The following is a 72,089-nucleotide window of genomic DNA, read 5'->3' as shown; positions in this document are numbered from 1 at the left end:
GCTCAGGGGTTACTCCTGGCTGTCTGCTCAGAAATAGCTCCTGGCAGGCACAGGGGACCATATGGGACACCGGGATTTGAACCAACCACCTTTGGTCCTGGATAGGCTGCTTGCAAGGCAAATGCTGCTGTGCTATCTCTCCAGGCCCTCGTATGAATTATTAATGAGAGAAAAATCAATATTCAGATGTACAGACACAGCGGCTTTACCAAAGGAAATCTTAAAAATAATTAAAGACATTGCATTATCTTCATGGGAAAGACTTGATACTAATAGTACTGGTGAGGGAACCTTTTTAAGAATCATCCAAGGTCGGGCCCGGAGAGATAGCACAGCGGCGTTTGCCTTGCAAGCAGCCGATCCAGGACCAAAGGTGGTTTGTTTGAATCCCGGTGTCCCAGATGGTCCCCTGTGCCTGCCAGAAGCTATTTCTGAGCAGACAGCCAGGAGTAACCCCTGAGCAACGCCGGGTGTGCCCCCCCCCCAAAAAAAAACAAAAACCAAAACAAAACAAAAGAATCATCCAAGGTCCCCAGGAGCCTTATGTAGAATTTGTGGCTAAGCTCAAAGATGCTTTGAAAATACAAATTAAAAATGATGAGGTGAGGAAATTTCTAGAAAAATGTTTGGCTTATCATAATGCTATTCGGCTTGCAAATTGATATTGGCCCCATTGCAGGAAAAAGCTGATTTAAATGAATTTCTATATGCATGTAGGAATGTTTATGATATGCCCCAGTTATTAGCAAATATAGATCAGGTGCAAACCTTTGCAATTACTAGAGGAAACATACCTCTTTACCTACGGGGACAAAAAGTTGCCCGAAAGCCAGGTCTCTGCCCAATATGTAGAAAGGGTCACCACTGGATGTAAGACTGTAGATCTAGAAATCCCCCTAATAATAACATAGAAAGAGGTTTTGACACAAACCCTAGGAGACAATTTGCCTGCTACCATTGTGGAAAACAGGGGCATATTAAAAGGAATTGTCGTCTTTTGTTAAATTCAGCTCCTCCGGGATCTACAATTACAAAACAGGAAAAAGCCTTCAGGGTCAATCCCTAGGCCCTTACAAATCAGGGGCAAAGTCATCAAACCATAATTCTTCCCGGCCCAGCCCAAGAAGATTAATCTCAATTAATGATTTAACACATGTCACAGCGGGCAGTGCTGGGCTTGATATAACTTGCCCAGAGGACATTACAATTTATCCAGAAAAATGCCCTTATATGTTACACATAGGCATAGTGGGACCACCACCCCTAGATACTATGGGTTTGATTTTGGGCAGAAGTTCTCTTAACGTAAAAGGCATATCAGTAACCACAGGTGTCATTAATTCAGATTGAAAGGGAGAAATTATTGTAGTTATTAATGTGCCGGCTACTTGTACTTTCGAAAAGGGGGAGACGATTGCCCAGATAGCAATAATACCTTATGTTAAATTTGAGACATTAGATAAGACAAGAATTGGAGGTTTTGGAAGTACAGATCTGGGAGCTGCCAAAAACCCAATAGTGGCTCTGATTACTAAATTTAAAGATGAAAATCCAATGATTAAGCTTAGTTTAGAAGGGCAATCCTTCAATGGCATGATAGACACAGGTGCTCAGGTTACTGTAATTTCTGCTAAAGAATGGCCAGAAAATTGGCCTCTTCAAGAAATTCCATATTCTCTAAAAGGAGTGGGAGGCCTGAGTTCTTGTTTGTTAAGCACAAGAACCATGGTATTTTATAACCCAGAAATCCAAAAAGCTATAATCAGATCTCATGTGGGCCCATTCTCACCATCCCTGTAGAGCTGTGATCTGCATAAACAATGGAAGGCAGAATTCTATATACCACTAGCTCAAGATGAGCCTGAACCTTCTCCTGAATTAAAAACCCAAATTTTTTGATAGGGGCCACTGCCAGAAAAAACCCAGCACCAATAAAAATAAAATGGAAATTTGATGAACCAATTTGGATAGACCAGTGGCCCCTTAAAACTGATAAATTAAAGGTGCTGACAGAATTAGTGGAAGAACAGCTAAAATTAGGACATATTGAGCCTTCATTTTCTCAATGGAATTCGCCTATATTTACTATAAAAAAGAAATCTGGTAAATGGAGATTGTTAATGGATCTGAGAGCTGTGAATTTATCTATGGTACCTATGGGAAAATTACAGACAGGTTTACCATCACCTGTAGTAATCCCTAAGGAATAGCCACTAATTATAATTGATTTGAAAGACTGCTTCTACCATATTTCTATTCACCCAGATGTTAGACACCGTTTTGCATTCTCAGTTCCTTCTATTAATAATAACTGTTGTATTAAATAATTAACAATGGTGCTGGATAGAGGTGGATGGAGGGATTTTTCTCTGCCATCCCAGCCCATGTGGCTCCGCAATCCCCATTCAGCTGGTGGGTCCCAGGTTTAGGTGAATGGCGGAATCAAACTCATCCAGAAACAGGCATCAGGAAGCATCAGCTTTATTCATGCCCTATCCACCACATATGTGGCCTATATTATAACCTTTTAAGCATTCAGCCATTCTTAGCTAGCCCTGCATCTTATTTCCTGTTAGCCATTTTCCCTTTGGGCTCCATGCTGGTCAAAGACCAGAACACAGAAACCCAAAAGCCAGAGCGCACAGCAGCGCAGAAAGGGCAAAGAGCCAAAAGGGCAAAAAGCCAAAAAGGGCCGAATTCCCTTGGTTCAAGCCTTATCTACCTTTTCCCAGACCCCTCCCAGGAATGGGAGGGGCTCGCAGGTAAAGTTACAGAACCGTCTATGGGGCCTGAAACTATGAAAGGAAGCCACGTGGTGAGATCAGCGTGGAACAAACCAACATCTGAACTTTAAAAGTTTACAGAAGCCACGTGGTGAGATCAGCGTGGAACAAACCAGCATCTAAACTCTAAAAATTTACAAAAGCCACATGGTAAAATCAACGTGGTGAGATCAGCGTAAAACAAATTAATCATTTAAACTATGATTTTAGGTGTAGGTACTTAGCAGGTAATTTTATAGTTTACTCATAGTTGGTGATGAAATAAGTTTTAGTTAGTTAGTGGTTAAAAAATAAAAATAAAAGGGAGGTAATACAGTTTAACATCTGATTTCTAACCACCTGCATCTTTGTCTTAGTCATTTTCTTTATAATTTAAATGTGTTTTGTTGTCTTTCAAAGTTAATATTTTCAATTGCAAAATGTTTTACTGTGTATTTTAATGTACTTAGCCTGTTTTTAAAATGGATGTTATGCATGTATGCTGCAGTACTTGTGTATAGAAAAGGTATAGGAACAATAAAGTTCCCCCAATATAGTTTAAAAGTATAGGAACATGAAAGTTCCGTAATAGTGCTTGGTAAAAAAGCATTAATAGAGTTTTAGGTTACAGGTGTAAAGTATATTTTGCAAAAATATGTTTTTAAATAGGGCTGGTATATTAATTTTCACTCTATTACGTTGGTGCATAAAAATATTAAGAAAAGGAGGAAATGTGGGTGTACCTATTTAAGACCCTAGACCCACCCATTTCTGGGAGGGGTCTTGGGAACCGAATAGTAGGTGTAACTTTACCTGCGAGCCCCTCCCATTCCTGGGAGGGGTCTGGAAAATGTTAAATAAGGCTTGGACCAAGGGAATTGGGCCTTTTGGCCATTCCTCTCTTTGCCCGGCTCGGCTCCCTGGCTTTTGGATCTTGGGGCCGCATGGAGCCCAAAGAAAAGATGGCTAACAGGAGATAAGATGCAGGGCAAGCCTAGAATGGCTGTATGCTTGAAAGGTTATGAGATAGGCCACACACCTGTGGTGGTCAGGGCATGAATAAAGATGATGCTTCCTAATGCCTGCATGTGAGTGAGTCTTGATTACGCCGATTACCTGGGCCTGGAATCCGCCAGCTGGATGGGGATGAAGCCACGTGGCTGGGGCCTAAGCACAAAGGCCTCCATCCATCGCCATCCAGCCCCATCGTTATTTATTTAATACAACAATAACCACCCTTGCAGGTGTTTTCAATGGACTGTTCTCCCTCAGGGCATGCTAAATTCACCAACTATGTGTCAATTTTTTGTGGACAAAATTTCGCCCTGTTGCGAAAGATTTTCCAAGCCATTATTTATCATTACACTGATGATATTTTAATTACAATGAATAATGAAACAGATTTACAGAAATTATACACTTATGTGATTAATTGTTTGCAAATGGCAGGACTGAAAATAGCTTTAGAAAAAATACAGACCATGCCACCGTATCAATACTTGGATTTTATTTTGGACAGAATATCAATTCATCCACAAAAATTTCCATCAAAAAAGAGAACCTTAAAACAATGACTTTCAGAAACTTTTAGATGACGTAAATTGGCTCCACCCAGCACTAGGAATCTCGAATGCAGAGTTGTTTAATCTGTTTAAAACTTTGGAGGCTGGGCCGGAGAGATAGCATGGAGGTAAGGTGTTTGACTTTCATGCAGGAGGTCATTGGTTCAAATCCCGGCGTCCCATATGGTCCCCCGTGCCTGCCAGGAGCAATTTCTGAGCATGGAGCCAGGAGTAACCCCTGAGCACTGCCGGGTGTGACCCAAAAACCACAAAAAAAAAATAACTTTGGAGGCTAATCCTGTGTTAGACAGTCCCAGAAATTTAACACAAGCTGCAAAACATGAATTGGACATTTTCTTGAACAGATTGCAAAAATCATTTCTCTTAAGATTCAACCCTGGGAAATAAGGTATTTTTTTTAATTAATTTTCCCTACAAAAGAAACACCTACAGTGGCTTTAATGCAACAGGCTGGTCCTTTGGAATGGGTGTATTTACATAACAAATAGCCTCAGTCTGTGATATCTTACCTGCAACTAAACTCAGAATTGATTATCAAAGCAAGACTCAGATTAATATCTTTATTAGGTTTTGATCCAGATATAATAGTATTGCCAATACCAAAAAAGGAAATTGAGTTAATATTGTCTCTTAATGAATCTCTACAAAGGGCCCTCTCAGATTTTACAGGAGAGATTTCTTCTCATTATCCAAAAGGAAAGACCTGGGACTTTTTGAAAAAGACTCAATTTGTTATTTTTTCAATTGTATGGGATTCTCCTATTCCCAAATGCAAAAGTTTTTTATGTTGATGGATCAAGCAGAGGAAGGAGAGGAATAATCGGAGAAAATATGAATATAATGATAGAAACCAAATATAAGTCTGCACAGAAAGTTGAATTAGCAACGTTAATTTATCTATTAGAAAATGTATCTGAAGCCAGGAATGTCGTTTCTGATTCTTTATATGTTGTAAATTTATGCCCAGTGATAGCCACTGCCTCCCTCAATTCTCATAGTCCTATTATACAGAACTTACTAAAAAGTTACAACAAATTATTCAAAAAAGAACTGAACCCATCTTCATCACACATATTAGATCCTATTCAGGTCTTCCAGGGCCAATGGCTCAAGGAAATAAAACTGCTGACTTGTTGGCAATGCCTATATTTAAATCACCTGTAGAGGAACATTCAGCCTTACACACAAATGCTTGCCGTTTACATGTAAATTACCAAATTCCATGGAGGCAAGCTAGAGAAATTATAGAAAGATCTAACATATGTGCTCCGTTAGCATAGAAGACTCATATAGCAGGAGCAAACCCAAGAGGCTTATAGTCTAACAAATTGTGGCAAATGGATGTAACTCAAACAGACTTATTTCCAAAAAAATCCATACCTTCATGTAGCAGTGGCAGTGGTGGGCCCCCACCCAGCCACAGTAGCAGCTCCTCCACAGGTACCTCAGTGATCACAACCTCTCTACCTCAGCTCAAGGACCTGATGACACTGGGAAGCTTCTTCGTCATCAACAGCAATGTCATCATTGAGAATTTTCAGAGCACCAAGGTGGCGGTGACCCAGTTCTCCCAGGAAGCGAGGTGCAGTGGGGCCTCAGGGGGCAAGCTGGCCGTCCCAGCTCTCATGGAGTAGCTCTTAGCCCTGCAGCAGCAACAAATCCGCCACAAATAATTCACTTCACACAAAGAAGTTAGGGGACCAAAGAGAGTTTCTTGACAGTCTGACGACAGCTCAATCAGCCATCTGACCCAGCCGTCAACTCTGGCAAAAAAGCCTCAATAGCCTCCCCCACAAGCTCTTTTATTTCTCACTCAATCGCCCCTGCCTGGAAGATCCAGGTGGGATGACAAGCACAGAACTAATAACATAGAATAATTCTAAGAATACTCTACAATTCACTCTAGAATTCACTGTAATAACTGCAACACTAAAAGGGATTTTTCAAAGAAAACATATTTATAGAAAATAACTCCTGTATTGATAATTCATTTGAAACGTTTTGCTTTTGATGGAAAACAGATAAAAAAAACTATACACTTATGTGGATTTTCCCCTTAGAAGACCTCAATTTAGCAGAATTCACTCAGGAAGATAACAAGACTGAAAAATACAATTTATCATCAGTATCAAATCATTTTGGTCAAATTTACTATGGACATTGTACTTCATATTGTAAAATTGCCACAGAACAGTATTGGATCAATTTTGATGACAAGAAGATCAAGAAAATTTGTATTGCATCAGTAAAATCTACAGCAGCATATATCCTGTTTTATACTTCTCAGAGATCTACTATGAATACTTAATAATCATTTCCTTTATTTGTCAATTGTTATTAATGTTTTATTGGTCATTTTTAGGTATGATTGCTTAATAGGAGTGAATATGATGAATCCCCATGTGGTTGCTTGTATGATGTATTTATGCCTTAATTTCAGTATTGTTTTAGGTTATTATTATTATTTTTTTTTTTTTTGGTTTTTGGGCCACACCCGGCGGTGCTCAGGGGTTACTCCTGGCTGTCTGCTCAGAAATAGCTCCTGGCAGGCACGGGGGACCATATGGGACACCGGGATTCGAACCAACCACCTTTGGTCCTGGATCGGCTGCTTGCAAGGCAAACACCGCTGTGCTATCTCTCCGGGCCCGTTTTAGGTTATTATTAATTAGAAAATTTTGCGGAACTCTGCTGGAACTCAAATGCCAGCACACCTATCTGCCTGTCTCCTCTGTGCTGTGTTGCATTTTTGGCCTGATTTCAGCCTGTGTGTGTCCCATCTGCGGATGGCTAGCCTTCTCTGGAGGTGAGTTTACATGCCCAGAAAGGGGAAGCCGCTGAACTCTGCTGGAACTCAGATGCCAGCAGCCCTATCTTCCTGTCCTTTGTGATGTGCTGCATTTTCGGCCTGATTTCACGCTGTGTGTGGCTCATCTGCAGACAGCTAGCCTTCCCTGGAGGTGAGTTTACTACCCCAGAAAGGGAGGAGCCAGAGGAGCGCAGCTGCTCTGCTTCTCGGCCTCGCACATCATTTAGCCAATGAATACAACCACAACACGTAGAAAAACCCACAATACAAGTGTGACAATGGGGAAACAACACAGGCCAGCACCAGACATAGAGAATAAAAATGGCAACTCAGATGACCAGAACATGGCCAACCGACTAGTCAGTCTCTCAGATAAGGAGTTTAGAGTCGAAATATGGAAAATGTTCAAAGAACTCAAAGAAAGTATAGAAGAGAACACTAATAAGAACCAAGAGAATATGAAGATAGAAATGAGAAAACTCCAAACTGAAATTTCAGGTCAAATAACAGGTCTGAAAAACTTAGTAGATGAATGGAAGAAAAACATGGATGAGCTTTCCCACAGGTTAACAGCAGCTGAGGATAGAATTAGTACACTGGAAGATGAGATGAATAACAACTCCATACAGCATAAGAGACTGGAAAAAAGCCTTAAAGCAAATGATCAAACAATAAAAAAATTACTCAAAGAATGGAACAGATGAAAATAGGAGTCTATGATAAGCTCAACAGAAACAACTTAAGAATCATTGGAATTCCAGAGACCCAGGAAGAAAATCTTCAGGAAGAATCAACAGTCAAGAACATAATTAAAGAGAAACTACCAGAGCTAAAGAATACATGCGATCAAATCCTGCATGCCCGAAGAGTACCAACTAAAAGAGACCCCAGAAAAAACATCCCAAGACACATCCTAGTCACAATGACAAACCCTATAGATAGAGACAGAATCCTGAACACAGCAAGATAAAAAAATTACATTCAAGGGAACATCCTTGATATTTACCGCAGACCTGTCACAAGAAACACTCAAGGCCAGAAGGCAGTGGTGGGACATAGTGACAAAACTCAATGAAATAAATGCTTCGCCTAGAATACTGCACCAAGCAAAACTCACTTTCAGGTTTGAAGGAAGAACACATGGTTTCACAGACAAACAGCAGTTCAGAAACTTTACAAACTCAAAACCAGTCTTAAAAGAAAAACTGAAAGACCTACTTTTAGACAAGACTGACCAACAGAGACACCAAACTTCGATAGAAAAATGGCACTAAATCCCAGGACAATTCTTTCTCTCAATATCAATGGACTAAATGCACCAGTTAAGAGACACTGAGTGGCTAAATGGATAAAAAAAAAAACTCAACCCAACCTTCTGCTGCCTACAAGAAATGCACCTGAATAGTCAGAACAAGCATAGACTCAAAATAAAAGGCTGGAGGAAAATCATCCAAGCAAACAACATCCATAAAAAAGCTGGAGTGGCCATACTAATATCAGATAATGCAAACTTTATACTCAGGAAAGTTATAAGGGACAAAGATGGACACTTTGTATTAATCAAGGGATTAAGAAATCACTATCCTAAACATATAGGCACCAAATGGTGGCCCAGCAAAGTATTTAATATAATTGTTGACAAATTTGAAAAATAGTATCAATAACAGCACAATAATTGTGGGAGACCTCAACACGGAATTGTCAACATTTGATAGGTCAACCAGACTGAAACCCAACAAGAATGTACTAGACCTGAAAAGAGAAATGGAAGAAAGAGGCCTAGTATATATATATAGGACACGCCACCCCCAGAAGCCCGGATACACATTCTTCTCTAATGTACATGGGACATTCTCCAGGATAGACTACATGCTAGCACATAAAACATACCTCCATAATATCAAGAGGATAGAAATTTTGCAGACTACCTTTGCTGACCACATGGCCCTGAAATTATATGTGAACTACAAAGGGACGCAGAAGAAAAACTTTAATACCTGGAAGTTAAACAGCCTAATACTGAATAACCAGTGGGTCTGAGATGAAATCAAAGAGGAAATCAAAACCTTCCTGGAAACAAATGACAATAGAGACACAAACTATCAGAACTTATAGGACACAGCAAAAGCGGTACTGAGAGGAAAATTTATAGCTTTGCAAGCACACATCAAGAAAGAAGAAGGGGCATACCTAAATAGCTTAATAAAGCAACTCATAGAATTAGAAAGTGCTCAACAAAAGGAACCAAAAATAGGGAGACAGAAGGAAATAACAAAGCTGAGAGCGGAAATCAATGAAGTGGATGTTGCAAGTCAGCCCCTGAAGAGGTTGACTGATGGAGGGATGGAGGATGAGGCCTTTCTCTTCCAGCTCAGAGCACACATCTGCCACCCTGTCTAGCTGACGGTTCTGAGGTGAAACGGCGGGTAAACAGCTCCCAGACAGTCAGGCTTGTGGAAATATTAGCTTTATTCGGTGGACAAAACTGAAGTCCCAAGACTCAGCCTCAGTTCCAGCAAAAAAGCCCTGAGCCTTCCACAGACCCTTGTTTTTATCCCCCAGAATCATGTACCACCCAATGGTGGGATCAGATACCAACCAATGGTGGAAGCAGAATCAGGTACTACCCTAAGATGGGGACAGAATGCCAGGTCACACCCTAGGGTAGGGCACAATCACCCAGGTTTAGGGTCAGCAACATACTAATCCCCTAAAATATTTACATACACAACAATTCCCCCATTTGTTTTTAGTAAACAATCAATATTGTCTACAACTATTAAAGGCAAAATTAGTCAATAATAAAAGAGTGGCTGTTTGCATAAGTGCATCACAGGAAAATGTAAAGAAAAACTTCTAACCTAAACACAGGGTGTCTAAAACCAGAAACATGTATCAAGGAATCAACTATAAGCTCCTGAGAAGATAAATCTAAGACGGACATAGATCCTTCGAAGAGACACCAGAAAGGTTGTGTAGCAGGCAAGAAGAAGCACCTTTTCTTTATTTGTTGTTGTTGTTGTTGTTGTTGGTTTTTGGGTCACACCTGGCAGTGCTCAGGAGTTACTCCTGGCTCCATGCTCAGAAATCGCTCCTGGCAGATACTGGCATTCGAACCAATGACCTTCTGCATGAAAGGCAAACGCTTTACCTCCATGCTATCTCTCCGGCACCATTTTCATTCAAGTTCAGGTAGACCAGAAAGCCCATCTTTGAGGGCATTGAACTAGGCCTTTATTTCGGAGGAAGAGGCACATACATCCCCTGCACAGTGGGGAGCCACTGCAATGATGATCAATAGATATCTGAACTTAATCCAAGTTCTTAATCCAGTTTGAAGTCCATATGATGTCTGAAATTGATGTCGATTATTTATAGATGCGAGCTTAAGTCACAAACCAAAACAAAATGTTTAAGGCAGAGACCCTCCCTGTGTAAATAAACAACTTGAGGGCCCATCCAAAATGGATGGAACCTCCTATAAACCTAGCATTTTTCCTATGATGCGCCCACGCAAAAAACTCTGAGAACAGACAAAAATATCATTTAGAAAATTAAAGACAACAAAAAAACTCACAAACCTAAAGTCAAGAAAGCAAAACCCTAATGTAATACAACATCAATTCCTAAGATTAAAAACTAAAATAGAAAAACATTAATTACAGTAGTCTAAAGAAGTGTAGTACCGGGCCTGGAGAGATAGCACAGCGGCGTTTGCCTTGCAAGCAGCTGATCCAGGACCAAAGGTGGTTGGTTCGAATCCCGGTGTCCCATATGGTCCCCCGTGCCTGCCAGGAGCTATTTCTGAGCAGACAGCCAGGAGTAATCCCTGAGCACCGCTGGGTGTGACCCAAAAACCAAAAAAAAAAAAAAAAAAAAAAAAAAAAAAAAGAAGTGTAGTACCAAATGTAACTTCAAAGGATTACAATTATAGGAAAAATACAAAAGGTAAAATTTCTACAGAGTCCAATACCAATCTGTAAATATGAGGGGTCTGGAACTCCAAAAAGACCGGCAAAAGACACTTGATGGGTCTGGAAAAGCGCGTTGAAGCCTTGTACAGGAGATAACATCAAGCTGAATGAAGAAGGAAGGCCAGTACAGTCATCCATGTGTTGGGGTATCCCCAAGTGTTACATCATTACATCATGATTTGGTTGGGCTTCTGCATTTCCTTTGGGATCAGTGCAATCTTGGGGTAGCCATTGTAGAAACGGTCAACAATAGCACTGTGTATGTGGATGGAAAACCAGAAATTCAGATAGCACAGTTTAACTGGGATCCAGAGACTGTGGGTCTTATCCATGGATCTTTTTTCTGGGGTTACATTGTGACACAAATTCCAGGTGGCTTCATTTCCAACAAGTTTGCAGCATATATGGTGTAAAACACCAACAGTCACGAATTTCTTCTTCCGGCTGAGATCAGGAGGCTTGTAGTTGTGGGTGAAGGAGATGAGTTGCACATGTGAAGGGAATCCTGAAAATTAAATGTTAAGGACTAGGAAGAGAGAAGGAAGGATAAGGAAGACTAAATTGGGGAAGATAAAGTTAGGAAAAAGAGAACTATATACAAAATATGCAGAACAGACAGACACTAAACAAGACATACACATACAGACTTCACAAAAATATGGCCATAACACTCACTCATACTAAAAAATATTTGTTGGAAAGGATCCAAAATGGAGCAAAAGAAAAGAGAATTCAGCTGAATCAACTAAAAGCGCCTTAAAATGTAATAGCCGGCAACTGTTTAGATAAATCATTTCAAATTCAAAAATATATTTTTATGGCAGAGCAGAGCAGATCTGAAAGAGAATTTCATGCGTAATACAAACATGGAAAACTCTACTATAAGTGTATAACAGTATATATACAAAGTTATTGTATAACAGTAACTTTATGATAATCAATCATAGGCAAGAAGCACTGTGAAGAAAGTCCACCTAAAATTATCATTATGTCAGCGTCTTAAAACCTAAATTGAGGGAAATAAAGCAATGATGTTAAAATAAAAAGAGTGAAAGTCGTTAAGTGAGTATACCTAGAAAGAAAAACAACAATAATATAATGAGAAATTTCTCTTTCAGGTGAACCTTGACTAAATTAATTTGTAAAATTTCATGATTAACTGAGACCTAGAGCAATAATGAAATTAAGACATAAATCCATCATACAAGGAAACACATTGGGGATTCATGATTTTCAATCCATAGTCATTGATCATGCCTGTGGAAAGAATCCTAGAGCATTAATAGCAACCGATAGGAAGTGAAATTATTATCTGGTGTTCATTGTAGATCTTTAAGAAGTATAAAACAGGATGTATGCTGCTGTGGATTTCACCAATGTATTAGGGACTTTTTTGATCTTCTTGTCATCAAAATTGATCAGTGCTGTTTTGCAGCAATTTTACAGTATGACATACAGTGTCCATAGTGAACTTTACCATAATGGTTTGACTCCGATGATAAGTTGTATTTCTTAATCTTGCTTTTATTCTCTGAAGTGAATTCCACTAAATTGAGGTCTTCTAAAGGAAAATCTACATAAGTATGCAATTTTTTTATTTATTTGCCATCAAAAGCAAAACGTTTCAAGTGTATTATAAGTACTGGTGGCAGTTTCCATAAGTACGTTTTCTTTGAAAAATCCCTTCTAGTTTTACAACTGTTGCACAGAATTTTGTTGTCATTTCTTAATTCTTCTTCTTTAAAAAATTCAGAGAGGCATTCCTGTAATGTACATTTATCTGTAGATGTAACAGCCAGAGACAAATGAACAAATGTCTCATAAACCTCAGACTTTTGGTGGCAAGTGAGACACTGTAGTATAGATTTGAATTGTCCTTGAAAGAGATCATAAATAATAGATTTGTGAGCCTTTTGGTGTTCTGGACTAAATTGTTCATAATTTTCATTTTCCATAAGATGTGTAGTTTTGTCTGTCATTAGATTTATGGAAAGCAAGTCCTGATGTAGTCCCTCTATTAGGAACATCAGTAGTTCGTGAGGATCCTGCTGATTGTGTCCAGCAAACTGGTCATTAAGTAAACCAATTGTTACTTTGAAGCTTTCAGGGTTAATATGTCTATGAAATCCATTTCCCATGGTTTTGATGAGCCGACCAAATTCTTCGGGTAATTTACTTTCATGCCCCATTGGATTTTTCTTGTTAATATCCTTTTTATAATGATCTTTATGAAAATACTGAGTCAAGTCTAAAATATTATACAAGCATTGCAATATTGAGTTCATGTAGCAAGAGTTTCCTATATTTTGGAGCCCAGTTAAGACAGGTTCCTGTCTTTCCTTTTGCATCTCGGAGTGTAAGGGTTTATCACTACCATCAGTCTCACTCATTGTATGGTGTGTGACAGCTAAATCGTTGTTCCCTGCCCCAGAGACCTCAGCAATATTACTGCTGTTAGTGTCTGAAGTATTCTGTTTTTGCTCTGAAGGGGAGTTTGTAGTCTGAACCTGATCATTTGTGCTAGCCCGATTTCTAACAAGGCGTAATGAAACCCAAAATTTCTTGGGAGGGTTGTCATTTATAGAAACATAGGCATAACCTCTTCCTCTTAGGAGAAGATATCCAGCTATCCATTTTTCATCCTCCTTGATCCAAATATCTTCTTTAAAATGTCTTTCCGCTGCAGTGTAACTTTCCCCGTGGGGTAAGTTTAAGTAATTTAGTGTGATAAGAGTCAAAGATAGCAAATCCGTTGGTGGTAAACCTCTGTTTCTATTTTTTTGCAATTGAGTTTTTTTTTTTTTTTTTTTTTTTTTTTTTTTTTTTTTTTTTGGTTTTTGGGCCACACCCAGCGGTGCTCAGGGGTTACTCCTGGCTGTCTGCTCAGAAATAGCTCCTGGCAGGCACGGGGGACCATATGGGACACCGGGATTCGAACCAACCACCTTTGGTCCTGGATCGGCTGCTTGCAAGGCAAACGCCGCTGTGCTATCTCTCCGGGCCCGCAATTGAGTTTTTAAGGTTCTGTGAGTCCTTTCTACAATGGCCTGTCCCCTACAATTGTAAGGAATTCCTCTGAGATGTCTTATCTGCCATTCCTTACAAAAAATTCAAAAGTTTTGCTAATATAGGCTGGCCCATTATCAGTTTTTATAGAATATGGAATACCCATCACAGAAAAACATTGTAAAAGAAAACTACAAGCAGCTTAGATTTTTGAGAAGACATGGAAATTGCCCACATAAACCGAGAATAAGTGTCCACCACAACATGAAGATAAGGTTTCCTTGGAAATAAATCTGTTTGAGTTATATCCATTTGCCAAAGTTCGTTAGACTGTAAGCCTCTTGGGTTTGCTCCTGCTATGTGAGTCTTTTTTGTTAACGGTGCACATATGTTGCAGTTTTCTACAATTTCTTTTTTTTTTTTTTTTTTTTTGGTTTTTGGGCCACACCCGGTGACGCTCAGGGGTTACTCCTGGCTATGCGCTCAGAAGTCGCTCCTGGCTTGGGGGACCATATGGGACGCCGGGGGATCGAACCGCGGTCCGTCTCCTAGGCTAGCGCAGGTAAGGCAGGCACCTTACCTCCAGCGCCACCGCCCGGCCCAGTTTTCTACAATTTCTCTAGCTTGCCTCCATGGAATTTGGTAATTCACATGTAAACGGCGAGCATTTGTGTGTAGGGCTGAATGTTACTGTACAGGTGATTTAAATATAGGCATTGCTAGCAAGTCAGCAGTTTTATTTCCTTGAGCCATCGGTCCTGGAAGACCTGAGTGGGCTCTAATATGCGTGATGAAGATGGGCTCAGTTCGTTTTTGAAGAAGCTGCTGTAATTGTTTAAGTAAGTTCTGTATGATCGGGTTATTAGCATTAAGGGAAGCAGTGGCTATCACATGACATAAATTTACCACATACAAAGAATCAGAAACTATATTCATGGCTTCAGATACATTTTCTAATAGGTAAATTAACATTGCTAATTCAACTTTCTGTGCAGATTTATATTTGGTATCTATGGTCATATTAATGTTGTCTCCGGTTATTCCTCCTTTTCCATTTTGGGATCCATCAATGTAAAAAACCTTGGCACTGGGAATAGGGTAATCCCAAACAATTTAAGAAATAACAAAATGAGTTTTCTTTAAAAAGTCTCAAATTTTTCCTGTTGGATAATGGGAGGATATTTCTCCTGTGAAATCTGAGAGGGCCCTTTGTAGAGATTCATTAATTGGCAATATTGACTCAATTTCCTTTTTTGGTACTGGCAAAACTATTATATCTGGGTCAAAACCTAGTAAAGATATAGATCTGAGTCTTGCCTTGATAATAATCTCTGAAATCAGTTGCAAGTAGGGGACAACTGAGCGAGGTTGTTTGTTATGTAAATACACCCATTCCAAAGGTTCTGACTGTTGCATCAAGGCCCCTGTGGGGGTTTCTATAGTAGGGAAGATTAACAGTAATACCTTTTCTCCTGGGATAAATCTTGAGAGAAACGATTTTTGTAATCTGCTCAAGAAGATGTCCAATTCATTTTTGGCAGCTGTTGTTAAATTTCTCGGGCTATCTAAAGCAGGGTCACCCTCCAATGTTTTAAACAGATTATATAACTCTGCATTTGGGATTCCTAATGCAGGGCGGAGCCAATTTACGTCATCTAAAAGTCTCTGAAAATCATTAAGCGTTCTGAGGTTTTCTTTTTTGATAGATGTATAGACGTCCTGTCCAAAGTAAAACCCAAATATTGATACAGTGGCATTATTTGTATTTTTTCTTTTTTTTTTTTTTTTTTTGGTTTTTGGGCCACACCCGTTTGACGCTCAGGGGTTACTCCTGGCTATGTGCTCAGAAATCGCCCCTGGCTTGGGGGGACCATATGGGACGCTGGGGGATCGAACCGCGGTCCTTCCTTGGCTAGCGCTTGCAAGGCAGACACCTTACCTCCAGCGCCACCTACCCGGCCCCTATTTGTATTTTTTCTAAAGCTATTTTCAGTCCTGATGTTTGTAAACAGTCAGTAACATAAGAGTATAAGTCCTGTAAATCTGTTTTATTGTTCATTTTGAGCAAGATATCATCTGTATAATGAAATATCATGGCTTGAGAAAATTTTTCATGAGCAGGGCTCAAAACCTTATCTACAAAAAACTGACACATGGTTGGGGAATTAAGCATGCCTTGGGGGAGAACAGTCCATTGGAAATGTCTGCAGGGATGGGTATTATTGAGAGAAGGAACTGAGAATGTAAAACGTTTTTTATCATCTGAGTGGATAGGAATATGGTAGAAGCAGTCTTTCAGATAATTATAATTAGTGGCCATTCCTTTGGAATAACTACAGGTGATGGTAAACCAGTCTGCAGTTTGCCCATAGGTATCATGGATAAATTTATAGCTCTAAGATCCATCAAAAGTCTCCATTTACCGGATTTCTTTTTTATAGTGAATATAGGTGAATTCCATTGAGAAAAAGATGGTTCAATATGTCCTAAACTTAGCTGTTCCTCCACTAATTCTGTCAGCACCTTTAATTTATCAGTTTTAAGGAGCCACTGATCTGTCCAAATTGGTTAGTCAGATTTCCATTTTATTTTTATTGGTGCTGGTGTTTTTATGGTAGTGGCCCCTACTAAAAATTTTGGGTTTTTAAATCAAAAGAAGGTTCGGGCTCTTCTGGAGCTAATGTGATGTGGAATTCTGCTTTCCACTGTTTGTGTAGGTCACGGCCCCACAGGGATGGTGAAAATGGGCCCATGTGAGGTCTGATTATTGCTTTTTGATTTTCTGGGCCGTAAAATAGCATAGTCCTCATACTCAACAGACAGGAGCTCAGGCCTCCTATTTCTTCTAGGGAATACGGGATTTCCTGAAGAGGCCAATTTTCTGGCCATTCTTTATCAGAAAATACGGTAACCTGAGCACCCGTATCTATCATTCCATCAAAGGGTTGCCCTTCTAAGTGAAGTTTGATCATTGGGTGTTCATCTTTACATTTAGTAACCAGAGCCACGATTGGGTTTTGAGCAGCACCCGGATCTGTGCTTCCAAAACCTCCAATTCTAGTCTTATCTGAAGTCCCAAATTTGACATAAGGCACTATTACTATCTGGGCAATTGCTTCTCCTTTTTTAAAGGTCCATGTAACTGGTACAGTAATAACTACAATGGTTTCTCCCATAGAATCTGAGTCAATGACACCAGTGATTACTGATATACCCTTTATGTTGAGGGAACTTCTGCCAAGAATCAAAGCCATAGTATCTGGGGGTGGCGGGCCCACAATGCCAGTTTCTAACATGTAAGGGCATGCTCCTGGGTAAATTGTAATGTCCTCTGGGCATAATATGTCTAATCCGGCACTCCCTGATGTGGAGTGGATTAATTCCTTTATCGTGATGAATTTTCTTGGGCTGGGCTTGGAAGGATTATCGTCTGTGAGCTTTGCCCCTGATTTGGAAGGGCCTGGGGGGAGGCCCTGTGGGCGTTTCCCTGCATCTTGTATGTGTGTTCTTGAGGAGCTGAATTTATAAGGAGACGGCAATTTCTTTTGATATGTCCCTGTTTTCCACAATGGTAGCAGGCGATTTGCCTCCTGGGGACTGTGTTGAAACCTCTACTTAGGTTATTATTAATGAGGTTTTTGGATCTGCAATCTTTCGCCCAGTGGCGACCCCTTTTGCATTTTGGGCAAAGACCTGGTTTACGGAAAGTGTTCTTTCCCCGAGGGGAGTAAGGCATTGTTCCCTTGGTAACTGGGAAGGTTTGTACTGAGTCTAAGTGGGGTGGGGGTTGGGGTTTCCCATAGACATTCCGGCAGGCATAAAGGTAATCATTCACATCTGCCTTTTCATTTAATGTATTCAATACTAATCTACAGGCTGAATTTGCATTATGATAAGCTAAAGATTTTACTAGGAAGTTTCTCATCTCCTCATCTTTGACGTGTAACTTCAGAGCATCTTTAATCTTACCTACAAACTCTGCAAATGACTCATAAGGGCCTTGGGTAATTTTTAAAGTTTCCTCTACCAATGCTGTTAGAATCAAATTTTTTCCCATGATGACAATGCAATATCCCTAATTAAATTTAAGATTTCCTTAGGTAAAGCTGCTTGTGTCTGAATATTTGCAAATTGATTTTCTGCCATCAATAATTCATACGATAGAGTAATACCTGCCACTTGCTTTTTCATACCATCCGGGCTATATAATTTAGCTTTTACGCCTTCTGAATAGTACATTTCCCATTCAGTTCGCTGTTTAGACGACAGGCATATTTCAGTGATTCTTTTAAAATCATACAAAGTCCAAGATGAGTTATGACTCCAAAGTCTTAATAACTCCACACTGTATGGCGATTTTGGCCCATGCTCTTTACATGCTCTTTTAAACCGATCTAATTCTTCCATCTGATAGGGTACATAGTTAGAAACATTTACCCTGTCTATAGGGGATAAGACCTGATTAGCAAAATTACTCTGAATAGAGCTCTGAGACCGAGCATGTGGTTCATCGTTTGAATCTGCTCTGCGATTCAATTTTGTGACTAGAAGGAGGCCTCCCTCGTGGAGTTAGCACTGGAGGTTGATCATTATCTGAGTCACTACTGTCAAGCAATTCACTAGGATCAGGCTTAACATTCTGAGTTGTTTTTCTTCCAGCAAAAATTCCTATATTGTTGATGGTGGGGCTGGATTCGTCAGCCCGCACCTTGGTCTGAGTTTTCGTCAGATAGATTTCCTTATTATCTATACTGGTTTTAGCCTCACCATTTCTACACTTTCTATTTCCTAAATAGAAATAACAGCAAATAACTATGCTCATAATAATAATGTTAGTCAACACAGAAATTCCACAAACTATGATGGTTGTAGACACTGCAGTTTTCATTTGAAATATAGACCACAGCCATCCAACTGCAGTGATTGTCCTTAGATCAAAACCAATTAGTTTTAAACAAAATGGAATAATCCACTTGTATACTAGAGCACCAATGCGTAAGACAAAGGGTGGTAAAATCCACATGACTAACCACAGAAACCATTTGATGGTCAGCATAGGAAATTTCCAATGAAGTATTTCACTTACAGTTATTGAGGGTCCAGGTTCAGGCTGTTCAGGCGCCATTATGTAGCAGGTCAGCCTCTGAAGAGGTTGACTGATGGTGGGATGGAGAATGAGGCCTTTTTCTTCCAGCTCGGAGCACGCGTCTGCCACCCTGTCTAGCCCACGGTTCTGAGGTGAAACGGCGGGTAAACAGTTCACAGACAGTCAGGCTCATGGAAATATTCGCTTTATTCGGAGGACAAAACTGAAGTCCAAAGACTCAGCTTCAGTTCCAGCCAGCCAAAAGCCCCGGCCTTCCACAGACCCCTGTTTTTATACTCCAGAGTCAGGTACAACCCAATGGTGGGATCAGATACCAAACAATGGTGAAAGCAGAATCAGGTCCTACCCTAGGGTGGGGGCAGAATGCCAGGTCACACCCTAGGGTAGGGCACAATCACCAATCAGTTTAGGGTGAGTAACATAGTAATCCCCCAAAATATTTACATATACAACAGCTCCATTTTGGATTTCTTGACCTTTATCAAAGATTACTTGTAGTGTGTGGAACTGAAGACATTTTAAATTAGAGAGAATTCTTTCATGTGGGTGACATGGAAAGGCCTACATTGCTTCCAACACCTTATTCATAAAATGTTCATATTGAATAAAAATTACATATATGTATGTTTTGGGGGAAGGTATGTGCATACCCTCTGACACCATACAATTCCAAGAAGAAATCATGTTGGAGAGGGGACTTTTTCATAGAATATTTGTGGGACTTAATTACTTAGTTACTTAATTAGATTCTTTACTTCCTTTAATTCAACAAAGCTAGTGCTAAGTCCTACATTGCATAAATATCTGTCTTAGCAGTGTTTATGGGGAAACCATATGTAGGTAAGCAGCAAGCCCTGAATACCCCTGGCAAAGGCACTTCCAGGCTGAGTGCAAGTGACCATTTTACTGCCATTTTGCAGGGGGGCAGTGACATACCGAACTTCTGCCTCAAACTCAGCCCCTGACCTAGACTCCCAAGGGACTCAGGAGTGCAATTCCTCCATGTAGAGCAAGACCAGTGTTCCTTTCCTGCCCTATTTACATCCTAATCCCAACCCCATTCTATTTTCAAGGAGAGAAAAACGTTTCTGTCTGTGTATGTTCTCATGAGACTGACCTACCTGGTGCCCAGAGGTGTGGCCCAACTGGCATTTTTGGCCCGTGCAAGCACTTCCTGTTAGGGCAGGGGTTTTCTTCCTCTACAGTGCTCACAACTGTGTCTTTCCTCTAGGGATTCATGCAAACTGCCTTTCTGCTGCTCTCCTGAAATAATACGTACTGGTGAAGATGGAACTGCCCCATTGGAAGTCCAGTTCCCAGGTAGGGGGAGAGTGTGAGTGTTGGGCAGGACAGAGGGGGAGGACAGGAGTGTGAAGCACCCCTATTGTCAAGGCGTGGCTCCTGGCAGGGGTCCTGGACTCTTATTTGAGGCCAATTTTATCCTTGCTTGCTGTGTTTGGTTTAGTGGCCCCAATATATTCAGACTTGGCTTCTGAATCAATATTCTTGGGTCACCACTGGCTTGTCTCAGACCCTAAAGGGGTTCTGGCATCCATAAAATATGTATTGGTGATATGTTGCCAAGGAAATCCTTCATCCCAGAATTTTTGCCCTAAACCACCATTCCTACCTCACAGGGATCAGATCTCTTACTGATTTTTAGTTCTGGCTCCACAGCTGGTAGGGGTTCTCCTGGTCTGCACTTAGGTGTCCCTGATGCTCTGCATGATGAATCATATGTGGAATCCGAGGTTCTTTCTGGGCAGGATATATACAACACAAGTGCCCTCCTGGCTGTTCTGTAGGTTCAGCACAACGTTCTTCATTTGTATTTTGCTGCTGTTCCCAGATGCTAGGCCAATGCCTGTGTGTTTGTCTTCTCACTATCTTCACTCAGGATCCACCATGGGGGTCTGGCACACTTCTCAGAGTTCCTAACTCTCTAAACTCTGGATGAAAAATGTTCTGCTACACTAAGGCCCATAATGATTGGCGCTTAATTTTTTGACTTTGCTCTTTACGATTCCCTGTCTGTCGATATTTATAACTGATCCTGTGGTTCTGGCTTTCATCCCTTGTCTATGTTCTCAGGCTAGCTCTACAACCACATGTTGAGATTCCCTTCTCAGTGGCAATTGGGTGCCCCTCTGTTCTGTTTCCACATAGTTGTCTTTGCCATTAGATTATTTTCAGCACTTCCCCAAGTAGTTTTTACGCTCTTATTTTTTTTTATATTGCCTTGCTGGTTGTTCTCATTGGTTGCTCCTGGTCCTGTGCTTCTCAAACAATTCTGGTGCCCTCAGAAAACAGTATGTGATGGCCCTGATTGAATCTGGGTATACTCCTTCAAAGTAAATACCACTTCTTAGAAATACAAGAAAAAAATTTTTGCTTTTGGGAATAATCCCGTGAATTTTAGGAATTATTCTTATATTTATTCTCATGTATTACTCCTGGCAGTGCTTTAGGTAGTTTAATTGATGCCAGAAATTGACTTCGGTTAAGCCACTTGCAAGGTGTCATACCAGTCTGTCATAAATCTCTGTCCCATTAGAAATATTTTTTTTGGTTTTTGGGTCACTCGCAGGGGTGCTCAGGGGTTACTTGCACTCAGAAATCATATGGGACCATATGGGATTCCAGGTATTGATCTGGGTCCTTCCTGTATTGGCCACATGCAAGGCAAATGCCCTGCAACTGTGCTGTCACTCCGCTCATAGAAATATATTTCTGGGGCTGAAGAGATGGTATGGAGGTAGGCATTTGCCTTGCATGCAGAAGAAGGTTGATGGTTCGAATCCCAGCATCCCATATGGTTCCTCGACCCTCTTAGGAGTGATTTCTGAGTGGAGAGCCAGGAGTACCTCCTGGACGCCGCAAGGTGTGACCCAAAAACCTATATATATATATATTACGTATAAACTACAGAAGTGTTCCCATTACAACCGTAATGTGGATGTTTTTATGTCCTCACTTGATTCTCTTAGTCTGTTTCCCTATTCTTTAAGCTGAATTAGTACCTGAAAAAAACAAACAATATATAGAAGGGGTCTCAAACTCAATTTACCTGGGGACCACAGAAGGCAAAGTCGGGTGATCCTTGAGTGCAAAGTCAGTAGTAAGCCTTGAACATTGGGGAGTGAGACCCAAACAACTAAAACAAAACAAAACAAACAAAAAAAGATTCCTCTAGCGCAGGGCCACAAAATTGGGATTGATTCCTAACTGGACCCTCTTTGCTGCCCTACTTTGACTCTACTGAGGTATTAAAATTCACATATGGCCATTTTCTTTCTGTTTTGTGAATCCAACCTGACCTTAAGTTATATACTCATAGGTCCCAAATTGAGCTATAATCAGACTAGATTGTGTATTATGTTTGTTTCAAAATGATGTTTTATGTTCAGGTGAAAGATAGGGTTACACTTCTGAACCTATTCATTGCATTAGTGGAACAGAAATGTTCACCACTATGCTATCTCTCCAGCCCCTTTTTGTCATTTCTAAAAGTTCCTCCCGCATTCTACCTGGATCACTGTGCTTCAGAATTAAGTTAATCTTGGAGTGTTTTGATACACCTTGACCACAATGTAAGTGCCTCCCTCCGGCTGCCCTATTCCCAGCTTGATTCACCTCTTCCTCAATCTCTTCTGTTCATCAAGCCGATCCTGATGTATCCACAGGAATTAAGAAACAATATCAAACAGTTCATGAGTGTGCTGAGACTAGTGAGGTCTTTCGTCTAGCTCTGCATTAAAGGAAACACTTCCTGGGTTTCCCAGGAACTTAGGGCTGTATTTTCTCCTTGGCCGCACTTTCAGTTTCTGTTCTGTTCTTGAGCCTAACCTGGCTGTGCTCAGGTCTTACCTCCACTCTGCATTCTGGAGTCACTTGGAGCAGGCTCAGCGCACCATTGGCAGAAGTGGAGAGCCACTTCCAGGCTGAGTATAGGAAGCAGCACTGCTTCTCTCAACAGCTACTGTGTTGGCATCCCAGAGGCTACATGAGTCCCTTGGAGAATGTGGAACTCAGGAGTGCAGTTTTCTCTCATGTACTAAGAGGACAGGCTCATGCACTGCTAGTGCCACAGCTGAGTCCATAAACTCGAACCTCAGCATTATTTTTATTTCTCTCTGTCTCTCTCTTTGTCTCTTTCTACCCTCCCTATGTCTGTATGTGTGTTGGGGACAACCTTGCTGCCCTCGGGTTGATGAGGAAAGATTTCTTAAATGTTTTTAGGATACATATTTTTTTAACTTCTCTTTTTCAAAGGACTACTCCATTTTAGAATTCTAGCCTGCTAATAGAAATCTGCTAGAAGAGTGGGAGCTACAGAACAAAGAGGCCTCAGAGAAAGAGGTTTCAGACAGCTAGCTTGAACTAAGATAAGCAAGTTCTGCTTTCACAGCTCCCAAGGACAGCAAGCCTGGAAGATAAGACCAGTCTTGGGCATGTGAGATCAATACCCATTTATGCTCACTGTTAGTTTATAACTGCCACTTTAAGTAAGTTTTAAGCTTTATAGGATATATCAATAAGTTAAGTTAATTGATAAGTACTCATTTACTATTACTAATTATTATAAGCCTAGAGTGATTCGAGCAGTACTAGCCAGAGGGGGCTCTTGGCGCCAGAAAGCCCAACTCCCATGCTTCTAAGGCTGACGTATGTGCCACTCTGCCAAGAACTCTAACCATTAGCTACATTTGAACCTTGAGTTTTAACGATCCCCTTTCTTCTCTACAACTAACAAGGCCAGGGTCCTGGCCCACTGTGATAAGCTGACACCTGCAATATGTAACACTAGGATTGATAAGTTTTAATAGTCATCTCTTTGTTCATTGAATGTATCTCTCAAAGTTATGATGTTTTTTAATGTAAGCCTTTGTTCATAGCTGCGTCTATGACTGATAAGGAAAAGTGCTGTTCTTGCTTGAAAATTCCTATATAAACTCTGCAGAAAAGAGCCTCGGGGTTTCTGCTCTGAGATCCGTCTCAGCAGACGACCCTGACCGGCCAGAATAAAATCTCATCTGTTGCTTGTGCATGGTCTGTGTCTCTTTGGGACCCTCAAGGCGCCGAAAGGACGGAGGGGGGCACATTGCCCCGGACCAATGAACTGATATACATTTTCCCCAATCTATTCATACACTTCCTCATAAAAACTTTCAGAGACCCAGCCACTGGGATATTCCTCTCAAGAACACTTTGCCTAAACACATGGCTTATGGTGCTGTGATCATATTAGAAAAGTCCTACTCGCTTTGTTGTCACCTCTAGCCAGGGAACCTGGGGTTCCAATGCTAAGGCAGCTCTGGCTGTCATCCACCAGATAGATCTGTGAATGAGAGGTAGCTGTTTGCTCAAAGTAGGTTTTGCTGTGAAGGTGCTACAGTGGCTCATTTCTGCCCATTCTGTCACAATGTACACTTAATGAAAAGCAGGATAAGATAAGCATAGTTTATGGACACAGGAAGAATGTGATCAAGTCAAGGTAGGTGTGTTTAATTTTGGATGTTATGAACCCTAGTGCCACAATTTCCCTAAGTCTTTGGAAACTGAAATTCTTTTGACTATCAGGTGCATAGCTTTATTTTATTTTTATTTTTATATTTAATTTATTTAAAGAAAATGCATTACATAGTTGACATAATTACATTACACAGTTGATCATAATCCATTTCTTTTAGGAAGACCAAAAGCAATATGATTTGAGAAAATAGAAAATTGAAAGAAAAACTAGAAAGATGGAAGAGAAAGGAAAGAAGAAAAAGTTCAGTAACAAGTATATTTTTTAAAATTATTGAATCACAGTGAATGCATTAAATCTCCAGCAGAAAGTTTAGTAAGCTCTTCTTTAAAAAGAAAGGGGGGGCGGAGCATCCTGCCCTGCATGCAGGTTATTGCTGTTAGTGAGCCTTCTGGGTGTTAAGAGAACACTCCTTGGGGTAAGTCAATGCCAGGGTAGCGGCAGGGTCTTTCCTGGTAGAGGTTTGCTTCTGGAGATGTTGTAGACAATTGTGGTTGTTTCCGTAGATGGTCAATTGTTTAGGGGTGTATGGGCAATGTCCATTCAGAGGAGTAATTTTCATATAAGCTGAGTAAAATAATATTTGGGGGGAATCACATCAGGCGGTGTTCAGGGGTTACTCCCTCCTGTATGCTCAGAAATCGCTCCTGGCAGGCTCAGGGGACCATATAGGATGCCGGGATTCGAACCACCGTCCTTCTGCATGCAAGGCCAGGGCACTACCTCCATGCTATCTCTCAGGCTCCGGTGTGAAATACTTTGGGAAAAGGAGTGGCTGCGGTCAAGCTCAGGAGGTCCCTTTAAGAGGTCGGCGGGAGTAGCTGTGATGTCATCCAGCCCGCAGCCTCCTTTGCGTCCACTTCCCGATTAGGTCCCTGGAGCTGCCTCTCTGCTGATCTGGCCAGCCGGGTCCCCGTGGGGTGGGGTCTGGAGGGACGATTGGCCGCTCTGAGCGCGTGGAGCCCCGGGTCACAGCCAGGTGAGCGGCGGGGGCGCCCCGGGAATGGGGGAGGCAGTGGCGCCCAGAGGTGGGACTGACCGAGAGCGCGGAGCTTGGATCTTGTTGCCTTTGTTCCTGTGAAGATCCGGATCTTCTCCTTAGAGAAGAGGCCCAAAAAGAGGCGAGTGGGGAAGGGGGGATCTGCCGCCCAGGACGCTCGGCTTTGCAAGTGGGTGAGTGGGGTTCGGTACCGACCCCCCACGATGATCGAGATGCGGGAGGCGACGGGGAAGCGGGCGGTCCAAGGACATCACGGGCTAGAACAAGCCGAGGCGGGAATTTTCAGACTCGACCAAGGAAAGAAATGCCCGAGTGGTGCCGGGGAGACCCCAAGTGCCTCCTAGGAGTTGGGGGGAAGAGGTGGCGGCCCTATAGGGAATCTGCAGCTGCCCCCTTCACTCTCTCCAGATCTGGCTCCTGGGGAGTGATTGGGGGATCCAGGACTCCAGCTGTGCAGGAAAGTCTGGCTTGGCTGGCATTCTGACTGCTGAGCTCTGGCCAGCCCTGACTATGGCAAGATGTGGCTCCACTTCTGAGCTAGAGCTCCCCTGAGACACTTTCCACAGGGAATGTTTGAAACTGGAGGTCCGAGGGAGATGCTGCCACCCTGGCCCCAGGCAATGGTCCTTTGTTCCAAGAAGGCTTTTCTAGCTGTTCTCCCAACCCCACCCCACCCCTAGGCTTTCCAATTTGGTTAACTGTCCTGTTGCTAGGGTGGTTGCCAGGAGCGGGGTGGGGGTAGTTGAAGGTCTTTGACATTCAGCCCTTGGCCCCCATTTCTGCTCTGAGAGGGGGAGGGTGCAAATTTCTTTAGGCCTGCAATGGCCTCAGGTCCATGTGTTCCCAAATCCTTTGTTTTCAGTGGATCTCAAGATTTTATTGGGTTACATCCAGCTGTGCTAAGGGGTTCCTCCTGGCTCTATGCTGAGAAATCATTCCTGGCAGGCTTGGGGGGCCATATTGGATGCTGGTATTCGAACCACTGTCCTTTTGCAGGCAAAATAAACGCCCTGCCTCCATGCCATCTCTCCTGCCCCTACTATGACACTTATTTTTCTGGATGGGTTGCTCTGAAGTACAGCTTGATCCTTGCACGCCGCTGACCCAACATTGGTCCCTGACGCTGTATAGGGTTCTCTATGCCCTGCAGGAGTGATTTCTGAATACTGAGCCAGGAATAACCCTCTGAGCACCTCAGGGGATGGCCCAAAAATAAATTGAAGAAAATTTTAAAGTAGAGAAAATTCTTTCATGTGGGTGACATGGAAAGGCCTACAATGTCTTCTTACACTTTATTCAAAAGAATGTTCATATTGAATAAAAATGATGTATGGGTTTTGAAGAAGGTCTGAGCTTCACCTCTGACACCATACTATTCCTAGAAGAAATCGTGTTGCAGATGGGTCTTATGAAAGATTGTGAGAATTAGCTAATGAATTAATTCAATTTCTTACTTCCTTGAATTCCTCAAAGCCTACATTGCATAAATATCTGTGCTAGCAGTGTGTATGTGGAAACCCTATGGCAGGTGGGCAGCAAGCCCTGAATACCCCTGGCAGAGGCACTTCCAGTCTCAGTGCAAGTGACCATTTTACTGCCAGTTTGCAGAGGACAGTGATGGCCTGGACTTCTGCCTCAAAGTCAGCCCTTGCGATAGACTCCCAGGGACTCAGGAGTGAAGTTCCTCCCTGTAGAGCAAGACCAGTGTTCCTATCCTATTCACATCCTTATCCCAAACCCATTATGTTTTCTAGGAGAGAAAGGAGTTTCTGTCTGTGTATGTTCACCCGGGCTTGAGTTGGTGCCCAGAGGTGCGGCCCAACTGGCATTATTAGTCTTACAGGCTCCTCCTGTCAGGACAGGGGTATTGTTCCTCTGCAGTGCTCACAGCCGTGTCTTTCCTACAGGGATTCATTCAAATTGCCTTTCTGCTGCTCTTCTGGAATAATACATACTAGGGAAGATGGATCTGCACCATCGGAAGTCCAGTTCCCAGGTAGGTGGAGAGTGTGAGCATAAGGAAGGACAGGGTGGGGGGACAGGAGTGTTCAGCCCCCACATTGACAAGCTGTGGCCCCTGGCTGGGATTCTGGACTCTGTTATTTGAGCCTATTTTTGTCCTTGTTTGCTGTGTTTGGTTTAATGGCCCCCAGTGTGTTCAGACTTGGCTCTTGAAACAGTGTTCTTGAGTCACCACTGCAGGTCTCAGACCCTATGGGGATTCTGGAGTTCATAAAATATGTACTGGTAATATGTTGCTAAGGAAATCCTTGATCTCAAGATTTCTACCCTAAATCTTCATGCCTACCTTATCAGGGATCAGTTATTTTACTGAGTTTTAGTACTGGCTCCAGAGCCATTTGGGGGTTTCTTGGCTCTGTCCCTCGTAATCTGCAGAATGAATCATATGGGGAGTGCGAGGCTCTCTCTGGGCCAGCTAAGTACAAAGTAAGTGCCCTCCTGGCTGTTCTGTAGGTTTAGTTCAAAGTTCGCAGTTTGGTTTTTGAGAATACCCAGTGACACTCAGGGGTTACTCTTGGCTATGTGCTCAGAAATTGCTCCTGGCTTCGGGAACCATATTGGATGCCCGATGTTCCAACTGTGGTCCGTCCTAGGTCAGCAGCGATTTTGTGTTTTCTTGCAGTTCCTAAATGCAGGCCAGTACAGTTGCACTTTCTCTCTCTTTTCACTCAGGACCCTCAATGGGGGTGTAATACGCTCCCCAGGTGGCTTAATTTTCTAAAATCTGGCTGAAGAATTTTTGCCTTACTGGAAACTCTGTGGCTAGGTCTTTTCCTGAATGTGCACTTCCCTTTGGATTTTGGTTTTGATTTGTTTGTGCTACTTCAGCTTCTTTTGTATAGATTTTTTTTCTTCCATGTTGGCTATACTCAGGGCTTCATCTGGGCTCTACAACAAGGATTTACTCTACTCCTGGTAACATGAGGGAACCAAGTATATACCAGGGATTGACCCTGGGTTGGCCTTTCTGAACCCCCTGGCTCTGTTTCTCGACCCCTGTTGATCATTCCATGCAGTTCAGATATTTTGTTCTCACTCTGATGAGTCCCCCCTCTTCCCTGCTCATACATTTCTTTTCAGAAACAAGTTGCCCTTTCAAAGCCTGTAGTTCCATGGCTTGTGGATCTAGCAGGGAAATGTAAACAAAGTGTCCTTTGAAAAGTCAATGCGATTGGGAGTCAGATCACTTTTATCTGCTCAAGGAGGGACTTTCTTAGATGTAACCTTGTGCTGATTTGGAAAAGCACAGGCTTGACTCACAAAGTGACCACTGAATTTTACTTCTTGCTCTCAAAAATCTCTCCTGACTTGGGGGTCCATATGAGACACCAGGGGATCAAACCGCAGTCCAACCTGGATCAGCAACATGTAAGGCAAATTCCCTACCATTAGGACAACTCTCCCCTAATATGTAATTTTACAGTCCTGAGAGATAAAAGATTGTTTGGAGCATTTTCTTTGACCTCTGTGAGCCAGGTTTGATCCAGGCTGCACATTGATCTTATAAATTTTCAGGGATTATCCCGGAGCTCAGAACTATGAGTCAACCCTGACCACTGTGCCACAATTCTCTCCAATGCAAGCCATTTAAATTTTATTAACATTTATTTAGGTTTTTAGGCACTCAGGGGTCACTCCTGACTCTGTGCTCAGAAATTTCTCCTGGCAGGATCAAGGGACCATGTGGATGTTGGGAATTGAATCTGGGTCAGCCACTTGCAAGGCAAACACCCTCACTCTGGTCTATCACTCCTCTCCCCACCCCCATTTAATTTTTTGTAAGATTGGGGAAGCTCTTGACCACACTTGGGAGTACTCAGAGCTTAGTAAAGCCACTGAGCTTAGGGATTACTTCTGGCATTATTCAGTGATCACTTGGGTTGCTAATGATCACACCTGGATCTGCTGCTCTGTGCTAGTGTCCCAACGCCTAGTAAGTCCAACATTTATAAGAGCAAGTTTGACTTAAGTGTTGTCCATCAGTTGTTTCGGCCCACATGGCATTCATGCCTCCTGATCTTCTTTGGCTGATGTAATGTGTGGGATCAAACCTGAGGCTCCTGTTCACAAAGGACGTTTTCCAATGATACTTGTTCCAGGCTGTGCTGTGTAATTTGACGGTTTATTTTGAGGGTACACTCAACACAATTTAGACTTCCATCTGGCTCCGCACTTCGAAATCAACCATGAATGTCTCTAACCATGAATCATTCCTCTGGACAGGACAATGCAGTTTGAAGCCTCTGCTGATCTCCTAGTTGGAACAACAAGGAATCCTTGGCAGTTTGCAGAGAGGCATGTGTGGAGGTAATTGTCGACCAAGGCCCAGAGTCAGATCCTGTGGAGGAGTGTGGTAGTGTCCTGACTGAGCAGTGTGTATGGGAGTCCTGGATCTGCCATGCGGGACCTCTCTTGCTAATGTTCTCAGCTCTTGATACTAAGGCCCATAATGATTGGAGCTTGACTTTCTTGACTTTGCTCTTTCTGCTCTACTGTTTGTTGATATTTGTAACGTATCCTGTGGTTCTGACTTTCATCCGTCCTCTATGTTCTCAGACTAAGCTCTACAACTGCATGTTGAGATTCCCTTCTCAGTGGCAATTGGATGCCTCTCTGTTCTGTTTCCACATAGTTGTCTTTGCCATTAGATTATTTTCAGCGATTCCCCAAGTATTTTTTTTCTCTCTCATTTCTTGAGATGGCCTTGCTGGGTGTTCTTGGTTGCTCCTGGTCCTGTGCTTCTCAACCAATTCTGGTGCACTCAGAGAACAGTATGTGATAGCTGTGATTGAACCTGGGTACACTCCTTCAATGTAAATGCCACTTCTTAGGAATACTAAGAAAAAATTTTTTTCTTTTGGGAGTGACCCAGTGATTGTTATGGATTACTCTTATCTTTATTCTCAGGTATTACTCCTGGCAGTGCTTTGGGTAGTATGTGTGATGCCAGAAATTGAATTTGGTTCAGCCATTTCCATGGTCAATCCCTCCCAAGCTGTCATAAATCTCAGTCCTACTAGAAATTTTTGTTTGTTTGTTTCTTGGCTCACTCTCAGGATCACTCAGGGGTTACTTGCATTCAGAAATCACTCATGGCAGGCTTGGAACCATATGCAATTCTAGCAATGGAACTGGGTCCTTCTTGTATTGTCAGCATGCAAGGCAAATGTTCCACCACTGTGCTGTACTTCGCACATATAAATATATTTTTGATTTGTATGTTTAAATTGCAGAAGAGTTAGTTCAGCAGAACCCTAATGTGGATATTTTTATATTCTTCATTTTGATTCTCTTTTTTTTAAATTTTTTTTAAATTTTGATTCTCTTAATCTGTTTTCCCTATTATTTTTGTTTGTTTGTTTGTTTTTAGACTACACCCAATGACACTCAGAGGTTACTCCTGGCTTTCTGCTTAGAAATTGCTCCTAGGGGCCGGGAGACTTAGCATGAAGGCAAGGCATTTGCCTTGCATGCAGAAGGACAGTGCTTCAAATCCTGGCATCCCATATGTTCCCCGGAGCTGCCTGGAGCAATTTCTGAGCTTAGAGCCAGGAGTAACCATTTAAAGCAGCCACGTGTAACTGAGAAAACAAAAAAAAAAATAAATAAATAAAAGGAAAGAAATTGCTCCTTGCTGGTGAGTGACGCTGGGTAATTGAACCTCAGTCCATCTTAGGTTAGCACTTACAAGGCAGACGCCTTATTGCTAGTGCCACTGCTCCAGCCCCATGATTTCCCTATTCTTTAGGCTGAGTTAGAATCTGAAAACAACAACCAATATATAGTCACTTCGTGGCCTACTCAACCAGGTTTCATTCAACTCATTTTTTGTGTGTTTGGTTTTTGGCCACAACTGCAGTCTCAGGTGCTACTCCTGGCTCTGTGCTCAGAAATTATTCCTCGCCTGCTATGGGAGTCACAGAATGACAGGTCATTGATGTCAGATCAGCACATTCAAAATACCTTCCCTGTTGTTTCTTTTCTTGACCCACTCAAATTTTTTAGTACTTTTAAAAATTGGTGATGAGTGAGCCCATACTATCATTATAAAAGTGTCTCTTTGAACAGTTTCTATTCAGTTTTTTTTTGTTTGTTTGTTTGTTTTGCTTTTGATGGCTCTGTGCTTGGAAATCACTTCTGGCAGTCTCACGGAACCATATGGGAATCTGGAAAGTAAAGCCAGGCCAATCCCAGGTTGGCAAGGCAAATGCCCTACTGCAGTGCTATCTCTTCAGCCTTGCACTCAGTTAAATTTATTGTGGTTTTTTAATCAATCCTGGCAGTGCTCAGGGGTTACTCCTTGCTCTGTGCTCAGAAAATTTTCTTATCTGGGGAAGGGGACTTAAGGGATATCTGAGACGCAACCTGGACCAGCTGCATGCAAAGCAAAGCCCTCCCCATTTTGCATTTTTCTAGCCTATCAACAAATTCTTACATTGCATGCCTGGGTTGGTTTTAGTATGCAGACCAGAAGTTCGGAATTCCACCTTCCTACAAATTTCTTTTGGAAAGAGATCTCCAAAGAGGAGTGAATTGATAAGATTTGCAAATTCCAAATCAATATTTTTATTCAGTTGCAGGATAGCTCAGTGGTGGAAACACACTGGACTTCTACAATGGGGCCCTTTAAGCCAGCTCTTTTACCACATCGATGTTCTCTGCACTGGTGGGAGTATCCAGAGCCTATCACGAGAAGTCGCCCATTAGTCTCACGAGTTCAAAAGTCAGTTCAATGATTTGTGTACTTGAAAGGTCTTAATATTATTTCTCAGAGCTAAGAAATTCTGTGATTAGTGTGGGAAATGGTTTAGGGAGGGAAGAGATACAGTGATTTTGATTGCTATAATAATAGGCCAAGTGTTTCAGCTGGCTCATTGTGAATTGGATGTGTATTCCAGTGGGAAGGTCTCTTCTTATCGCGTGTGGAGATGGAAGCATGGTTCTCATTCAGCACCGTACATGGACCCCAAGTCACACCAATTATGATCAGGGAGCACAAAGGCAAAGTAAACCAGAGCACTGGCAGGTGGGACCCCCTAGTAGAGAAAAACTGAAAAAAATCAAGTCAGCTCATTGATATTTGGGAAGAACATGCCTAGAGTGAGACTTGTTTTTGTTTTGGAGTGATACCTGCAACACTCAAGGGTTCCTCTGGTGTTGGGCCCATTTTGGAGGTCTGGGATTAATTCCTAACTGGACCCTCCTTGCTGTCCTACAGCTCTGACTTTACTGAGATATTAAAATTCACATATGGTTGTTTCCTTTCTGTCTTGTGGCCTTAATTTATATAATTTATATACTCATAGGCCCCAAACTGAGCTATAGTCAAACCTCAAATGAGAATGTGTATTTTGTTTGTTTTCAATGGTGCTTTTTGTTCAGCTGAGAGATAGGGTTACACTTTTGAACTTATTCACTGAATTAGTGGAAGAGAAACGTTCAGCACTGTGGTTTCTCTCCAGCCTTACTGTCATTTCTTTTTCTTGGGGGGGGGAGGATGTTTATAGGTCACACCTAGCAGCGCTCAGGGGTTACTCCTAGCTCTATGCTCAGAAATCTCTCCTGACAGGCTCAGGGGACCATGTGGGATGCCGAGATTCAAACCACTGTCCTTCTGCATGCAAGTCAAATGCTCTACTCCATGCTATCTCTCTGGCCCCTCTCACTGTCATATCTAAAATTACTTGCATTCAATTGTTCAAGCCCGCATTCTACCTGAATCACATGCTTCAGTATCAAGTTCATTGTGGGGTGTATTTAATACACCTTGACCACAATGTAAGCACCTCCCTCAGGCTTGACTCACCTCTTTCTCAGTCTCTTCTGTCTATCAAGATGATCCTGAGGAATCCACAGGAATTAAAAAACAACATAAAACAGTTCATGGGTGCACTGAGACACTGGTGAGGACTTTCTTCTATCTCTGCACTAAAGGAAACACCCCCTCAAAGCCAATGCTTAGTCCTACTCTGCACAAAGCTTGGTCCTAGAAGTGGTGGGGAACCATATGGTAGGTGAGCCGCAGAGGGTTTGTACCCTGAGTGTTGTAGCAGAGCACTACCAGACTGGGTGCAAGTGACTTTTCTGGTGCTGGCCTTCAAGGGGACTGAATTACTGTACCTCTGCCCTGGAGTCTGCCCCTGTCCTGGGCTCCCAGGGGCTCTGGACTGCAGTTCCTCCCTGTAGAGCAAAGCCAGCACTCCTGTCCTATTCACACCCTGATCCCAACCCCATTCTGTTTCCTTGGACAGAAAGGAGATATTTTTTGTTTTGTTTTGTTTTGGGGTCACACCCTGCTGCGCACAGGAGTTAGCCCTGGCTCTGCTCTCAGAAATCATTCCTGGCAGCCCTCAGGGAACCCTGTTGGATGTCAGGGTTGGAACCTGGGTCCTTCCTGGGTTGACCGCAAGCGAGTCAAATGCCCTACCCCTGTGCTATTGCTCCAATCCCAAGAAAGGAGTTTTTATCTTTGTGTGTTCATGTGGGTCTTGCCAGTGCTCAGAGTTGCAGCCCATCAGGCGTAGGCACTTCCATTCAGGGCTTCTCTTTGGTGCTCACAGCAATGTCTTCTTACAGAGATATGTGACAACGGCTTTGCTGCTGCTCTTTATGACTAATATAGACAAGTGAAGATGGAACTGCACTGTTTGAAATCCTGTTCCCAGGTAGGGGCAGATTATGAGCTTAGAGAAGGACGGGGTGGGAGGACAGGAGTGTGCAGCACCCCAGTGTCAGGGTTTGACTTCCGGTCAAGGTGCTGCACACTGTATTTGAGGCCTCTTTTGTCCTAGTTTGCTTTGTTTGGTTTGAGGGCCACATCCAATGGTGCAGAAGCCTGGTCTCTGAATCAGAGCTCTTAGGTCACCCTTGGCAGGTTTCAGACTCTATGGGGTCCTGGGGTCCAGCTTTGATCTCCTGGTAATATGGACTCCTACCATGTTGCTTATGAAATCCTTGATACTCGGATTTCTGCTTTAAGGCATCATTTCTGCCTCATCTGGGTTCAGCTCTATTACTAATCTTTATTTCTTGCATCACAGCCTTTAGGGGATTCTCCTGACTCTGCTCTCAGGTGTCCTTTCTACTCTGTGTGATGGATCATAAGGAGTCTGGGGTTCTCTCTGGGACAGCCAAGTGCAAGGCAAGTTCCCTCCTGGCTGTTTCCTAGGTTCAGCACATTTGCATTTTACTTAAGCTCCCAGATGGTCGGCTGATGCCTGGGCACTTGTCTTCTCACTGTCTTCATTTAGGTCCATACACAGAGGTCTGGCACACATCCCGGGTTCCTAAGTCGAAACTCTGGGTGAAGAATTTTCTGACATACTAGAAACTATGTTGCTGGGTCTTTTCCTGTGAGTGCAGTTCCCTGTGGGCGTTAGTTATGATTTCTTTGTGCTGTTCTATCTCAGACTGTTTTGTTTTGATTAGAATTTTATCCCATTTTGCGATACTCGGCTTATTCTTGACTCTGCACCAAGGAGGAGTTATTCCTGACAACATTAGGTGACCCAATTCTAAACCAGAGATTGACCTTGGATCGACCCTGTCTGGAAACCTCTGGCTCTGTTTTGAATGTCTGTTGGCTGAACTATAGGGATTTCTAGAGCCTGTCACCCAGACTATTTAGAGGTGCCTATTTACATATTGGCTTTGAGGCTAGTTCCTTCTGAGAGTAGAGATAGAGGACTTGAGTCTCTTTAGGGAACCAGGAGGTTCCTTCTCTACTCCTAGAACTTGGGTGAGCTTGGGCCCTGACCCCTCTTGTGTGTGCTGCCTCAGGACATGGTGACGTTCCCCGATGTGGCTGTGATCTTCTCCCCAGCGGAGTGGCTGTGCCTGGACGCCTCTCATCGGAAACTCTACAGAGATGTGATGCTGGAGATCTACCAGCACCTGCGGGACATAGGTAAGAGCTTCCCTGGTGCACCTGTTAAACAGTCCCTTGGAGAGAATCAAATATCAGTCAGGTATCTGTATTCAATAGGGGACCTGACTTTGCAGTTCCCCAAAGACAAGCCACTCCACATTGACTTAACCTCCCAGGTCTGACTTTCTATCTTAGAGGAGTCCAATTCAGTAACTGTAAATGTCATTCCACAGTGCTAAGAGATAGTGCATTGTGTATGGTGTTTGCCTTGGCCTCTGTGCACCAGGTTTGATCCAGGCTGCACATTGATCTTATAAGCCTCCAGGAATTATTCTTGAACCTAGGGCTAGATTTCTGCCTGAACCACTATGGGTACGTCCTACAATTCTCCCAAATTCAAGCCATTTAATTTTTGTAAGGTTGGGGAAGATCGTGACCATCCATGGGAGTACTCAGAACTTAGGAACTACTCCTGCCATTATTTGTGATCTCTTGGAGTGCTAGTGATCGAATGTCTCTACCAGTGTCCCAATTCCCAATGAGTCCTACTTGATTGCGAGCAAGTTTGACTTACATTTTGCTCATGAGTTATTTAGGGTATCAAGACATCAGCGCCTCCCTGTCATTTTTGGCTGGTGTAATGCAGGCAATCAACCTGAGGTTCCTATATTCAAATTATGTTTCCTAATTATACTGTGTCCTAGGCCCTACTTTTCTTTTGTTGTTTCTTTTTGGGGTATACCCAACAGAACTCAGGCTTTCATCTAGCTCTGCACTCTGGAATCAATCCTGGCATGACTTGGTTGTTTTGGGGATCAGGCCCTGAGTGTCCCTGAAGAACCTACATGCCTCTATCGCATATTATCAGTATAGTGTCACGATCTGCTTGGTTCAGAAACTAAGGCAATCCCAGAAGAATGTGAGTTCAATGGATTTGGTGGTGAGAAAGGGGCCATGTTCAGAAATGATTGTGAATCTGAATCCAACTTTATTGAATGTTACAGAGATGTTTTAAACATGACTTTCATGTTTGAGACCAAGTACATCTGTTTTCTCCGTGTTCCAAAGATTGTACCTTCTTGTTAGCAAAAGCTTATCACTTCCTAATGTGTGATCTATAAATTTTACAAGAAAATATTCCTAGGGGTTGGAGAGAGAGAATGGAAGTAGGGTGTTTGGCTTGAACGCAGAAGGATGGTGGTTTGAATCCCGGCATCTCATATGGTCTGCCTAGCCTGCCAGGATCAATTGCTGAGCGCAGAGCCAGGAGTAACTCAGTAGCTTCTGAAAGATATGCTCCAATTAAAGAGGACAGAGAGGAGTCTCTGATCCAAATGTGTATCTGGGATCAAAACAGTAAAATTTTTTTTTGGTTGGGCCGGAGAGATAGCATGGAGGTAAGGCGTTTGCCTCTCATGCAAAAGGTCATCGGTTCGAATCCCGGCGTCCCATATGGTCCCCCGTGCTCGCCAGGAGCGACTTCTGAGCATGGAGCCAGGAGTAACTCCTGAGCACTGCCGGGTGAGACCCAAAAAAAAAAAAAAAAAAAAAAACAAAAAAATTTTTTTTTTGGTTTTGGGACACACTTGGTGGTGCTCAGGGGATACTCCTGGCTCTGTGCTCAGAAGTTTCTCCTGGCAGGCTCAATGGCTGGGATTCGAGCCACTGTCCAACCTGTGTTGGCTGTAAGGCAAATACCATACCGCTGCACTATCAATCCGAACTACAAAAGGTTAAATCTAAACATTTCAAAGTTTTTACTCCTAGCTCAGATCCCGATTGTCAATTCTGATATAAATTAAAAGACTAACTAGTTGTCAGGTGTTTCTATCAGTGTTCCTTTCATTTAAATCATTTAAAGGAGAAGGGTGTTTTCAGATACAAGACATCCTTTTTTTCTGGGGGGGGGGGTCACACTTGGCAGCGCTCAGGGATTATTCCTGGCTCTACGCTCAGAAATCGCCCTGGACAGGCTCCGGGGACCTTATGGGATGCTGGGATTCGAACCACTGTCCTGCATGCAAGTCAAAGGCCAAACCTCCATGCCATCTCTCTAGCCCCTCAAGATATCCTTTTAACAACTAACTTCAGTTTGAGTATCACAAAGTTATTTTTATTATTTATTGATTTATTTATCTATTTATTTATGCATTTTGGTTTTTGTTCCACACCTGGTGGGACTGAGGGTTTATTACTGGCTCTGTGGTCAGAAATTACTCATGGAAGGCTCAGGAGACCATATGGGATGCCGGTAATTAAAACCGGGTTTGGCCAGATTGTTTGCATGCAAGGAAAATGTTCTACCTTGGGGCCAGGAAGGTGGTGCTAGAGGTAAGGTGTCTGTCTTGCAAGCGCTAGTGTAGGATGGACCTCGGTTCGATCCCCCGGTGTCCCATATGGTCTTCCCAAGCCAGGGGCGATTTCTGAGCACATAACCAGGAGTAACCCCTGAGCGTCAAACGGGTATGGCCGAAAAACCAAAAAAAAAAAAAAAGTTTCTACCTTTGTGCTAACTCTCCAGCTCTTACAAAGTTATTTTATTTATTTATCTATTTATTTATTGTGTTGGAGTCACATCCAGCGGTGCTCAGGGATTATTTCTGGCTCTGAGCTCAGAAACCGCTCCTGAATGGCTTGGGGGACCATATGGGATGCCATGGATCTAATCCTGTTCATCACATCACAAGGCAGAAGCCCTACCTGCTGTATTATTTCACAGCTCCAGCCCTTAATTTCAAGACATTATGGAGTCTTGTCATCCTGGCAGTGTTTGAAGTTACCTCTGGCATAGCAGTCAGTGCTCACTTTAGGAACAGCTCAGGGAACTACAGAGCTTGCCATGATGGCTCCACATTGGCCCATTGTGAGCCCAGAGTTGTATTATTGCTCCACAGCAGTATTATCCTGCACCCTAAGCTGGACACTTTTATTGAACATGGTCTCCTCTGTGTGATAACCAACATTCAGAAGGAAAGCTTAATTTGGCTACTTTCATTAGGGACCCAGAATCATACACAAGAGGAGGAAGGTTGCTGTCCCCTTCCCTGTCTCTAACCATGAATCATTCCTTTGGGCAGGACAGTGCAGCGTGAAGCCTGCACTGATCTCCTGGTTGGAAGAAAGAGCCCTTGGCAAGCTGCAGAGAGGTGTGTTTGAAGGTGAGTGTAAGAGGAGCCCAAGACTGAGACCCTGTGAAGGAGTGTGGTAGTGTCCTGGGCACATGTGAAATGTGGGTGCTGAGCAGTGTTTGTTGGACTGCTGGATCAGGGGTGCATGACCTCCTGCTTCAGTTCACAGCTCTTGATGCTAAGGCCCACAATGTTGTGGAGCTGGGCTTTCTTGACTTTGCTCTCTCTGGTTCCCTCTTTCTATTAGTATTTGTGGTTCTGGGTCCTCAACCACTTTCTATGCTCTCATGCTAATTATACAACCCCATGTTGGGTTTCTCTTCTCAGGGGCAGCTGGACGCCCTTGTGTTCTATGTGTCCACAATCTTGTTTTTGCCTTTGGATCATTTTTAGTGATTCCCCCCATTTTTTTCTCTATTTTTCTTTGTTTCTTTGTTTTTGGTCAGACACGACAGGGCTCAGGGTCCATCCTGGCTCTCTGCTCAGAAATCACTCCTGGCAGTTATGGGAGATCATATGCGATGCCAGGATTTGCACCACCAATTGTCCCAGGTTGGACACTTGCAAGGCAAATGCCCTACCGCTATGTTGTCTCTCCAGTCCCTTTTTCCCCTCATTTTTGATATGGCTTAGTGGTTGTACTCAATGTTCTCTTTGCTTCTCAGCCAATTCTGGCGCACTCAGAAAACCAACTGTGATGGCTGTGATTAAACCTGGGTTTACTCCTGCAAGTAAAATACCAACTCTTAGGAATGCTGAGAAGTTTTTTTGTTTCTCTTTTGGGAGCATTGTACTCATTTTCAGGAATTATTCTTAGCTCTATTCTCATATATTACCCGTGCACTACTTTGAGAATAGATGTGATGCCAGAATTGAACTAGGTTCATCCTAGTTGAAAGGTGAATCCCACCCAGGCAGTCCCATGTCACTTTCACACTAAAATATATATTTTTCCTATTTTGGAGGTTGTCTAGATCACACTCAGTGGCACTCAGTGGATATCCTGGCTCTGTACTCAGAAATCACTCCTGGCAGACTTGGGGAACCATATGGGATGCTGGAAATCGAACCAGGGTCCATCTGGTGTTGTACACATGCAAGGCAGACACCCTACCATTTGGTATCACTCTGGCCCTAGTGTGGGGGTGAATATATATATATATATATATATATATATATATATATATATATATATATATATATATATATATATATATATATATATACTGTCCAGATCGATACATGCAAGGCAAATACCGTACTGCTGTGCTATCTCTACCTCCCCTAGAAATATATCATTGGTTTATATATTTTAACCACAGTGGAGCCCAGCACAACCCTAATGTGGACATCTTTAAGTTCCTCATTTTGACCCTATTAATCTATCTTCCCTATTCTTTTTTTTAAATATGGAACGCTTCACTAATTTGCGTGTCATCCTTGCTCAGAATCCATGCTAATCTTCTCTGTATCATTCCAATTTTGGTATATGTGCTGCCGAAGCAAGCACTATCTTCCCTATTCTATAAGCTGATTTATTATCTGAAAACAATATACTGTTACTCTGTTGCTTATTCAGCCAGGTTTTATTCAACACATTTTTTGGTGTGTGGTTTTGGTCCACACCCGTAGACTCGGGTGTTACTATGACTGTGATCAGATATTATTCCTAGCAGGCTACGACAATCATAGAGAAAGTCAGGATTTAATGTCAGTCAGCCACATGCAAGGAAACAGTATCTTTGCTGTGTCTTCTCTCTGGCCCACTCAGAAATATATATATTGGTTTTTGGGTCACACCCGGTGACTCTTAAGGGGTTACTCCTGGCTATGTGCTCAGAAATTGCTCCTGGCTTGGGGGACAGTATGGGACGCTGGGGGATTGAACCGCAGTCTGTCCTAGGCTAGCACAGGCAAGGCAGAAGTCTTACCCCTTGTATCACCGCTCCAGCCCCTAATTTGTATTTTTTGGGGGGGATAATATATTTTTTATCTGTATGTTTAAACCATTGATGAGTGATCCTGTAATATTGTGATAATATTGCCTCTTTAAACAGTTTTCATTCAGTTAAATATTTGTGTGGTTTTTAGGTCAGCCCTAACAGTGCTCATGTGTTACTACTGGCCTTGTGCTCAGGCATTATTTCAGCGGCCAGAGAGATAGCATGGGAGGTAGGGCATTTGCTTTGCATGCAGGACAATTGTTCAAATCATGGCATTCCATATGGTCCCCTGAGCCTACCAGGAGCACTTTCTGAGCATAGAACTGGAAGTAACCCCAGAGTGCTGCCGGTTGTGACCCTAAAACAAAACAAAACAAAACGAAAAAAAAACACTAAAAAAGACTCAGAAATTTTTCCAGCTTGGCAGGGGGGCATAAGAGATGTCAGTGATCCAACCTGAATCAGTTGCATGCAAGGCAAATGAACCCCCATTTTATATTGTTCTGGTCGATGAACAGAGTCTTACATTTCATGTCTGGTTTGTTTTTAGTATGCAGAGAACCAGTTCAGAATTCCTCCAATCTACAATTTACTTTTAGAATGAGATCTCCAAACAGGAATGAGTTGGTAAGATTTGAAAATTCCAAATCTTATTCTTATTGTGGTGGTGGGATAGCTCGGTGCACAAACACATGGGACTTATACAGTGGGGCCCTTTGGTCCAGCCCTTTTACCTCATCTATGGTCTCTGCAAAGGTGGGAGCATCCAGAGCCCAGTGTGAAGAGAGGTATCCCATTAATCTCATGAGTGCCGAACTCCATTGAATGATTTTCTACCCAAAAGGTCTTATTATTTTTTTTCAGAGCAAAGAAATTCTGTGATTTGTGTGGGAAATAGTTTACAGAGGGAAGAGATACAGTGATTTTGATTTGATATAATATTAGGTCAAGTGTTTCAACTGGTTTGTGAGTAAAGATGGAGACATGGATCTCATTCACCACTGTACATGGTCCCCAAGCCTCACCATATTTGCTCAGGGAGCACACAGCCAGAGTGAAAAAGAGCACTGCCTTGGGGACCTCCATAGGAGAGAGAACATTTCAAAAAAGGCTATTGATTTCATTGATTGGAAAGACTATGACAATTGTGAGACTTCTCTTCTCTTTTGGATCAATACCTGTGTTATTTGAAGATTTCTTTAAAATGGACCCATTTTTACATCAGGGCTTAATTCCAAACTGGACTCTCCTTCCTATACTACTGCTCTGGACCTACTGAGGTATTTAAAATTCTGATTTGGCCATTTCCTTTCTGTTGTGCAGAAGATCCCGCCTGGCCTTAAGTTATATGCTCTTAGATCCTACCAAGCCCCAAGTGAGGATGTGTTTTACATTTGTTTATATAGTGCTCAGAAATGATGGTTACTGTTCCTCTGCTCATACTATGTTTTACCTCCTGAATCCCGTGTCTTGGCTGGATGTCTCCCTCTCTCCAGAGACATCCACACATGTAGTGAATTGTTTTTCTTTGGTGAGGATCACATATGAAGGATGGTTTTAAACATGGATACTCAAAGGTCACTGGACTAACCCTGTGCTATTCTGTAGGGAAGAGGCACGCCATGTTGGGTTGTGAATGATCCTGTGCTGTTGGATCCGGTCTCAAGGGAACTGCCCTGCCAGTATCATGGTGGGAGAGAGGACTCAGAGGTCACCTATTCAATGGGGGATCGGATTGAAGAGAGCGTAAGTACTATGGGGACCCTGTCTTTTGGGCACTGTGCTCCTGGTTCTATGCCCAGTAACTGGATACAGACCTCCACAGTGGGCCCACTTTGGGCCAAGAAGCCACCACTTTTTGCTCTAACTCCCTCATATCAAGATACTCACAAGCATATTTTTCATGGAGCGTACCCCACTTTGTATAAGCAATATGAGGGGGAGTTCTCTTGTGCTCAACACTGTAATGTGTGCCTTTATATGCCTCTATTATACAGGATCCCTCTGATGGTACGCGAGGTGGATTCAGTCTGAGACAACTGTCACACCGGAGTGATCCAAAGGAAGTCTGGACAGGAAGCAAATGTCATATATGTCCCGAGTATGGCAAGGCCTTCACTTACTCTTCGTCCCACACTGAACACATGAATATTCATATAGGGGAGAAGGCTTATGTGTCTCAGGAGTGTGGAAAGTACTTCACTCAATCTTCAAAGCTTATTAGACACATGAATATTCATAAAGGAGTGAAGCCTTATACATGCCAGGGGTGTGGAAAGGCCTTCACTCAATCCTCATTGCTTGTGCACATGAATATTCATACTGGAGAGAAAACGTATTTATGTCAGGAGTGTGGGAAAGTCTTCAATCCATCCTCAAACCTTTCTGGCCACATAAAAATTCATACAGGAGAAAAGCCTTATTCATGTGGGAAAGCCTTCACTAATTCCTCAGTGCTTTCAGTACATAGGAAAATTAATGCCGGTGAGAAGCCTTATTCATGTCAGGAGTGTGGAAAGGCATCTGCTCCATCCTCAAATCTTAACAGACGCATGAAAGTTTATACAGGAGAGAAGCATTATTCATGTCAGGAATGTGGAAAGGCATTTGATCGATCCTCAAACCTTTCTGATCACATGAAAATTCATACAGGAGAGAAGCCTTATTCATGTCAGGAGTGTGGAAAGGCATTTGCAAAATCCTCAAACCTTTCTGTTCACATGAAAATTCATACAGGAGAGAAGCCTTATTCATGTCAGGAGTGTGGAAAGGCATTTGCTCGATACTCACACCTTTCTGATCACATGAAAATTCATACAGGAGAGAAGCCTTATGTATGTAAGAAGTGTGAAAAGACATTTGCTCAATCCTCACACCTTAACAGACACATGAAATATCATACAGGAGAGAAGGCTTATTCATGTCAGGAGTGTGGAAAGGCATTTGCTGAATCCTCAAATCTTAACAAACACATGAAAGTTCATACAGAAGAGAAGCCTTATGTATGTCAGCAGTGTGGAGGGGCATTTGCTCAATCCTCAAGCCTTAACAGACACATGAAAACTCATACAGGAGAGAAGCCTTATTCATGTCAGGACTGTGGAAAGGCATTTACTCGATCCTCAACCCTTTCTTATCACTTGAAAATTCATACAGGAGAGAAGCCTTAACAGACACATGAAAACTCATACAGGAGAGAAGCCTTATTCATGTCAGTGGTGTGGAAAGGCATTTGCTCAATCCTTAAACCTTTCTGATCACATGAAAATTCATACAGGAGAAAAGGCTTATTTATGTCGACTGTGGAAAGGCATTTGCTCAATCCTCATACCTTAACACACACATGAAAATTTACAAAAGGGACCGGAGAGATAGCATGAAGGTAAGGCGTTTGCCTTGCATGCAGAAGGTGGTTAGTTTGAATTCAGGCATCCCATATGGTCCCCTGAGCCTGCCAGGAGAGATTTCTGATCATAGAGCCAGGAGTAATCCCTGAGGGCTGCCGGGTGTGACCCAAAAAACAAAACAAAAAAAAAAGAATTCACAAAGGTTAGAAGCCTTATTCATGTCAGGAGTTTGAAAGGTGTTTGCTCAATCCTCAAAGCTTCTTAGACTCATGAATATTCGTGGAGAGAAGCCTTTAGCCTTATTTGGACTGTAGCAAAACCTTCAATAAATCCCGACACATTGAAATTTATATAGGAGATAAGCCTTATTCATATCAGGAATGTGGGGAGGCATTTGCTCATTGCTCATATCTTGTTAGACACATGAATACTGGAGAGAAACCTTACTCATGTTAGGTGAGTGTGAAAAAGACTTCACTCAATCCTCAACCATTTCTGTGCAGTACATTACTGATAAGAAGAATTACTTATGTCAGAAATATGTGATGTCCTTCATTAAATCCTCAAAACTTAATTTGCAAGATTAAATTCAAACATGAATTAAGTCTTATACGTGTCAGGAGTGTGGAAATGCCTTCACTTAATCCTCAAACTTTAGTATACATATGAATGTCCATACAAAAGAAGAGTGCTATTCATGTCTGGAGTGTGGGAAGGCTTACACTTTCTGCTCAAGCCTTCAAAAGCATAAGAAAATCCATTCTGGAGGGAAACATATGGTCCATAATAAGTGTGGGTATTTTTTTCACTGATATTGAAACTTTTTTATATATGAAACTGATATTTGATGATCTGAGCACCTCATACAAAATGGATGGTATTGGCCTTGCAAACCACTGGCTGGGGTTCAATGTTACACATTCTGTATGGTTTCTCAAACCCAAAGGTATGGATAGCAGAGTCAGAGTTACCTTTGAACATCATAGGGTTTCGCCCCATAAAAATAACTAAAATAAATTTTAAACAAGACAATATTAACTTGAGGGAATATGGGAAGGCCTGTTTACTTCTGAATAATTAACTGCATAAAAATTTATAGTTGGGACTAGAATGTAGCAGAGTGGAAAAGTTATTTGCCTTGGTAGCAATCAACCAGGGTTTGAACCTCGACGTTTCCAATGATCTCCCAATTCTGCCAGGAGCAAATTTTATACTTTAGTTGCTCCTATAGCAATGAATACAGCTGCATAACCTCATTACTTGACAGCTTTCTATTTATGAAGTGCATTGACCCTTTTACTACTCTAGATGTATCAGTTTTATAGCTGGAACATATTGTTCAGTCAGTTATTTCTACGTATGTCTCCTGATCACATTTATGTTAGGCTAATGTCTGTGTTGTACATGCTCTGTCCGTTCCTGTGTTCTACATAGCCCTGCTACATTTTCCCTCTTCTGCCTGTCATTCAGCAAAACCTTTTCTTTTTTCTTTTTTGGGCCACACCTGGTGACACTCGGGGGTTATTCCTGGCTATGCACTCAGAAATTGTTTCTAGCTTGGGGAACCACATGGGGTGCCAGGGAATTGAACTTTGGTCCGTCCTAGGTCAGCTGTGTGCAAGGCAAATGCCCTACCACTGGCCCAGCAACAACTCTTTTTTTTTGTTTGTTTTTTTTGGGGGGGGCCACATCCTCTTGACGCTCAGGGGTTACTCCTGGCTATTCGCTGAGAAATCGCCCCAGGCTTGGGGGGACCATATGGGATGCCAGAGGATCAAACCGCTGTCCGTCCTACGCTAGTGCTTGCAAGGCAGACACCTTACCTCTAGTGCCACCTCCCTGGCCCCGCAACAACTTTTCTATAGCTTCCCTGTGCTCACTTATCCAGGACTTGCTTTCCCTACTAAATCCCTAGGGCCCTATAGCTCAACATCCTTTGTGCCCTGGAGCAATACCCCACCCACACACATTTGCACCCCCTTGCTGCATTTCAGCCTCTCATTCCCCTGGATTGCTACTCAGAACCAAAATTTTCTTTTCAAATAAGCCCTGGCTGAAGAACTAATTACAGCCTGTGACTTAAGCCAGCAGCTGCAGGGAATCATTGACACTTCCATTCCCATGGTGATTATTCTCTCCCAACAGATTACACCTTAGCTCAAGTAGTCCTCTTTCATCATACTAACTTGGGCATGTTCCCAACAGAGATGGTGGAGTGTGTATTTTTTTTCTTTCTTTTTCTTTTGTTTTTGGGCCACACCTGGTGATGTTCAGGGGTTACTCGTGGATATGCATTTAGAAATCGCTCCTGAGTTGGGGGAACCATATGGAATGCCGGGGAATCCTATGTTAGCCGCATGCAAAGCAAATGCCCTACTGATGCTCCACTGCTCAGGCCCCGGAATGTGTATTTTTCTTAGGAAATAATGTTATTACTTTGGGCTTGATTCAGGAGTCAAATGGGGAAATACATGTATTTCCTTCTATGTATTTACTTGCGAACAATGCTATTGCCTTGAACTTGATTCCATACTCAAATGTAGGGTATGTATATTTCTTTTTATGTATTTATGGGCAACAATGTTGGTACTACAACTATGAATCAGGGATACTGGACTACAGTCTAGTCATTGTCTCCTAGCTCCCCAATATTACTTTGTGGCAATACCCTTTTATCTTTTTTTGAATAGACCCAATAAAATGGGTGAAAATCTTAGGAAAGAGACGAGTTCCAATATATTAGAGATAGGAACCCCAAATGTTTTATATTCCTGGGATGTAGAAATAATATCTTACTGTATTAGGGAAGCTAAAGACTGCCCTGAATCCTGCAGTTGGAAAGTATGACCAGTGGCCTGAGAAATATCACAGCAGTCAGGTATCTGCCTTGCATGTGCCAGATCTGGGAAAGACCCAGTTCAATTCCAGCATCCCATATGGTCCCCCACTTTAGGGGGGCAATTTCTGTTTTCTTTTTTTTCTTTTTTTTTTTTTTGTGGTTTTTGGGTCACACCCGGCAGTGCTCAGGGGTTATTCCTGGCTCCATGCTCAGAAATTGCTCCTGGCAGGCACGGGGGACCATATGGGATGCCGGGATTCGAACCGATGACCTTCTGCATGAAAGGCAAATGCCTTACCTCCATGCTATCTCTCCGGCCCCATCGGGGGGCAATTTCTAAGTGCAGAGTCAGAAGCTGCTGGGTGTGGCCCAAAAAGCAATAAATTGATCAAATAATAAATAAAAACCGAAAAGGATGGGGCCAAAGAGATAGCATGGAAGGAGTGTATTTGCCTTGCATGCAGAAGGATGATGGTTCACATCGCAGCATCCCATATTAGTCCCCCGAACCTGCCATGAGCAATTTCTGAGCATAGAGCCAAAAGAAACCCCTGAGTGCTGGCCGGTGTGACCCAAAAATCACGAAAAAGAAAAATAATAAAAGCATGACCAGATGTTTCCGGGGAAAGGTCACCCTGCTAAATCTAATGTAGGTGATATCTTTATCCCAGATTTTATTGCCTATGAAAAATCACCGTTAACACTTTCTTGGAAGCTATGATCTGGGGATCCTGCCTCTAGTGGAAGACAATAACTTATCTAGCCTTTGTACAAATTTTGTCCTTGTTGGAAGGACTGGTAGGCCTGGAACCCAGAGTCGGTCTTATGCCAATAAAGTTCTGGGGTGAGGCCTTTTTGCAATCAGGTCAAGGATTTTTTTCCATTTTCCCCATTTTTCTGGACCTATGCAAACAACGGCGATAGCCACTATCACACCTTTACTATATTTTTTTACTCTTATTCTTTAAGGAAAAAAAGTACAATTTACTGAGCTTAAAAACAAATAACTGTAGTAAAATGCCTGCTTCGAATACAGGCAGGGGATGGGTAGGGGGAAGGGGGTAATGTTACACTGGTGAAGGGGGGTGTTCTGGTTATGACTGTAACCCAACTATGATCATGTTACTTAAATAAAAAATATATTAAAAATAAAAATAAAAAAATTTTAAAAATGTTGCTCTTAACAAACCAACTTGAGATGTAACTTATAACCTTAAACACATACTGTTTTTAAACCAGAGCACACAATCTGCTTCCTTAATTCCCTAATAGTGTCTTCTCTAGACACAGAAGCACACACTCTGCTTTCAACCCTTCTCTCATTCACCCTGATTGGCTGACACAGAGTCTACAGCCTACTCTCCCTTATTATAAATATCCCTTTCCACCTACACTGCGGAAGTCACTGGTGGATGCTTCCTTGTAAGGAATTTAACTTCACCAGTAAATTCTACATCTTGGGATCTGACTTCCCCAGCATCATTTACAATGCTGATACCCATTTTGTTGTAGTTGGAGCAGGGCTGAAGAAGATGAGCCTATGTTCTCACTCAGTAGTGTACTTGTCTTGCGAGCAACCATGGAGGTTCAATTCCTGAATCTCATGGTCCCCTGACTCCTGAGTACAGAGCCTAGAGTAACCCTGAGTATCACTATTTATGATGCTAATGTCAAATAAGGATGACAAATGAGTAAAGACAAAAATGAACAATAAGGGGCTGGAGAGATAGCATGGAGGTAAGGTGTTTGTCTTCCATGCAGAAGGTCATCGGTTCGAATCCCGTCATCCCAATATTGTCCCCCGAGCCTGCCAGGAGTGATTTCTGAGAATGAAGCCAGGAGTAACCCCTGAGCACTGCCGGGTGTGACCCCAAAACCAAAAATAAATAAATAAATAAATAATAATAATAATAAAAAAGCAATACTCACCAGAGATACTTCATGGATATCTGAAAAAGAGTGACTCTGAGCACCATTATTTTATTGAAGTTTGTGGTGGCCTGGTACTGATGGGTAGGTGGTGTTTGCAAAGGAACCTTGGTGATTTATTTCCTACTGTAACTTCTCCAGTGTGAGGCCATTCACCTTCCCCTTCTCCATCTCTCTAAACCTGTTGAAGCTCTACTGTGTGGAACAGCGGGTCCAAGCCCAGATGTGGGAGAATTTTCTTTTCTGGTTTGGAGTGAATTAGGAGCTAATGCCTGTTCTTTAGGACTCTGGCCATAAAGAGAGTGGCCTCAGGGTCTTTATTGTGGTCAATTTCTGGAACTTTTTGGTCTTGAAGCTGGTGCCCTCAGACTCTAGCTCTGCCAACCTGAAACCTAGTGAGGTAGGTTGCAGGGGTTTGGAGAGAAGATTTAATTTGGTCACCACAGAACTGCTGTGTCCAAATGAGGCCTGAGAGAACCAAGAACCAAGGAACTCTGGGTCCATGATAAGGGCCCTAGACTAAGACAAGCCCAAATCCTAGTAAAATAGTTTTTGAGAAGGTTAAAAGTAGTTACTATTGAGGCTGATTAAAATTTTAGTATTTTCCCACTCTCAGCCAAAGCAAAGGGAGCTAACTCATTTCCACTCTAAGCCAAGGCAAAGGGAGTAAACTCAAATAAAACCACAGAATATACCCTCTAAAGGAATGCAGGGATGTTAACCTATTCTGTTTCAGGGGTCTCAAACTCTCGAGCCCATGGGCTGCAAATGGCCCACTGTACAACATTTTGTCGCCCTGCCCTAGAGGAATCATTTTTTGCTTTGTTTTGTTTTAATTGTTTGGGTCACACCCCCCAATTTTCAAGGCTTACTACTGACTTTGCACTCTAGGATCACCCCGACTTTACCTCCTGTGGCTCACAGGTAAATTGAGTTTGAGACCCCTGGGAGGAACTAGGTGGTTCTAAAATGTCCCAGCAGATAAGGTCTCCATGACAACCAAAGTTGAGTCAGATAAGTTGAGACTTTTATTATATGAAATAATTTGCTTTGTGCACAAAATGAGATAAGCCAGTCATGTATGTGATGAAAGATATAGGCCAATAATGCATGCTGTGAAGATTGAACTGTTTGTATTAACCAATGAAATGCTTGGGCTTGTTAATGTTTGTAATGTCTATATAAACTAGCTGAGATTTTGCTTCAAGGTCCTTGTCTACTTCACTGATTGAATGAGACTTGGACCTCTGCTAGTGGAACAAACTCCCTTTAGTGTCTTGCATTATCGGAGGTGGTTTCTTTTTTGTTTTGTTTTGTTTTTTGGGCCACACTCATTTGATACTCAGGGGTTACTCCTGGCTAAGCACTCAGAAATTGCCCCTGGCTTGGGGGACCATATGGGAATCGAACTGCGGTCCTTCCTTGGCTAGCGCTTATAAGGCAGACACCTTACCTCTAGCGCCACCTCACCAACCCCCGGAGGTGGTTTCTGACTTTAGTGCCAACCCAGACACTTACAGGCGAGTGGAATCTCATGGCGTGCTTGGGATGGAAACTAGAAACCCGTGTATGGTTCATGAACTTTACAGGCTGAACTACCTTTTGGGCCCCATTGAAGTGCTCCTGTAAATAACCTTTGCTTTTTCCTTTCCTCTATCCTGCATTAATTAGTATTCTTAATAAACGCAACCCAGACACTCATGTGATTTGTTAAACTCTGGTTATGAAAAGTGGCAGTAATGCACCAGAAAAAAGAAGCTTGGCTGAGTCAATGAGATCCAGTATGCTGCTTAATACCCATGCTGGAATTTTGACTCTGATTTCCTGTGCAAAACTGCAAGCTGAGACACCCCCCCCCCCAACAGAATTACCCAAACAGACCCACATTCACAGAACCAAAAAGCGTATTTATTTAGGGATGTGTCTTCAGAAATTCCTTCTCTCTAGCATGATGGATGTAGACATAGTTGAAATGTATTTTGAAACGTTTCCATGTGTGTTGGAAGGATAAAAAAGTACCAGTGATCAAATGTTTGATAAATGGTGGGTCCTTGTGCAAATCCCAAGTCTCCTAAAATCTTGGCTATGCATTGCTTTCACTTGTAATTATGCAAGTAGTGTTCATTCACTGCATTGAAAATGTATTATTTCGTTTACTGATTTACAAAAACTCATTGAGTTTTAGCACATCATATTTCAACACCAATCCTGCACTGGTGACACCTCCCATCATCAGTACTCCCAGACTCCCTCATGATCCACATCACCACATCCCTTCCTGCCACCTTCACAGGCACAAGACAGAGTTATGTGCTTGTGTTCAGGTTCGGGGTGGAAAAACAAGAACTTGTAATTGAAAGTAAACAAAGCACAGCTTTACTTATCCACCAGCAAGCCCCAACCTAACTAATTTGGGCCTTCTGCCAGAGAGCAACCCAATCCCTACCCCATGAGATGCAATCAAGTTTACATACAATTTTTAAGAAAAGGCAACTTTATTCTCTTAAACTGGAAACTAATTTGCAAATGTCTTGGGGATTTTCCACAGTTCCTGCTGTTAGCCCTAACAAGATATTTGCTATTGCCAGTTGTTTGGGATGCTGTTTATCGATTTTAAAGGCCACGAAGAACTTAAAAAGCCATGAAAGTTTTCCAAATGGAAACTTAGCCTTGTTAGATATAAATCAACTAAATGGTGTCCCTTATGGTCTAGTCTTCATATTCCCGCCTATTTTGGGGGCCCTGAGTAAAATCTTTGACTATCCTTATGGTCTCTTGTCTCCATCCCTAACTCTTGGCAAATACTGGGTCCTTAGCACTAGCTCCATTACTACACCCATGTGAGCCTGGATAAATTGGATGAATAGATTCATTATGAAAGGACATACTAAGAGCATGAGGGGGTGCAGTGAAGCACTGCTGATAGGAGGAGGTGGAATCTTTCCATTGCCTTTCCTGCTCTTGCAAACTGACATTTACCCACTGCAGAGTCCCTTGGTCTGTTTGCATAGATACAACACTTCTCCCCTAGGGCCACACACAATCTCCCTTGCTTCAGGAAGTGGAGATTTAATCTCCTGCTCTGTTAGAGAGTGACCTCTGCTAGGGAGGTCTAGTCCTAAAATTCAGCACCAGCCAGCCATAAATGGGTCCACAACTTTAAATAAGCCACTACCACTTAAATAAGACTTTAATTGTGATTGGATTCTGAGTCTATAAAGTGCTCCTCATGGTTGGCAGTAGGGATAGACAGTTAAGAGGTTTTGTTGGCAGTTGGATGAACAGGAAGAGTTTGTGGGCAGTTGAAAGAGAGTTGGAGGAGTAAAGGGAGACTTGGTTGGCAGTTGTAAAAGAAAGTTGGATGGTCCCACACCCAGCTAGCTCTTCCTCCCTCTTTATTTCTCTCCTGACTTAGGAGTTTGGCATAGACCCCTGACCTTCTCTAATAAACAAGATTGATATTGATCAGAGTCTTGCCTGCAAGACCCCAGGGTCTCCAGCAACGTGGGCCCATGTAGAGTGAGTCAGATATGACAGGGAGGCACCTGTTCCTCTAGCAAGCCTATTGAGACATGGGGTTATTCCAAGTCTGTGTCCACTAGTCAGCAGAGCTCTCTGAGCTGTTAGTCCCCTGTGATGAGTCAAACCCTTGACTCTCTTTGAGGGTTGTACTGGGCTCTAACCCTTTTACACTGTTGTTCTCTACACTGGGAAATTCATTAGAGCCATAGCTGGCAACTCTCTTCCCAATTGGGTCCATACGCAATGCTGGGGGTGGTATGCATTCATTGCCCCTTCTGCATTGGGTCCACGGTCCAACCATTTTGTCCCCCTGCTTCAGTCTCATCTTTGGGCCATCTTCTGAAGTGGGTTGGGCAATCCATTTCTGGTCCTCAGTTTTCTTCCTCTAGTGACTTCTTCTGGTGCGATGCATACATCCAAGTCTGGATTTCCTCCACTTTTACTGTAGTAGGACTTGCAAGAATGACTATTCACAGTCCTTTCTACCAGGGTCTAATAAGGTGTCTGATTACCCACACACTTGATCTCTGGGGCTGAAGTGGTGGGGAAGGACTGGCTTGTTTTTCCTGCAAGGCCTCCATGCTCCTGTGAATTTTGACCAGATCAGCATAATTCCCTTACTCAAGGCAGAGAGGTGGTGCTCTCCCTTCTTTTGCAAAAGGACTAAATACCTTTGGGGGAACACCTTGCTCTTAAAAGAGCAAAGGAAGGAGATCTGCTTAGGACGGGCCTTGGCTGGATCCACCAGCATTCCATAAGATTCCCCCCAAACAGGAGCGATTTCTGAATCAGAGTCAGAAGTAACCCCTGAGCATCAATGGGTGTGACTCAAAAACAAAAACAAAACAAAACAAAAAACATAAAAAAAGTAATTGAATGAAAACCAGTCGAATAGGCATATTAAGATAATATTTTGTGGGCCTGGAGAGATAGCACAGCGGTGTTTGCCTTGCAAGCAGTTGATCCAGAACCTAAGGTGGTTGGTTCGAATCCCGGTGTCCCATATGGTCCCCCGTGCCTGCCAGGAGCTATTTCTGAGCAGACAGCCAGGAGTAACCCCTGAGCACCGCCGGGTGTGGCCCAAAAAACAAAAAAAAAAAAGATAATATTTTGTGCTCACTCGTCAACGATTTAAACAAAGACAGGGGCTGGAGAGATAGCACAGCTTGCAGGGCCTTTGCATTGCAGGTGGATGACCAAGGACTGACTCCTTGGATTCCTGGCATTCCTTAGGTTTTCCTGAGCCTGCCAGGGGCAATTTGTGACAACAAAGCCAGGAGTAACCCCGGAATGTCACAGGCTGTGCTCAGGGTTTACTCCTGCTCTGCTCTCAGAAATTGCTGCTGGCATTATTGGGGGACCATATGGGATGCCAGGGATTGAACCTGTCTATCTTGGATCCACCGTGTTCGAGGCAAACGCCCCGGCGCTATATGATCTCTCTGACCCATGCAATGAAATTCTGTCAAAAATAAAATGCATAATGCTATTAAGAGCTGAGTGCAAAAGTGAAAACAGGAGTGCCGGATGCCAAGCTGATGGTGCCCTTTTAAGAGGTTGGCTGGAAGTGATTGTGACGTCATAACCGCTCAGCATCTTTGGGGGGTCCCTTTCTGCTTTGGTCCCTTGGCTACTTCCCTGAGACCAGAGAGCGGGTCGTGGGGTCCCCGCCGGAGCGGGGGTTCTGGAGGAACGATTTTCCTTTCCAGCTTTGAGCGGCTGCTCTGAGCGCCCGTGGGTGGAGGTCCCGGGTCTCTGCCAGGTGAGTGGGGTGGGTGTGGACCCCGGGAGGGTCGGGGTTGAACCTAGGGCTAGATTTCTTCCTGAACCACTGTGGGTATATTCTACAATTCTCCCAAATGCAAGCCATTTAATTTTTGTAAGTTTGGGGAAGAATCTGACCATACATGGGAGTACTCAGAACTTAGGAACTACTCCTGCCATTATTCGTGATCACTTGGAGGGCTACTGATCTAATGTCTATACCAGTGTCCCAATTCCCCATGAGTCCTACTTGATTGCGAGCAAGTTTGACTTTGCTCATGAGTTATTTAGAGTTTCAAGACATCAGCGCCTCCCTGTCATCTTTGGCTGGTGTAATGCAGTCAATCAAACCTGATATTCTGTACTCAAAATATATTTCCTAATTATACTGTGTCCCAGGCCCTACTTTTCTTTTGTTGTTTCTTTTTGGGGTTGATTCTTTTGGGTATACCCAACAGAACTCAGGCTTTGATCTGGCTCTGCACTCTGGAGTCAATCCTGGCATGACTTGGTTATGTTGGGTATCAAGCCTTGAGTGTCCCTGAAGAACCTACATGCCTCTATCATAAATTATCAGTATAGTGTCATGATCTGCTTGGTCCAAACACTAAGGCAATCCCAGAAGAATGTGAGTTCAATGGATTTGGCGGTGAGAAAGGGGCCATGTTCAGAAATGATTGCATCTGAATCCAACTTTATTGAATGCTATAGAGATGTTTTAAACAAGACTTTCATGTTTGAGACCATGTACATCTGTTTCCTCCGTGTTCAAAAGATTGTACCTTCTTGTTAGCAAAAGCTTATCACTTCATCATGTGTGATCTATAAATTTCACAAGAAAATAATACTAGGGGCTGGAGATATAGCCTGGAGGTAGGGCATTTGGCTTGCATGCAAAGGGATGGTGTTTTGAATCCCGGCATCTCACATGGTCCGTTTAGCCTGCAAGGAGCAATTGCTGAGCATAGAGCAAGGAGTAACTCCTGATCACTGCTGGGTGTGACCCTAAAACCAAAAAATATATATTCATAGGTCTTCGTTGTGGGTTACAAACCTTTTGAAATATATGCTCCAATTAAAGAGGACAGAGAGGAGTCTCTGATCCAAATGTTTATCTGGGATCAAAACAGTAAATATTTTCTTTTGATTTTGGGACACACCTGGTGGTGCTCAGGGATTACTCCTGGCTCTGTGCTCAGAAGTCCCTCCTGGCAGGCTTAATGGCTGGGATTTGAGCCACCATCCAACCTGTGTTGGCTGTGTGTAAGGCAAATGCCATACCGCTACACTATCATTCCTTCAAAAGGTTAAATATAAACATCTGAATGTTTTTACTCCCAGATCAGATCCTGATTGTCAATTCTGATATAAATGCAAAGATTAACTAGTTGCCAGGTATTTCTATCAGGGTTCCTTTTATTTAAAGGAGAAGTTGTTTTAAGATACAAGGCATTTTGGGGGGGTCATATCTGGCGGTGCTCAGAGATTATTCCTGGCTTTATGCTCACAAATCGCCTCTGGCAGGCTTGGGGGAACATATGAGATGCCGGGACTTGAACCACTATCCTTCTGCATGCAAGTCAAGTGCCTTACATCCATGCCATCTCTCCCACCCACAAAACATCCTTTTAACAACTAACTTCAGTTTGAGATTCACAAAGTTATTTTTATTTATTTTGGTTTATGTTCCACACCTGGTGGGACTCAGGGGTTATTACTAGCTCAGAAACCACTCATGGCATGCTCAGGAGACCATATTGGATGCCGATAATTGAAACCGGGCTCGACCCGGGTTGTTTGTATGCAAGGAAAATGTTCTACCTTTATGCTATCTCTCCAGCCCTTACAAAGTTATTTATTTATTTATTTATTTATTTATTTATTGTCTTGGGGTCATATCCAGTGGTGCTGGATATCAGGTGGAATGCCATGGATCTAATACTATTCATCACATCACGAGGCAAAAGCCCCTATCCGCTGTATTATTTCACAGCCCCAGCCCTTAATTTTAAGACATTATGGAGTCTTGTCATCCTGGAAGTGTTTGCAGTTACCTCTGTCACAGCTGTAAGTTATCACTTTAGGAGCAGCTCAGGTAACTACAGAGCATGCCATGATGGGTGCATATTGGCCCATTGTGATCCCAGAGTTGTATTATTGCTTGCTGGCAGTATTATCCTGCACCCTAAGTTGGACACTTTTATTGAACCTGGTCTCCTCTGTGTGATAACCAACATTCAGAAGGGAAGCTTGATTTGGCTGCTTTCATTAGGGACCCAGAATCATACAGAAGAGGAGGAAGGTTGCTGTCCCCTTCCCTGTCTCTAACTATGAATCATTCCTCTGGGCAGGACAGTGCAGGGGAAGCCTGTGTTGATCTCCTGGTTGGAAGAAGGAGACTTTGGAAAGCTGCAGAGAGGTGTGTTTGAAGGTGTGTGTGAGACAAACCCAAGACTCAGACCCCGTGGAGGACTGTTGTAGCGTCCTGCACACATGTGAAATGTGGGTGCTGAGCAGTGTGTGTTGGTCTCCTGGGTCAGGGGTGCATGACTTCTCCTGATCCAGTTTACAGCTCTTGATGCTAAGGCCCACAATGTTCTGGAGCTTGGCTTTCTTGAGTTTGCTCTTTCTGGTTCCCTGGCTGTCAATATTTGTGGTTCTGGGTCCTCAACCTCTGTCTATGCTCTCATGCTAATTATACAACCACATGTTGGGGTTCTCTTCTCTGGGGCAGCTGGACGCCCTTGTGTTCTATGTGTCCACAATCTTCTTTTTTCCTTTGGATCATTTTCAGTGAATCCTCCCAATATTTTTCCTCTCTCTTTTTGTTTAATTTTGGGTCACACATGGCAGGGATAAGGGGTCACTCCTAGATCTCAGCTCAGAAATCACTCCTGTAGGCACCGGAGACCATCTGAGCCCAGCCGTGTCTCTGTAGTTTTTGGATGCATAGGGAGGAATTTCTCACCCCCTCCCCCCAGGGCCCGATTAACCAGGCGTGGCCCTGAAGACCCGCCTGGTGTGGGGGGGATCTTGTTCCCCTGGACTAAGTGGTCAGCCCAGGGGGCCTATGGCTAGCTGTCCTGCCTAGAGCCCCCAACATACCAGTCAAAGGGACCAGAAATCCTGGCATGCGGCGTGTTCCCCAGGAGCGATTTTTGAGTGTAGAGCCAGGAATAACCCCAGAGTGCTGCTGGATGTGACCTGAAAACAAAAAATCAACAAAACCACCAGAAATTATTTCAGTTTGGAGAGGGGGACATAAGGGACATCAGTAATTCAATCTGAATCAGTTGCATGCAAGGCAAATGACCCCCCCCCCCCATTTTGTATTGTTCTGGTTCCTGAACAGAGTCTTACATTTCATACATGGTTTGTTTTTAGTATGCAGAGCATCCGTTCAGAATGCCTCCATTCTACAATTTCCTTTCAGAACGAGATCTCCAAACAGGAATGTGTTGGTAAGATTTGCAAATTCCAAATCTTATTCTTATTGTAGAGGTGGGATAACTCAGTGCACAAACACATAGGACTTATACAGTGGTGCCCATTGGTCCAGCCCTTTTACCTCATCTGTGGTCTCTGCAAATGTGGGAGCATCCAGAGCCCAGTGTGAAGAGATGTGTTCTATTAGTCTCATGAGTGCCAACTTCGGTTGAATGAATCATCTACCCAAAAGGTCTTATGGGGGTCCCCTGTTTGTGACATCAGGCTGGGAAAATCCACAAAACTATGCCTGCCCAGTGGGGCCCGACTGTGAAAAACTGTGAGTGCTGCCTCTGTGTATCTGTCTACTGTCCTCTTGTGTGAACCTCTTGGGAGTTGGCCAAAAGAGGCTCCAGAAAACTCGCTCTCCCAGAGGCCATTTTCAGGGCGGGACTCCAGAACATAAAAACTGGCTAAGCTTTGCAGAAGCCGGGTCCCCTGTTTGTGACATCAGGCTGGGAAAATCCACGAAACTACGCCTGCCCAGTGGGACCCGACTGTGAAAAACTGTGAGTGCCGCCTCTGTGTATCTGTCTACTGTCCTCTTGCGTGAACCTCTTGGGAGTGGGCTGAAAAGAGGCTCCAGCAGAGCACGGACGCTTCGCTTCGCTACGCGGCCGTGCGCTCTTTCTAAGAAAAGAACACCATTGCAACAAGAAGAAAAAATCACAGTAAGAATTGTGCTGGATCACAGAAGCAAGCATTTCTCTCTGGACTGTTTTCTCTGTTGCATGCTAGGGTCTAAGATTTGATCCAGTGTGAGGCTTCATCCACGGAGGACTCCCCTTCCTTAGAAGCAAGTCAGCCCATCCAGAAAGGGCAGAGGCAGAGGAGTGTGCTGCCTGCATCATATAGCCTATGAATACCACCACAACACGTAGAAAAACCCACAATACAAGTGTAACAATGGGGAAACAACGCAGGCCAGCATCAGACATAGAGAATGAAGATGACAATTCTGATGACCAGATAGTGACCAACCAACTAATTAACCTCTCAGATAAGGACTTTAGACTAGCAATATGGAAGATCCTCAACGAACTCAAAGAAACCATGGATCGAGTTGAACAGAATACTAATAAGATCCAAGAAAATATGAAGACAGAAATCACAAAACTCCAAACTGAAATAACATGTCAACTAACAGGTTTGAAAAAGTCAGTAAACGAAGTGAATGACAAAATGGATAAGCTCTGGGACAGGGTATCAGAAGCTGAGAATAGACTTGGTGTTGTGGAAGATGAGATACATAACAATTCCATTCAGCAGGAGAGATTGGAAAAAAAAACTTAAAGCAAATGAACAGACAATGGAAAAATTAGTCAAAGAATGGGAACAGATGAAAATAGAAGTCTATGATAAGATCAACAAAAACAACTTAAGAATCATTGGAGTCCCAGAGACCCAAGAAGAAAGTTTCCAGGAAGAATCAACGGTCAAGAACATCATTAAAGAGAAACTTCCAGAGCTAAAGAATATATGTGATCAAATCCTGCATGCTCGAAGAGTACCAACCAAAAGAGACCCCAGAAAAACCACCCCAAGACACATCCTAGTCACAATGACAAATCCCACAGATAGAGACAGAATTCTGAAAACAGCAAGATCAAAAGGGGAAATTATGTTCAAGCAAGCATCCTTGAGATTTACAGCAGACCTGTCACCAGAAACACTCAATGCCAGAAAGCAGTGGTGGGATATTGTGACAAGACTGAATGAAATGAATTCTTCACCTAGAATACTATACCCAGCAAAACTCACTTTCCAGGGGCTGGAGAGATAGCATGGAGGTAAGGCGTTTGCCTTTCATGCAAGAGGTCATCGGTTTGAATCCCAGCGTCCCATATGGTCCCCCGTGCCTGTCAGGAGTAACCCCTGAGCACTGCCGGGTGTGACCCAAAAACCACAAAAAAAAAAAACAAAAAACCTCACTTTCCAGTTTGAAGGAAGAATACATGGTTTCACAGACAAAAAACAGCTCAGAAACTTTACAGACTCAAAACCAGTCTTAAGAGAAAAACCAAAAGACACACCAAATTTCGATATAAAGATGGCATTAAATCCCAGGACAATTCTTTCTCTCAACATCAATGGACTAAATGCACCAGTTAAGAGACACAGAGTGGCTAAATGGATCAAAAAACTCAATCCAACCTTCTGCTGCCTACAGGAAATGCACCTGAATAGTCAGAACAAACATAGACTCAAAATAAAAGGCTGGGGAAAAATTATCCAATAAAACAACACCCATAAAAAAGCTGAAGTGGCCATACTAATATCAGATAATGCAAACTTTATACTCAGGAAGGTTGTAAGGGACAAAGATGGAAATTTTATATTAATCAAGGGGTATGTAGAGCAGGAAGAAATAACTCTCCTAAACATATATGTACCGAATGAGGGGCCAGCAAAATATTTAATACAACTGTTGACAAATTTGAAATATAATATCAATAACAACACAATAATTGTGGGGGACCTCAACACAGCTTCGTCAACACTGGATAGGTCAACCAGACTGAAACCCAACAAGAATATACTAGACCTGAAGAGAGAAATGGAAGAAAGAGGCCTAGTGGATATATATAGGACACTCCATCCCCAGAAACCTGGATACACATTCTTCTCCAATGTACATGGGACATTCTCCAGGATAGACTACATGCTGGCACATAAAACATACCTCCATAATATCAAGAGGATAAAAAATTTGCAGACTACCTTCTCTGACCACAAGGCTCTGAAATTATTTATGAATTCCAAAGGGACTCAGAAGAAAAACTTTAACACCTGGAAGTTAAACAGCCTCATGTTCAATAACCAGTGGGTTCGAGATAAAATCAAGGAGGAAATCAAAAGGTTCCTGGAAACAAATGACAATAAAGACACAAACTATCAGAACTTATGGGACACAGCAAAAGCAGTACTGAGAGGAAAATTTATAGCTTTGCAAGCACACATCAGAAGGAAGAAGGAGCTTACCTCAGTAGCTTAATGACACAGCTAATAAAACTAGAAAGTGCTCAACAAAAGGACCTAAAAATAGGAAGACAGAAGGAAATAACAAAGCTGAGAGCAGAAATCAACGAAGTGGAAACCCAAAAAACAATCCGAAAGATCAACAAAAGCAGAAGTTGGTTCTTTAAAAAAATAAACAAGATTGATAGACCACTGGCAAACCTAACAAAAAAGAGAGAGAGAAACTTGATAACTCATATTAGGAATGAAAAAGGAGAGATCACTACTGATATGACAGAGATTCAAAGGGTAATCAGAAACTACTTTGAGAAACTCTACACCACTAAAAATGAGAACCTGGAAGAAATGGATAAATTCTTGGACTCTTATAATCTTCCACGGTTGAAGGAAGAGGATGTAGCATATCTAAACACACACATCACCATTGATGAAATTAAAACGGTAATCAAATGTCTGCCGAAAAACAAAAGCCCAGGCCCAGATGGATTCACTAATGAATTCTTTCAAACTTTCCAAGAGGAACTAGTACCAATCCTGGCAAGACTCTTTCATGAAATTGAACAAACAGAAACACTTCCAAATAGCTTTTATGAAGCCAACATCACCTTGATACCTAAACCAGACAGAGATGCTACAAAAAAAGAAAATTACAGACCAATATCGCTGATGAATGCAGATGCAAAGATCCTCAACAAAATCCTGGCAAATAGGATTCAATGCCTCGTTAAGAAGATCATCCACTACGATCAAGTAGGTTTCATCCTAGGAATGCAAGGATGGTTTAACATCCGTAAATCTATCAACATAATACACAACATCAATAACAAGAAAAATAAAAACCACATGATCATATCAATAGATGCAGAGAAAGCATTTGATAAGGTTCAACACCCATTCTTGATCAAAACTCTCAGCAAGATGGGAACGGAAGGAACCTTTCTCAATATAGTTAAGGCCATCTACCACAAGCCAGTGGCAAATATTATCCTCAATGGAGAAAAACTAAAAGCCTTCCCTCTAAATTCTGGCACAAGACAAGGCTGTTCTCTCTCACCACTCCTATTCAACATAGCACTAGAAGTACTCGCTATAGTGACTAGGCAAGAAAAAGATATCAAGGGAATCCAGATAGGAAAGGAAGAAGTCAAACTCTCACTGCTTGCAGATGACATGATACTCTACTTAGAAAACCCTAAAGACTCTACCAAAAAGCTTCTAGAAACAGTAGACTCATATAGCAAGGTGGCAGGCTACAAAATGAACACACAAAAATCAATGGCCTTTCTATACACCAATAGTAATAAGGATGAAATGGACATTAAGACAACAACCCCATTCACAATAGTGCCACACAAACTCAAATATCTTGGAGTCAACTTGACTAAAAATGTGAAGGACCTATACAAAGAAAACTATAAAACTCTGCTTCAAGAAATAAGAGAGGGGGCCAGAGAGATAGCATGGAGGTAAGGTGTTTGCCTTTCATGCAGAAGGTCATCGGTTCAAATCCTGGCGTCCCATATGGTCCCCTGTGCCTGCCAGGAGCAATTTCTGAGCATGGAGCCAGGAGTAACTCCTGAGCACTGCTGGGTGTGACCCAAAAACCACAAAAAAAAAAAAAAAAAGAAATAAGAGAGGACACACGGAAATGGAAACGCATACCCTGCTTATGGATTGGCAGGATTAACATCATCAAAATGGCAATACTCCCTAAGGCATTATACAGATTTAATGCTATCCCTCTAAAGATACCCATGACATTCTTCAAAGAAGTGGATCAGGCAGTTTTGAAATTTGTTTGGAACAATAAACACCCTAGAATAGCTAAAGCAATCATTGGGAAAAAGAATATGGGAGGAATTACTTTCCCCAACTTTAAACTGTACTACAAAGCAATAGTTATCAAAACAGCATGGTATTGGAATAAAGACAGGCCTTCAGATCAGTGGAATAGGCTTGAATACTCAGAAAATGTTCCCCAGACATACAATCACTTAATTTTTGATAAAGGAGTAGGAAATCCTAAATGGAGCAGGAAAGCCTCTTCAACAAGTGGTGTTGGCACAACTGGATAGCCACTTGCAAAAAATTGAACTTAGACCCCCAGCTAACATCATGTACGAAGGTAAAATCCAAATGGATTAAAGACCTTGATATCAGCCCCCAAAACCATAAGATATATAGAACAACACATAGGCAAAACACTCCAGGACATTACAGGCATATTCAAGGAGGAAACTGCACTCTCCAAGCAAGTGAAAGCAGAGATTAACAGATGGGAATATATTAAGCTGAGAAGCTTCTTCACCTCAAAGGAAATAGTGCCCAGGATACAAGAGCCACTCACTGAGTGGGAGAAACTTTTCACCCAATGCCCATCAGATAAGGGGCTAATCTCCAAAATATACAAGGCAGTGACAGAACTTTACAAGAAAAAAAAACATCTAATCCCATCAAAAATGGGGAGAAGAAATGAACAGACACTTTGACAAAGAAGAAATACAAATGTCCAAAAGATACATAAAAAATGCTCCACATTGGGGCTGGAGAGATAGCATGGAGGTAAGGCGTTTGCCTTTCATGCAAGAGGTCATCAGTTCGAATCCCAGCGTCCCATATGGTCCCCTGTGCCTGCCAGGGGCAATTTCTGAGCCTGGAGCCAGGAATAACCCCTGAGCACTGCCGGGTGTGACCCAAAAACCATAAAAAAAAAAAAAATGCTCCACATCACTAATTCTCAGGGAGATGCAAATCAAAACAATGATGAGATACCACTTCAGACAACAGAGAATGGCACACATCACAAAGAATGAGAACAAACAGTGTTGGCGGGGATGTGGAGAGAAAGAAACTCTTATCCACTGCTGGTGGGAATGCCATCTCGTTCAACCTTTATGGAAAGCGATATGGAGATTCCTCCAAAAACTGGAAATCGAGCTTCCATACGATCTAGCTATACCTCTCCTAGGAATATACCCTAGGAACACAAAAATACAATACAAAAACCCCTTCCTTACACCTATATTCATTGCAGCACTATTTACCATAGCAAGACTCTGGAAACAACCCAGATGCCCTTCAACAGATGAATGGCTAAAGAAACTGTGGTACGGGCCCGGAAAGATAGCACAGCAGCGTTTGCCTTTCAAGCAGCCGATCCAGGACCAAAGGTGGTTGGTTCGAATCCCGGTGTCCCATATGGTCCCCCGTGCCTGCCAGGAGCTATTTCTGAGCAGAAAGCCAGGAGTATCCCCTGAGCACCGCCGGGTGTGGCCCCCCCAAAAAAAACAACCTGTGGTACATATACACAATGGAATATTATGCAGCTGTCAGGAGAAATAAAGTCATGAAATTTTCCTATACATGGATGTACACGAAATCTATTATGCTGAGTGAAATAAGTCAGAGAGAGAGAGAGAGAGAGAAAAACGTAGAATGGTCTCACTCATCTATAGGTTTTAAGAAAAATGAAAGACATTCTTGCAATAACAATTTTCAGACACAAAAGAGAAAAGAGCTAGAAGTTCCAGCTCACCTCAGGAAGCTCACCACAAAGAGTGATGAGTTTAGTTAGAGAAATAACTACATTTTGAACTGTCCTAATAATGAGAATGTATGAGGGAAATGGAGAGCCTGTTTAGAGTACAGGCGTGGGTCATGTGGGGAGGAGGGAGACTTGGGACATTGGTGATGGGATTGTTGCACTGGTGATGGGTGGTGTTCTTTACATGACTGAAACCTAAACACAATCATGTATGTAATCAAGGTGTTTAAATAAACAAACAAAAAAAAGGTCTTATTATTGTTTTCAGCACAAAGAAATTCTGTGATTTGTGTGGGAAATGATTTCGGGAGGGAAGAGATACAGTGATTTGATTTGATATAATATTAGGTCAAGTGTTTCAACTGGTTTGTGAGTAGAGATGGAAAACTGGATCTCATTCACCTCTGTACATGGTCCCCGAGCCTCACCATATTTGGTCAGGGAGCACACAGCCAGAGTAAAGAAGAGCACTGCCTTGGGGATATCCATAGTAGAGAGAACATTTCAAAAAAGGATATTGAGTTTATTGATTGGGAGGAATATGACTATTGTAAGACTTTTCTTCTGTTTTGGATCAACACCTGTGATATTTGGGGCTTTTCTTTGGAATGAGCCCATTTTTGATATCAGGGCTTAATTCCAAACTGGACTCTCCTTGCTATACTACTGCTCTGGCCCTATTGAGGTATTTAGCAATCTGATTTGGCCGTTTCCTTTCTGTTGTGCAGAAGAGCCCACCTTGTGTTAAGTTATATGCTCTTAGATCCTAGCAAGCCCCAAGTGAGGATGTGTTTTATGTCTGTTTATATAGGGCTCAGAAATCATAGTTTCTGTTCCTCTGCTCAGACAATGTTTTCCCTCCCTAATCTTATATCTTGCCTGGATGTTTATCTCACTCCAGAGACATCCACAATGTAGCGAATTGTTTTTCTGTGATGGGGATCACATATGAAGGTTGGTTTTGAACAAGGGGACTCAAAGATTACTGGACTAACCCTGTGCTATTCCATAGGGAAGAGGCACGCCATGCTGGTTTGTGAATGATCTTGTGCTGTTGGACCCAGTCTCAAGGGAACTGCCCTGCCTGTATCATGATGGGAATGAGGATGCAGGAATCATCTGTTCAATGGTGGATCGGATTGAAGAGAGGGTCTGTAATATGGGGACCCAGTCTTTTGGGCACAGTGCTCCTGATCCTGTTATGCCCAGTCACAGGACACAGACCTCCACAGTTGGATCACCTTGGGTCAAAAAGCCACCAGTGTTTGTTCTAACTCCCTCATATCAAGATACTCTCAAGCATATTTTCCTTGGAGCATAACCCACTATGTATAAACAATGTGACGGGGACTTCTCGTGTGCTCAGCACTGTGATGTGCCCTTATATACCCCTACTATACAGGATCCCTGTGATGATTAGCGAGGTGGATTCAGTCTGAGACAACTGTCACACCAGAATGATCCAACGGAAGTCTGGACAGGAAGCAAATGTTATCTATGTCTCAAGAATGGCAAGTCCTTCACTTACTCTTCGTCGCACACTGAACACATGAAAATTCATATAGGGGAGAAGTCTTATATGTGTCAGGAGTGTGGAAAGTACTTCACTCAATCTTCAAAGCTTATTAAACACATAAATATTCATAAGGGAGTGAAGCTTTATACATGCCGGGACTGTGGAAAGGCCTTCAATGAATCCTCATTGCTTATGCACATGAATATTCATACTAGAGAGAAAACATATTCATGTCAGGATTGTGGGAAAGCCTGCATTCCATCCTCAAACCTTTCTGGTCACATAAAAATTCATACAGGAGAAAAGCCTTATTCATGCAGGAAAGCCTTCACTAATTCCTCAGTGCTTTCAGTGCATAGGAAAATTAATGCCAGTGAGAAGCCTTATTCATGTCAGGAGTGTGGAAAGGCATTTTCTCGATCCTCAAGCCTTTCTGATCACATGAAAATACATACAGGGGCCCGGAGAGATAGCACAGCGGCGTTTGACTTGCAAGCAGCCTATCTAGGACCAAAGGTGGTTGGTTCGAATCCCGGTGTCCCACATGGTCCCCCGTGCCTGCCAGGAGCTATTTCTGCGCAGACAGCCAGGAGAAACCCCTGAGCACTGCCGGGTGTGGCCCAAAAAACAAAAACAAAAAAATACATACAGGAGAGAAGCCTCATTCATGTCAGGAGTGTGGAAAGGCATTTGCTCAATCCTCAATCCTTTCTGATCACATGAAAATTCATACAGGAGAGAAGCCTTATTCATGTCAGGAGTGTGGAAAAGCATTTGCTGAATCCTCAAAACTTAACATACACATGACAATTCATACAGGTGAGAAGCCTTATTCATGTCAGGAGTGTGGAAAGGCATTTGATCAATCCTCAGACCTTAACAGACACATGAAAATTCATACAAGAGAAAAGCCTTATTCATGTCAGGAGTGTGGAAAGGCATTTGCTCAATCCTCAGCCCTTAACAGACACATGAAAATTCATACAGGAGAGAAGCCTTATTCATGTCAGGAGTGTGGAAAGGCATTTGCTGAATCCTCAAAGCTTAACAGACATATGACAATTCATACAGGAGAGAAGCATTATTCATGTCAGGAGTGTGGAAAGGCATTTGCTCGATCCTCAGCTCTTAACAGACACATGAAAATTCATACAGGAGAGAAGCCTTATTCATGTCAGGATGTGGAAAGGCATTTGCTGAATCCTCAAAACTTAACATACACATGACAATTCATACAGGAGAGAAGCCTCATTCATGTCAGGAGTGTGGAAAGGCATTTGCTCGATCCTCAGCCCTTAACAGACACATGAAAATTCATACAGGAGAGAAGCCTTATTCATGTCAGGAGTGTGGAAAGGCATTTGCTGAATCCTCAAAGCTTAACAGACATATGACAATTCATATAGGAGAGAAGCCTTATTCATGTCAGGAGTGTGGAAAGGCATTTGATTGATCCTCAGACCTTAACAGACACATGAAAATTCATACAAGAGAGAAGCCTTATTCATGTCAGGAGTGTGGAAAGGCATTTGCCCAATCCTCACCCCTTAACAGACACATGAAAATTCATAGAGGAGAGAAGCCTTATTCATGTCAGGAGTGTGGAAAGGCATTTGCTGAATCCTCAAAACTTAACATACACATGACAATTCATACAGGAGAGAAGCCTCATTCATGTCAGGAGTGTGGAAAGGCATTTGCTCGATCCTCAGACCTTAACATACACATGAAAATTCATACAAGAGAGAAGCCTTATTCATGCCTGGACTGTAGAAAGGCATTTGCTCGATCCTCATACCTTAACATACACATGAAAATTCACAAAAGGGGCCGAAGTGTAGCTTGGAGGTAAGGCGTTTGCCTTGCATGATAAAGGTTAATGGTTCAAATCCTGGCATCCCATATGATCCCCTGAGTCTGCCAGGAGCGATTTCTTAGCATAGAGCTAGGAGTAACCCCTGAGCACTGCCGAGTGTTACCCAAAAACCAAAAAAAATTTACATAGGATAGAAGCCTTATGTCAGGAGTGTGGAAAGGTGTTTGCTCAATCCTCAAAGCTTCTTAGACACATGAATATTCATGGAGAGAAACCTTTAGCCTTACTTGGACTGTAGCAAAGCCTTCAATAACTCTCAAAACACATTCATATCAGGAATGCGGGGAGGCATTTGCTCATTGCTCACAGCTTGTTAGACACATGAATATTTATACCCCAAAGAAATCTTTCTAATGTTAGGTGAATGTGAAAAAGACTTCACTCAAACCTCAACTATTTCTGGGCAGTACATTACTGATTCATACTGGTAAGAAGTCTTACTCATGCCAGAAGTATGGAATGTCGTTTATTAAACCTTCACACCTTCAAAAGCATAAGAAAACACATTCTGGAGGGAAACATGTGGTCCATAAGAAGTTTGGATATTTTTTCACTGATATTGAAACTGTTTTATAGATATGAAAATTATATCTAATAATCTGAGCATCTCATATAAAATGGTTGATATTGGCTATTGTGTATGTGAACATTTCAATGGGATTATTATGTTATTGACCCTACCCTGAATGGTGTGACCTAGCATTCTGCTCCCACCATTGAGTGGTACCTGATCCCATCATTGGGTGGTACCTGATTCTGGGGGATAAAAGCCAGGTTCTGTGGAAGGCAAGGGGCTTTTTTCCTGGGGCTGATTCTGGGGCCTTTTGGCTTTAGCCTCTTCCATGGAATAAAAGCTGTTTTCTTCAGAAGCCTGACTGCCTGTTGGCTTACTTTCCGTTGCATTGACTTCAGAACTGCTGGCTGAATAGGGTAAGAGACGCATGGTCCGAGGTGGAGGAGAAAGGCCTCATCCTCCATCCCTCCATCAGTCAGCCCCGTCAAGGGCAGTATAGCAACATTGGCCTTGGAAAACACTGGCTGGGGTTCAGTGCTACAGATTCTGTAGGGTTTCTCAAGCCCATAGCTATGGATAACAGAGTCAGGAGTTACCTTTGAACATCATAGGGTGTCGCCCCATGAAAATAACTAAAATAAATTTTAAACAAGACAATATTAACTTGAGGGAATATGGGAAGGCCTGTTTACTTCTGAATCATTAACTGCATAAAAATTTTATAGTTGGAACTAGAATGTAGCATTGTGGATAAGGTATTTGCCTTTGTAGCTCTGCTACATTTCCCCTCTTCTGCCTGTCATTCAGCAAAATCTTTTTTTTTTTTGTTTGTATTTTTTGGGCCACACCTACTGACTCTCAGGGTTATTCCTGCCTATGCGCTTAGAAATTGCGTCTAGCGTCCCATATGGGACACTGGGAAATTGAACGTTGGTCCATCCTGGGTCAGCTGTGTGCAAGGCAAACGCCCTACCGCTGTGTCATCACTCTGGCCCAGCAAGACCTTTTCTCTAAATTTCCCTATGCTCACTTATCCAGGACTTGCTTTCCCTACTAATCCCTAGGGCCCTATAGTAGTTTGAATCCCGACATTCCATATGGTCCCTTACAACTGCTAGGGGTAATTTCTCTCTTTTTTATGGCGGGGGGAGGTCACACCTGGCAGTGCTCAGGGGTTTACTCCTGGCTCTATGCTCAGAAATCACTCCTGGGGCCGGAGAGGTGGCATGGAGGTAAGGTATTTGCCTTGCGTCCAGAAGGATGGTGGTTTGAATCCTGGCATCCCATATGGTTCCCCATGCCTGCCGGGGGCAATTTATGACTATAGAGCAAGGAGTGACCCCTGAGCACTGCTGGGTGTGACCCAAAAATAAAAAAAAATAAAGAAATCATTCCTGGCAGCTTGAGGGACCATATGGGATGCCAGGATTCGAACCACCATCCTGCTGCATGCAAGGCAAATGTCCTACCTATGTGCTATCTTTCTAACACCAGAGGTAATTTCAGAGCCCAGAGCCAGGAGTAACCCCTGAGCGAAGCTGGGTATCAACCAAAAACTGAAAAAAAAATAAAAATACCTACTAGACAGACTCCACAGGCCCCTATGAGCCTTTTAACACCGGACCCTGGCTGCCTTGGGCCTCTGCAGCATATTCGAGATAGGCATTCTATTTCTCTCTCACTACCATTATCATCATAGTTGTCAATGTACTTATTTAACTAACTGAACTAAGCACTGTTAGTGGTGAGCTTCAGATCATGAACTGGTCCTTCCAGTCCTCATCTCTATTATCTCTGAGCATTATTACAATAATGTCTTTTAATTTTCTGAAATCCTATAGATGTGTGAGACTATTCTATATCTATCTCTCTCCCTCTGACTTATTTCACTCAGCCTAATAATTTTCATCTCCGTCCATGTATAGGAAAAATTCATGTCTTCCTCTCTTCTGACGGCTGCATTGCATGTATGTATATACCACGATTTCTTTAACCATTCATCTGTTGAAGGGTATCTTGGTTGTTCCCATGTTCTGTCTATTGTAAATAGTGCTGCAATGAATATAGGTGTGCAGAAGGCGTTTTTGTATTGTGTTTTTGAGTTCCTAGGAGTGGTATAGCTGGATCCTATGACTCATCCTATAGATGATCAATCCCATACGATCTAGAGATTTACTGCTAAAATCATAAAGCAATTTTACTTTTCTTGATAAAACAGAGATATGGGTGATGGCCTGCAGAAACATTAAGGGATTAATGAATTCCTACCATTTAGAGAGCATTTGATCCCAGGATTTCTCTCATCTTTCCAATGAACTGATATACATTTTCCCCAATCTATTCATACACTTTCTCATAAAAACTTTCAGAGACCCAGCCACTGGGATATTCCTCTCAAGAACACTTTGCCTAAACACATGGCTTATGGTGCTGTGATCATATTAGAAAAGTCCTACTGGCTTTGTTGTCACCTCTAGCCAGGGAACCTGGGGTTCCAATGCTAAGGCAGCTCTGGCTGTCATCCACCAGATGGATCTGTGAATGAGAGGTAGCTGTTTGCTCAAAGTAGGTTTTGCTGTGAAGGTGCTACAGTGGCTCATTTCTGCCCATTCTGTCACAATGTACACTTAATGAAAAGCAGGATAAGATAAGCATAGTTTATGGACACAGGAAGAATGTGTTCAAGTCAAGGTAGGTGTGTTTATTTTTGGATGTTATGAACCCTAGTGCCACAATTTCCCTAAGTCTTTGAAAACTGAAATTCTTTTGAATATCAGGTGCATAGCTTTATTTTATTTTTATTTTTATATTTAATTTATTTAAAGAAAATGCATTACATAGTTGACATAATTACATTACACAGTTGATCATAATCCATTTGTTTTAGGAAGACCAAAAGCAATATGATTTGAAAAAATAGAAAATTGAAAGAAAAACTAGAAAGATGGAAGAGAAAGGAAAGAAGAAAAAGTTCAGTAACAAGTATATTTTTTAAAATTATTGAATCACAGTGAATGCATTAAATCTCCAGCAGAAAGTTTAGTAAGCTCTTCTTTAAAAAAAAGCGGTGGAAGGAGCATCCTGTCCTGCTTGCAGGTTGTTGCTGTTACTGAGCCTTCTGGGTGTTAAGAGAACACTCCTTGGGGTAAGTCAATGCCAGGGTCTTTCCTGGTAGAGGTTTGCTTCTGGAAATGTTGTAGACAATTGTGGTTGTTTCTGTAGATGGTCAATGGTTCAGGGGTGTATGGGCAATGCCCATTCAGAGGAGTAATTTTCATATAAGCTGAGTAAAATGATATTTGGGGGATCACATCAAGCGGTGTTCAGGGGTTACTCCATCCTGTATGCTCAGAAATCGCTCCTGGCAGGCTCAGGGCATATGGGATACCGGGATTCGAACCACCGTCCCTCTGCACGCAAGGCTAACGCCCTACCTCCATGCTATCTCTCAGGCTCCGGTGTGAAATACTTTGGAAAAAGGAGTGGCTGCAGCCAAGCTCAGGATGTCCCTTTAAGAGGTCGGCGGGAGTAGCTGTGATGTCATCTAGCCCGCAGCGTCCTTTGCGTCCACTTCCCGGTTCGGTCCCTTGTGCTGCCTCTTTGCTGATCGGGCCAGGCCGGGTCCCCGTGGGGTGGGGTCTGGAGGGACGATCGGCCGCTCTGAGCGCGTGGAGCCTCGGGTCACAGCCAGGTGAGCGGCGGGGGCGCCCGGGAATGGGGGAGGCGGTGGCGCCCAGAGGTGGGACCGACCGAGAGCGCGGAGCTTGGATCTTGTTGCCTTTGTTCCTGTGATGATCCGGATCGTCTCTTAGAGAGAAGAGGCCGAGAAAGAGGCGAGTGGCGGGAGGGTGAAGGGGGGGAATCGGCCGCCCAGGACGCTGGGCTTTGCAAGTGGGTGAGCGGGGTTCGGTACCGACACCCCACGATGATCGAGATGCGGGAGGCGACGGGGAAGCGGGCGGTCGAGGGAGATCACGGGCTAGAACAAGCCATGGCGGGAATTTTCAGACTCGACCAAGGAAAGAACTGCCCGAGTGGTGCC

General features: G+C 42.7%; 1 protein-coding gene and 1 non-coding gene across 2 annotated transcripts; one reads left to right on the top strand and one right to left on the bottom strand.

Annotated features, from left to right (window-relative positions):
* The first annotated feature begins 27,734 nt into the window (after positions 1 to 27,734).
* LOC126030019 (zinc finger protein OZF-like) lies at positions 27,735 to 67,509 on the top strand. Its single transcript, XM_049788229.1, is given in 9 exon segments — positions 27,735 to 27,767; positions 35,573 to 35,699; positions 38,738 to 38,818; positions 41,282 to 41,358; positions 42,340 to 42,477; positions 42,729 to 42,925; positions 57,517 to 57,593; positions 66,477 to 66,838; positions 66,922 to 67,509. Coding segments are annotated over 9 exon segments (1,680 nt in total).
* LOC126031724 (U6 spliceosomal RNA) lies at positions 40,192 to 40,298 on the bottom strand. The gene has a single exon (XR_007503556.1). It is a non-coding gene; the product is annotated as a U6 spliceosomal RNA (small nuclear RNA).
* Positions 67,510 to 72,089: the final 4,580 nt, after the last annotated feature.

The sequence above is a fragment of the Suncus etruscus genome, chromosome 15 (genome assembly GCF_024139225.1).
Source record: "Suncus etruscus isolate mSunEtr1 chromosome 15, mSunEtr1.pri.cur, whole genome shotgun sequence".
Classification (NCBI taxonomy): Eukaryota; Metazoa; Chordata; class Mammalia; order Eulipotyphla; family Soricidae; genus Suncus; species Suncus etruscus.
This window is presented reverse-complemented; position numbering and strand designations above follow the sequence as displayed.